Source organism: Spea bombifrons, chromosome 11 (genome assembly GCF_027358695.1).
Source record: "Spea bombifrons isolate aSpeBom1 chromosome 11, aSpeBom1.2.pri, whole genome shotgun sequence".
In the NCBI taxonomy this organism is placed as follows: Eukaryota; Metazoa; Chordata; class Amphibia; order Anura; family Pelobatidae; genus Spea; species Spea bombifrons.
In genome coordinates this window covers 13,936,260-13,990,821 of record NC_071097.1, presented here as the reverse complement: position 1 = coordinate 13,990,821, position 54,562 = coordinate 13,936,260, and the positions used below count along the sequence as shown (strand labels likewise).

The following is a 54,562-nucleotide window of genomic DNA, read 5'->3' as shown; positions in this document are numbered from 1 at the left end:
ACACATTGGGAAAATGCAGGAGAGGAAAAAAATAAAATGAATAAAATTATTTGTACACTGTACAGACTTCTAGAAGACAATTTGTTCATCCATTTCTGAGACATATTGTAAGAAGTGTTATGCATGGTACAGATAAGGATAATTACCTAAATTAGGATGGAAATAGTCTGAAGTTAGCACGTGATGTAGGTTGTTCATGCTTTGAGTAATTGTATTAGTAACATATCCCATTGAAATAGATAACATTAATTATCTTTGTACATACATTACATTAGTACTAGTCCCTTCTACTTTTTTCAAAAATAATTGTACAATAGATCAGCACTTATTTATGGCAACATGATAGTTAAAGGAAAGGGTGACATCAATATAAAAACTGCACAAAGTTTAGGTGCCAGTAGTACATTTTTAGAATCTCCAGGGATTTACTAGGGTCTAATTTACTAACAAGGGTTATAAAGAAAATAAACCAAAAAACCTTCCTTTGAACAGACCACAGCAAGAAAAATAAAGTAGTCTTACCCAGTGATGTATCCTTTTATAAGCCGACTAGGCCTAGGCAGGACTTCTTTGGCAATCAAGCCCTTCAGTGTCCACTGCACAATGGGCCTAGGCAGGTCTTCATGGGCAATCAAGCCCCTCTGTGTATCGCTGCACAATGCGCCAGCTAGGAGATCTTTGATCCCCCAACTGGCCTAGTTACACGTGGAGGCTTTGCCTTCATAGCGAAGATTTCATAGAAGGAAAATGACTGGCACCTTTTAATGCAGTGAGAATGCTGACCGTAGAGGGGGTGCCTTGGATTGCTGCGCTGGGCGGCACCAATGGTAAATACAACACTGCTCATGACAGGGGCGTAACTAGAAGCCTCCGGGCCCCGGTGCGAGAATCTGTTAAGGGCCCCCTCTCACTATCTACCCTCTCCCTACCCCCCCTTCTCACTATCTACCCTACCTTCTCACTATCTACCCTCCCCCTACCCCCCTTTGTAGTTTACTTACCGTGTTGAAGTCCTGTGGTGGGAGCACGAGGCCTCTGTCTCGCTTCTCTGCCGCGGTGTGCGCGGCTTCACTGCCGAGCGCCGGCATATGATGTCATATGCTGGCGCTCAGCGCGAAGCGCCGGCACCCAAGACAGACACCTCACGCTCCCACCACTGCAGTCGGGTGGTGGCAGGGAGCAGAGGAGACTGAAGGATGCCGAGCGGTTGCTGAAAACGACCGCTCGGCCCCTTGGGCCCCCATGACTGGCAGAACTCCAGGGCCCAGTCGCAGTCGCGACCCCGGTAGTTCCGCCACTGGCTCATGACATGCATATATAGTCATGTGAAAAAGAAAGTAGACCCTCTTTGAATTCTATGGTTTTACACATCAGGACATTGGCAACGGTCTTCAATGTTTTTTCACTTTTGAATAATCTTTCTCACTGTAGAATGATGGAGTTTGAAATGGCCTTATAACCCTTTCCAGGTTGATGGGCAGCAACAATTCCTTCTCTAAGATCTTTGCTGATGTATTTACTCCTAGGCAGTTAAATACATGCTGAATGCCCCCGACCTGCAAACTGCTAAAACTTTGGCTTTTATAGCGGTGGTCACAATTGCTGATGATCAATTAATCAAGGACATCTGATTAGCAGCACCTGTCTGCTACTTAGCATCTTAATTCCTATGGAAGCAGTAAGGGTGTACTTACTTTTTCACACATGGCTTCTACATTTTGTTGAATAAATCATGGCAAGGCGTAATATGTCATGTATTGTTGTTCATCTGAGGTGGCATTTATCTAATGTTTAGACCCGCTAAGGAACTGATGATTGTTATTATGCCCTGATTTGTAAAACATTTGTGTGTATAAATAAGGATTATATCTTTGAATCATTGTCTGATATGTAAAACTTCAGAATTCAAAGAGGATGTACAACAGGTGAAACAACATATATGCAAAAGTATAGTAATCGTACATGGTTGATTTTGTTTGCAATGATCTTACATCACAATTACACATACTGCTTCTTATTAAAAAATAAATAAAAGAAAATTTAAATTTTTCAAATAGTTAGAGCCCAGTGATGTTACCATGTCACCATAAGAGGAACCATCCAGTTCAAATATATGTCCAAGGAATGTAAAAAAAAAAAAAAGAAAGAAAAATAGCTAATATCTACAAATATGACCTTTAAGCCCCCAAACCCGACAAACTTATGAGTGGGTGGTATCACTGCACGCTGAAGGTATTTCGGAACACATATTGAGGTATTGTTTGGCAGTGATGTATACCAGGAGCTGTAAATTCATAACTGAATTACAATGTTTGTAAAAACACATAAAAAAACACTACCACAAACACTAAATGGCTGGTGGTAGAATTAGTGCATATTAGTGCATATAAATTCTAGCATTGTAAATATCCTGGGTTGTCTAGTTTAAAAAAAAATATGGCATGATGGGATAAATTGAATTGGATAGCTTCAAAAATGTCTCAAATAACACATGGGGCAGGATGACCAGATGTCAAAATTCCAAATTGAAAAATATGCACCTCCCAAACATGGCCCTTTAGTCCCCAAACAACATAACAAACCTGTGAGAGGTATCACTGTAGGATGACATATCCTGGCGCTCAGCACTGAAGTTGCACGCACCACGATGGAACACTGAAACAGAGGTCTATGGAAACAGACCTTGCACTCCCACCACAGGAGAAAGGGGAGAGATAGTGAGAAAGAGGAGAGACAGTAAAATAATGTTGAGATAAAAAGAAAGATATAGGGGAGAGATAACTAGGAGATACTGAGAAAGGGGAGAGATATGAATGAAAAAGAGAGATTGTAAGAAAGGGGAGAGATAATTAGATAGATGTGAGATAGAGAAAAGGGAGGGATAATGAATAAAGTAGAAATAGGGAGAAAGAGGACATATAATGAGAAGGCTTACATCCTTACACATTAACATTCTTCCCATATTCCTTAGCTCACCTTTCCTAGTACTGTCTCCTGCCTTCGGATAATACTTATACGAGCGTGGCTGTTCCATCCTTAACAGTGGTACTTTTACCTCTTGTATAATATACCCTAACTCCCTCTAGATTGTAAGCTCCCTGAGCAGGGCCCTCCTGTTGTTTTTGTAAGTCAAATTGCTATGTTATATTACTTGTTATGTCCTGTGTACCAATTATAAAGTGCTACGGAATATGATGGCACTATATAAAACAATAAATAATAATAAAGAGTAGACTTGGGCACCAGGGGGCTCTTCGTCTTTGTGCTCGTCTTCGGCAAAAAAAAAATCTTCGTATTCCGCTAATATTCGCCCGTTCCTGTCTTCTCTTCGGGCGAATATTCGTGGACATTCTTCGTGTTCGTTTTTTCTGGTTAAGGGGTTAATACGGGGTTAACGCGTACGGCAGCAGCTCTGGCGCCAGGAGTTTAAATGTCCGTATGAGCAACTCTACCATATATGGCTAATATATTCTCAGGCAGAATGCTGCCCTCTATTGGTAAGATACATTGCGTAGCAATCCAAAGTTATTATGCTACTCAATGTATCTTACCAATAGAGGGCAGCATTCTGCCCGAAGATATATTAGCCATATGTGGTAGTGTGGTCATTTTCATTTATTAATTATTTAAATAAAATATATTCCCATGATCCGCTGGTCTCCCCGCTGCAACAGTTAAATGTCCGCACTCGCAGACATTAATTCTGTCGAACTTGCAAACTTTTTTTTTCTATTTATATTGGGTTTTTTTTGTATTAAACTGCTAGACGAAAGGATCATGGGAATATATTTTATTTGAATAAATGCAAATGAGCACACTGCTCAAGATACATTGAGTAGCATAATAACTTTGGATTTCAAGCATATGGGACAATGCTACTCAATGTATTTAACCAATAGAGGGCAGCATTCTGCCCGAAGATATATTAGCCATATATGGTTTTGTGCTCATTTGCATTTATTAAAAAAAAATATTCCCATGATCCTTTCGTCTAACAGTTTAATACAAAAACCCCCCAAAATAAATAGAAAAAAAAAGTTTGCAAGTTCTACAGAATTAATGTCCGCGAGTGTGGACATTTAACTTTTGCAGGGGGGAGACCAGCGGATCATGGGAATATATTTTATTTAAATAATTAATAAATGAAAATGAGCACACTACCATATATGGCTAATATATCTTCGGGCAGAATGCTGCCCTCTATTGGTAAGATACATTGAGTAGCATAAGAACTTATTAATGTACTCAATGATACTCAATGTATCTTACCAATAGAGGGCAGCATTCTGCCCGAAGTTATAATAAGTTATTATGCTAAGTTAAATGTCCGTACCAGTGAATTTGTTGGTAGCTGGCACGGACTTTTAACTGTTGCAGCAAGGTCCCAGGTTTTTTTTTTCCTGCATAGCAACCAGTGGTAAGGGGCCGTGTGAGTGAGCCTATTGGTCGCTTGCATGGCCCTTTAACCTACGGATTTCTGCTCCCGCTATCCAACACAGCATTGCAGGGGTTAACGGGAGCGGAAATCAGGAGTTAAAAAGACCCTGCAGGTGACCAATAGGCTCACTCGCACTGCCCTGTAACCCCTGACGGCGAACCTGCGGATTTCCGCTTCCGTCAACTCCTGCGATGCCGTGAATATAAGGTAGGCTAGATGGGGAAGGGACCGGGGAGATTACTAGACGAAGACGAACACGATCACAAAGATTCTTCGTGTTGTGTGTCTTCGTCTTCGCCTACGTTTTACCGCCACGGTCTTCTCTTCTTCGTGTCTTCGGAACGAACACGAAAACGCACTCTTCGTGTTCGTTTTCATGTTCGCCCGAAGTCTAATATAGAGGATACATGGGGAGTGATAGTGTGAAAAAGGAGAGGTGGGACGAATAAAATACTGTTTGATTTAATTTATTTGCATGACATATTAACTTTTATTTACAAATACGCATTGGGGGAGTGTGACAGCTTCCTCATGATCAACACAAGATGAATAATGTTAAACCATAAATTAAGACAGAAGCCAGACGTGGCGATATGGTTTACAACACGTACCGCTAATCTCTACATGCCATTTATCCTTCGGTTACACTTTCCAGAGCACCTTTCTTTAGCAGTGATAAAATAATTTGCCCACATGGGCATTTATATCAACTTTATCTGTTAAAGCGTCACAGTAACATGAGATAACTGTTTTGCGAAATTTCGAAATCACGTTGCTTGACATCTTGTTTTGTTTACATATTTTGTTCGTTAATTATACACATAATGATACAATATATTGTATATTAGATAATATATTGTGTATAGAAAACTTTACTTTCACAATTGTGCTGGCAACATTTATAATTCATTGTAATATAGACACTGCAATTTCTACAGAGTTCATCGGTTGCTATGGTGATTGCACGCCTTTTACCATTGTGCACCAGAATTGCTTTGATGCCATAGATCGGTAGCTGTAAGTATCACAGTTGTGATCCGTTCATTATTACATTTAATAAACAGGAAATACCCGGCAGCAGCAATGTTTTCGTACTCGGGTAACATGGGCAGGACTGTGGGCCAAGCCTAGGGCTCGGGTCGTCCCAGGGGTGGTGGTTAGAGATTTTCCCCTCCTAGTGATCCCTCCTCTCCGGCTGCAAACCAGGAAGAAGGAGGCTGTGAATACCGGTGCATTGACAACAACAACAACAGCCCTGCTGCTCCCAAGATTTATGTATCTCATTAAAAAGTAAGTGACAGGGGGTTTAGCATTGTTCACGAAACGTGCCGTGTCTCGGCTGCACTGGCATAGAGCTGAGGTCCGGGGTTTCCATGGTAACTGCGCACGGCCGCTCTGTGTGGTGATTGAAAGACTAAATGCGTAGATACACTTTTCCTGCTGTATTTTCTGTTACGCAGATTTCGTTCCTGAAACCAGATCATCAGTGACCATCAAGCATACGCATTATCTGCCCCTGTTGCTGGTTCCTGATACAACTACCATCACGCTCAGCCAGTCAGGCAGTTTGAGCTTTTTTTTTTATCCCCTTTGTCACTGCAGTCGGTGTAGACTACAACTCCCATGACTCGTGGCGGTTACTGCCTCTGTGTGCTACACAATGCTAACAAAGATGTGTAAACCCTGGCATGCCTTGATGCAGCTCTTTTCTGTTGCAGGCCAAGTTCCAGCAATTGTAGATGGCTTTGAGTGATATATTTTTGAGGTTTATTCACTAAATAGAGAGTTGGGGTTTTAACTATTCGTATGAAGGGGTAAAACCAGCTAGAAGGGCTGCAATGGCCCTGTAAAATGTATAATATAACTATTTCGTACAGGACCAGCCAAGCAGCTTGCTGGGGTTGGACCGTCCTAATGAGCTACGTCAGAACTCTCAGTTTAGTGAATAAACCCCTTTGTGCCTTCATTTGTGAATGGAAATTTAATAGAATCTAGATTCAAGGCAAACACGCAGGAGATGGTTTTCATTATATTCATGACGAAATACTATTTATAGCGGGTCATGTCTTTAGTGACGGTAACATTGCCCGGTCACTCATGATAATGACTATGGTAAAAGCAGCAGTTGTTCCGGCCTCTGGAGAATGTAATATTGCCAGTCAGTGGCTTTTATTGCCACACGATGCAGAGCTGGCCAAGACATGCCACCTGTTAGTAATGCTGTTAAATTATTTACAAAGCCTTAGCTATATATATATAATCGTGACCGTCGAAACATAACATCTAGAACAATTTGGAGGTTGGTACAGCAAATAGCTGAAGGTAATCAGCACTGCTGCAATGTACCTTATTATTTTATATAGATACTGTATATCTTCATTTAGAAACATGTTATTTATTATTATATTACTTGCTGTGGTGTCACAAAATATTTTCAGTGTCTGGAGGATCATGACTTTGTTGGGGTTCCTCAGTGCTGCAGGGTCTATTGACACGGCTAGATCTGGATTAACTTTAGTTGAAGTTGAACCATTTTATTGGACCAACAAAAGAAAAGATGTTGAGTTACATTAGCTTCTGGGACCTAAGAGGTCTCTTCTTCAGATGGAATGACGTCTCAGAGGTCTCTTCTTTCATCTGGCCAACTGTACAACAAAACCATGCTGTAACAAATGATGAGCACAGATTGGTGTCCCTGATTTCTGGGACCTGGGACTCAACAAAAGTAAATAGTATTGTATTAAACATAAACTATAACATTGATAAACAAACAGTTTCCATTTATTTATTTAAGCTCATTGTGTTATTTACTCTTATTGGTGCCAACCGTCACTTTAAGTAGTCCTAAAAAATCTGTTGTTTAGTGAGGCGACTCCCATATAATCCAGATTCCAGACTGCTGTGTAGGCGGTGAGACATTTCTATACGCTTACGCATGTGACTCGTCTATACTGTCACCTTAAGCTACTCTACATATGTTTGTGTCACAATTTCAGCTGGTAGCCCATGGCCAGGGTTTGGCTCTCAAGGTTCTGTGACTCAGATGGACTACAAAAGTGTTTTCGACAACTCGTAAGGATGGTCCACATAAACAAATACACAAAACAATAAATGAACCCTCTTGAATTAACCTGAGATAGGAACCCTGGGCCTGCCTCGTAGGGTCTACTGCTTTAGAGAAGCTGAGAAGAACACCTGTGGATAGCTGTAAGTTGCTGAGTGAGTTCTTGTTAGTTAACCCCGGGACTAGCATGGGCTACACGGTGCTTATGTGCATAGTCTGTTGTTGTGACTTCAAAGGACATTAACGGAAAATTGACTTTTATTTACTTCATTCCTATGTGTTCTTGTCTGAGTTTCTTTTATAATAAATATTGATCATTTATTTTAAATAATTTGGCTCCCTTCTCTGTCTTTTTACAGTGTCAGAGGACTCCTTATATAATGCAGTCTCTGCGTTTGTACCCCCGGAAGCAATTAACGCAGATGATCAGGAGTCTCTGTTGGGGGAGAAAAGGATAAACCGGTATTATGTTCATAAGCCTGTGGACCATTATAACTGCACATATATTATATTCTTTATGTTGGGGGTGGGTTCTGCACTTCCTTGGAACTTTATTTGCACTGCAAAACACTATTGGATATACAAGTTTAGGAACTGTTCAGACACACCGATAATAGAACAAGATGGAGCCTCTGACTTAAGTGTGAGTATGAAAAAAGTATACCATCACAAATATATGCAGTATTGTGCAAACATGGTATAACTATAAAAACTGGACATATTAATGATTTTTTTTTATCATTTAACAAAATCCACAGTGATTGAACAGAAGAAAAATCTAAATCAATATTTGGTGTGATCAAACTTACACACAGTTTTTTAACCCCTTAACGACAATCGATGTACATGTACGGGGTTGCCGTGCAACGAGATAACGACAATGCCCGTACATGTACAGGCTGCCGTTAAATAGCTGCGTTTTCGCCGCGATCGGCGGCTTTGCAGCATCCATGGAAGCCTCACAAGTGAGGCTGACCGTGGATCCGGGAAGGAAAGCCCTCCCCGGAAGAAAAATGGCCGCCGCCGCACTAAGCTTAAACGGTGTTGCTGACATGCCTCGATATTGAGGCATGTCAGTAACACTACCCCCCTACCCCGATAGCCTTGTGATTGCTCCGAGGAGCAACCAAAAGTGCCATCCTGTAAATGACGTTGCCGTTCATAAATGTTTTTAAAAAATACAAATATGGTAACGTAAAAATCCAAAAAAAACCCCAAAAAAACATTTTATTAATAAGCAAGTCCTAAATTTCTTTATATTTACAAAAATTCCAGCATGGAAAGAGTTAAAATATTGGCATTACAAATGCCCATAGGGTGTCTCGTATTAAAAAATGCATGAGTGGATGGGATAAATTGAAGAGGCCGGGTTCAAAGATGTCCCAAATATGGCACATTGGGGCAGTAGGATCAGATGTCTAAATGGCATAAAAATACACACCTCACAAAGGCGGCCTTTTACCTCCCAAATAACCCTACAAACCCATGCATGCATGGTATCACTCCGCTCAGGAGATGTTACTGAGCACATATTGGGGTGTTGTTTGACACGGACATATAGCAGGAGCGATAAATTTATACCTGAAGTACAACGTGTGAAAAAAATACAAAAAAAATGTACTACCATAAAGTTTCACAAAGGCTGGTGGTAAATAAGTGCATGGAAAGGGTTAAAATACCAGCATTTCAAATACCTTGGGGTGTCTAGTTTTTAAAAATATATGACTTGATGGGGTAAATTGCATTGGCTGGCTTCAAAGATACCCAAAATGGCACATAGGGGGAAGAATTACCAGATTTGGAAAAAAAGGTTTTGAAATAACAAAACGCTACCTGTACTTATTGCCCTATAACGCGCAGAAAAAAGCAAAAAAACATAAAAACATTAGGTATTTCTAAACTCAGGACAAATAGTAGAATCTTTATATTTAGCAGGTTTTTTCATTCGTTTTTGCAGATGAGTAAAAGTTTTTTGTTTTAAAAAGTGAGAAAAAGTAATTTTTTAACAAAAACCCCATATTTTATCATTTTTTATATAGTAAATTAGATGACATGATAAAATTAATGGTATCTAAAGAAAGCCCTGTTTGTCCTGAAAAAAACAATATATAATATGTGTGGGAGCACGAAATGAGAAAGAAGAAAATCACAGCTAAACAGCAACACCAAAAAATGTTAAAATAGCCATTGTCCCACAATAAACTACGAGTAATAACCCCTATTAAGGGTTAAGGAACGTGACGTTTAGGTTATACAAGACATCTTGCAAAACTATCCACACTTCTGTGGATTGAGGCAGCCTCAGTTGCTTCTCTCTTCATGTTATCCTAGACAGACATCGATGATGTTGAGATCAGAGTTCTGTGGGGGCCATTCCATCACTGCCAGGCCTCCTTGTTCTTCTTTATGCTTAAAACAGTTCTTAATGACTTTGGCTGTATGTTTGGGGTCATTGTCATGTTGCAGAATCAATTTGGGGCCAATTGGATGCCTCCCTAATTGAGGAGACCCTTAGTTGTGACCAGATCCCCAATTCTATTTGCAGAAATGCAGCCCTAAACTTGCAAGAAACCTCCACCACGCTTCACTGTTACCTGCAAATACACATCCTTGTACAGCTCCCAAGCCCTTCGGTGAACACACTGCCCTCTGCTACAGCCAAATATTTCGCATTTTCCCTCATCAGTCCAGAACACCAGCTGCCATTTTCTTTCTGCACTCCAGTTCCTGTGTTTTCATAAATAGTTGACTTGGCTTTATTTCCACAATGCTATGGCTTCTTGGTGGTAGGTTTTCCATGAAGACCACTTCTGACCAGATGATAGACCGGTAGATGGATGTACCAGTGTCCCACTGTTTTTTGCCACTGTGATGGCGCTGCTGGACATCTTCCGATTTGAAGGGAATGCATTTTTCTTGGCCGACCCCTGCATTTACAGTCCTTAACATTGTTCTTTTCTTTGTGCTATTTCAAAAGAGCTTGGTGTTGCATGCTTTGTCTTTCATTGTGTGTTTTTGTATCTGTTCTTTTCGTATTCTGTATCTCTATTTGTAGTTTCTTTTTTTATCTAACAGTAGAAGTACTGTAGTAAATAGGGGACATGATGAAATTTACACATTATTACAAGGCCTTTTAAACCCTTCTTGGGCAGAGCAATTTTGGTCGATCCTTTACAATGTAGATTAAATAAGGTGAGATGAAATGGTTTTACTGAAGCACGTTGTTAAGTACGTAGTTAAGTACTCTGCTTGTGGATGAGCAACATACAAACTCTATACACTTTTCATAGCAAATAATTGTACTTTAAGAGGTACTTTGTACTGTGAATGGTTTTTTTTTCTTTTTCTATAGTTTTGTGTTTTTTATGAGCAGAAAGTAATTTGATATTTCATTTTTCTGGTAACGGTAGGCAATGATTCCTTTAACTCTGGGGTGGCTTTTTTTGTAGGGAAATTGTAAGCTGAACATGAAATGTTTGCACTAGCTATAGTAGTCTGTACAACTATTCTACGCATTTCTGATTTCAGTAGGGCTGCAACTAACGATTATTTTCATAATCGATTAGTTGGCCGATTATTTTTTCGATTAATCAGATAAAAAAAAATAATTTTTCATTTATTTTAAATTATTTAATAAAGTAACATAGGATGTTAAAAACAAACGGCAGAATACATTTTTTTTCTTGTTTTTATTTCCACAACCTGCCCCCCAGTTATGCATATTTGAGCCCAGGCTTGCCACACTGCCCTCCCCGACATGCCACACTGCCCTCCCAGACATGCCACACACCTTATATACCCTATATGCCTTATACCCCCAGATATGTCACTCCATCCTCCTCAGGTATGCCGTATACCCCCCTGATATGCCATAGTGCCCTCATAGGATTTGGAGACTCGTTCACAGACGCAATACTTTTATAAATAAATACAGGATTAATCTTCACTGCCCCCAGGATTTAGATTCCCCTCGGTTTGCCCCCCTTTACCTCTAACTGCACCTTAAATTAACCTTATTAAATTAATTAAATTAACCCTCAGTCCTCAGCATTAAATTAATCCTGAAGAGAAGACCCCATTAACCACAACTGCCCCTAAATTAACCCCCGAAGACCCCATCAACCACAACTGCCCCTAAATTAACCCTAAACACCCCATCAATCACCACTGCCCCTAAATTAACCCTAAACACCCCATTAACTATAACTGCCCCTAAGTTAACCCTTAACACCCCATTAACAATAACTGCCCCTAAGTTAACCCTAAACACCCCATTAACAATAACTGCCCCTAAGTTAACCCTAAACACCCCATTAACTATAACTGCCTCTAAGATAACCCTAAACACCCCATTAACTATACCTGCCCCTAAGTTAACCCTAAACACCCCATTAACTATAACTGCCCCTAAGTTAACCCTAAACACCCCATTAACTATAACTGCCCCTAAGTTAACCCTAAACACCCCATTAACTATAACTGCCCTTAAATTAACCCCCACCTCCCCTAACTTTCAGCAGCCCAAATATTAATTTTATACTCACAGTTAGATGAGTGTCACAGCCATGGTGACGCTAAGGAAATGGGCGGAGCCAATTGTCCGTTTGGCTCCGCCCCTTTCTTCCTCCCTGTCCCTCCCTGCAGACACTGCCGATTGGCCCCGCCCCTTTCTTTCTCCAGCAGCGATTGCAGGGAGGGACTGGAAAAATGAAGTGGGCGGGCCAATCGGCAGTGACTGCAGGGAGGAACTGTAAGTAGCAACTGCTGCTGTGACTTCTGTGAGTCACACTAAATGGATTATAACACGAGGGGTATTTTTCAGAGCATTTGCTCTGAAAAAAACCCTCATTTTATAATCGATAAAAATCGATTCAACTAATCGATAATGAAATTCGTTGCCAACGAATTTCATTATCGATTATCATCGATTTTATCGATTAGTTGTTGCAGCCCTAGATTTCAGTAACATTTTAATACTTTGTAATTTAGAAGCATAACTGAACGGAAGATAAGAACCATTCAGTCAATCTAGTCTGTCCATTTTTCCTGATGTAGCGACTCAGACCTTATCTTAAATTCAGGATAGCTTAATGTCTATCCCATGGATGTTTAAATCCCCTTGCTACATTATCCGCCACCACTTCTGTTAAGAGGTTGTTCCACTTATCTTCTAGTAAAACATATTTTAATAACATCTAAGCCCCTGAACTTATACTTTTAGATTATGACCAATTTTTCTAACATTTCTCCTTCATTGAAATGAAGTCCCATCCTGTAAGTTCTATGGCTAGGGCCACCATTTTGGTTCCTAAAAATATAATTTTAACTGTATTACAAAATTAAAGAAAATATGTTTTACAATATGAAATTCCTACATTTTAACGGCACAGCTCTCTAATTTGGGACATCCTGTAATTGCCATTTATATGGATTCTCTATATTAAAATCTTAGTTTTGCCTTATCTATCCACCCTCATTTTTTTACAATTTAATAATAAAAGAAAGTTGATCCCTCAAGCACAGGTGGCCTAATTTGAACTCATTCTGTGCATCTGTCCGATTCAGCAAATCCAGGGTTGTGATGTAAGAGTTGTATTTGCTGATGATGTAGTCTATAGCTCTCACATGACTTGGTTAAGAAAGCCTTATTTGCTGATCTCAGTAGATGTCTCAGTGGTAAGAGTTCACATTCACAGCATTTTCAGAATATGTACACATTTTTTTTAAACTATGTTTTACATGTTCCTTTAAAAGGACAAAAGCATGAAAACATACACACACTAATTTATAATTGGAGTTCGGGAAAATTAGTCCTTTGCCTCTACTGAAGTAGGACAGCCATAAGGGCAAGTTAAATTCTTATATTGGTGGTCAAAACACATACATACATTTTGGCATATGTACAGGCCACATATTTAAGTATGATATTAAGTCTTACAGATACAGGCATGGACGCAATTACATTCCAGTAGAAAAATGCATGTATTTATTAATTACTATGTAGTAAATGGACTGTAATACATGTAAAAGGTTCTGTTCAGAATACATTACATCTTACATCGCCAAGACATTACCACCTTGAGTGAGTTTAGCCCTTAAGACCTCTTTTATCCGAAGAGCAATGTTTACATTTTAAAGACCACCATCTAATACTGCCCGGTAGTATGTTGTATAGATATGCGCCTCTACTGATTGTAGTGGGAGTGCTTTCCTGCTAACTGTTGGCTTCTTACAACAGCCAAAACAGATGCAAATCTTGTTGGGGACCCTAATGTGTAGCTCTGAAGTATTTTAAAGTACATGCATTTTTTGTCGGCAGCGGTACATGAAACATTCTATCCAAAAATGTAAACACAAAGTTATTAAATATACCCAATATTTCCAAGACTGATTATATGTCTTCTGACTTAATGATTATCATTAGGGAAATAGGTTCAAATACCCAATTACAGTATGGAAAGTGATTTATAAGAGCTGTTGAATTAAGCAGCAAGTTCACATTAACTATTTCAGTGCCAACCATGTATAATTGATTTATGCTTAAGAGAATTCTCTTTTGGTCTGCAGCATAAGTAAGGTTAATGGAGGTTATTGTTGAAGGCTAGAGTGAGAAGACTTGGAAATTGAGTTTAATCGTAATTCTACCATTACAGTAGTTATACTACACTGTGTTATGTAGATCTAGAAGTTAAACAGTTCTACTACACCACTTAAGGCTATTTCTAAATGGAACTAAGATTATTCAACTTTTTTTGATAGATTTACTATAGACAAGTTTATGATCCATCACAGATACATAGATAGCATATGTGTTTGTTAGAAAACTGTCCAAAAATGTATAGTTTGAGAAATATTTCTGCTGTTTTTAAGGGTAGATTTATAAGTTCATGAAAGTTGCACTTTACAACCCCACGCTGCAGCTATATTTTCAAAATGGTAAATATGTAACATTCATATTTATAAACGGTATATCCAGAAGGCTCAGTTTTGCCATTAAAATGTTGCAGTTCTATGTAAGATGCATGTATAATTTAGACTTTTTGTTATTGGTAAGTTGACGTAAGCCTGTATTATATACACACACCTGTAATTTAGCATATTTCCCGATTGATGACTTTTCTGGCGTAGTTCTAAACTTTTTTTTAACTGTGAAAGGGTTTTAAGTGTTTCTATGACTTAACCCAGCATCAGACTCATTTTTGTTACAGATGCTATGAAGAATCAGGTTTCATTTTTATAGATTTGAATAACAGTCAACACTTGAGCTAAAATCTGTAATACTTGCATCATATATTCTATTATATAATATGCAAAGTAAGGTTTTACAATTCAGTATTTGTGATTTACTCCATGTTCATCCTGGCATACTACATAATCATATTACATGAGTTTCTTCATATAGGTTTCTTCTACACCAAAGGCCTGGCTTTGTAGTTAAATCTCGGGGGGGGGGGCATGTCTGAAATCAGAAAAAATCAACTAAGCTGTGGCAGACTGGTAAATTTCTAATTTAAAGTGTTGAATAAACACTCTGTTGTCCCAATCAACTCCTTTTGTTAGAAACACACCTTTGAACGCGGTGGCTGTAAAGTTCAATTTAACTCAGCAGTGTCCATACTGGTGAGATTATTACTGATTTACTTTGGAGAGTCCAACTGTTGCGTTGAATGAACACTGATGAGTGACCAAGTTATAGGGATATTTCAGTTCTTTAATGTACTTTTTAAATGAAGCAAATAATCAAATACCTCCTGGTATCACAGTGTTAATCCCAACTGACTTCAATACATCACCCCACAAAAAAACTTCTAGTCAATGAAGATTTGCACTATGCGCATAACTCGTGTGGAGCACATTGCTTGATGGGATGATAGAAAAACATGTAGTGTTTTATAAAATGCAATTTATTATTAAATTAATTTAAAAGCCATGTTTAAAAAAGGTTATGTAAGCGGCTTGTTGAAACAGCTACATTTTAATCAATGTCAGGTGTCGTCTCAGATCAACTAGTTTAGGGTTTAGTGTATAGACCAGGGGTGCCCAAGTTTTTTCTGCAGTGGGCCACTTCATCAGAATTGTATATGTGCGAGGGCCCGCACTCATTTTTCACTGTGAGAAAATATGGGCTTTAATGAGATATGCAGATTAAAATAAAGTAAATGACACTAAACCTTTACTTTTCCTCTCACTGATTTCTGGGCCTAGAAAGTTTTCTGACTACAAGTAAAAATGAAATAGTTCTATTTATCCTAGGGATACACCAAAATGAAAATTCTGTACCAAAACTGAAAATTCAGGGTTCACTTAGCCGAAACCAAAAACGACCCCCCACCTTTAAAAATAATAAAAAATCCCACACTTTTAATAAAAGTAAGTTACACACCAAAATTGTACAACAAATTTAATAACAATGTTGATATATATATATATATATATATAATTATGATTGTTAACAGCAATCTCAGGCATGTACTGGTTGGCTGGGCATGATAGGAGTGTGATTGCTGTCAACAATCATATATAAATTAATAGTTATTGTATTTTTTTGTCCAATTTTGGTGTGTTAACCACACTTTTGTTAAAAGTAATTAACACACCACAATTGGACAAAAAAATACAACAATATGATTGGCATGATAGGAGTGTCATTGCTAACAGCAATCACACTCCTTTTATACCCAGGCAACCAGTAAATGCTGGAACCTAGGCATGATGGGACTGTGATTGCTGTTAGCAATCACACTCCTATCATGCCAAGTCAGCCAGTACATGCTGGTACAGGGTGGCTGTAAGTGATGTGCAGACCCCATACTGCTGGCAGCATCAATACACAAGGGGGGCAGCTAGCCAGGTTTCAGCATGTACTGGCTGACTTGGCATGATAGGAGTGTGATTGCTAACAGCAATCACAGTCCTATCATGCCTGGGTTCCAGCACTTACACATCCATGCTATCACACACACACACTCATTCATTCATATACTCATTCATTCACAGATTCATTCCCTCAATCATGCATACTCATTCAAACACCCTTCCCACCCCCTTACCTGCACTGCAGCTCTCTCGATGCCGCTCACAGACTTCAGCAGGGGGCGTGGCCTCCCTCTACGTTCTGTTGTAATGCACAGAGGATAGACCCACTTAGAATTCAATGAGAAGACGTGAACTGTATTGAATAATGATTCTGGATAGAGCAAGCAATTTTTTTTTTCTCCAGAGAAGCAGCAAGCTAATGTTTCTAGGTAACAACTTCAACATTGGCCTGAACACTATTATTTTTAACAATTAAATCTGAGTTTAAATCTGATTTTGGTAATTAAATCAAATTTAAATCTGAGTTTGGTAATTAACCTTTTGTAATTTTGTGCTCTAAAACAGCACCCTTATCTAAAAAAAAATTACCAAATGTAGCATTTTATTTATGGTTAATATCTTTGTACTTGGAAATTTCCCTTAAGGTGCTCTGTCCCTCTTGCTCGTATGACTAGCTTAGCTGGTTAGATACACAGATAGAAATCTAATAATAATACATTTGTCCCGGACGTACGCATAGCAAACAGGATATACCAGGATGGACCTGTGCTGTGTGTTGAGTGTTGGCATCAGCCCATACCACTAATGGCTAAGTTTTAGAACTACAAGTCTTGACAACTACAGTTCCCAGGATGCTCAGTTCTTGGTGCTCATAATAATTCAGTAAACCAAGTCTCTGTTTGAAAGCAGAAAGGTATATTTATATATTGTCTGTATAAGCATTTATAAGTATAAGTGTTTTTTTTTTTTTTTTTAATGAGATTCAAAACATTTAGCCAGCATTAAGCTACACGACCTTAAATAGTGTTCCCTGTAAACAAAAAACAAAAACTGTCTGCGCTTCTTACCCTAATAAAGTTGGCAACAAATATATAAACATAATATAAATTAGAGGTTTTGGTTATATGAATTGGCCAAAGCATAATTAAGCTCACCCGCCACGTTAAGGCACACTCTCAATAGGGTGAGAACCTACTCTCACCTCCTACGTAGTGGACACACAAAGCAGTTTATACTGCTACCAAAACATTATTAATGTGTTGGGGGATGTGCAATTAAACCTCCTCCCTATTGACCCCTGGACAGCAAGCTGCAACCAGACTAATGAGGAGCCAACAACCTCAAATATGTGCAAACAGGGAAAAGAAAAAATGTCGGTGCGCTAAGCTAGTCACAGGCTCAAATAATACAAATGTATAATACGAGGCCTACCAAACAGGTGTAAGCATGCTGCAAAAACAGTGTATTGGCTGTACAATGTATACAAAAAACAAAAACTGTCTGCGCTTCTTACCCTAATAAAGTTGGCACCAAATATATAAACATAATATAAATGAGAGGTTTTGGTTATATGAATTGGCCAAAGCATAATTAAGCTCACCCGCCACGTCAAGGCACACTCTCAATAGGGTGAGAACCTACTCTCACCTCCTACATAGTGGACACTGTAACTTTTTAGAAATAGGTAAAAAGTGATTATAAGCCACCTTCCTACGATTGCTCTCCTTATGCTTTACTGGTGAAGCAAATTATTTATCATAGTTCGTTTGAAACCAGCCCAGCATGAGCAACCTACAGTCGGTTTCACACAGTGGTCAGATAAGCTTTACTATTTTAGTCAGTAGAAAAAAATAAAACAACATTCCTGCTATACTTTAGCTATATTTTTTGCTACATGGTCACTTCCTTTATCTTTAGAGTAGTGTCATAATAAAAGGCATCAGTTTAAATTATATAAAATATAGTTGTACCAATCGACAAGATACTTAGTGCCATCTGTAGGATTTTCACCTTCTATGGTTCCATTTCATCTTCTGTTGGACCTCTCGGTACTAAGTTTCTGCAAAATGTCTACTACACATTGGACACAGCAGGAGAGAGACAAGGTGGTGGGTATTAAATTTAGCATTTTTCTACTCTGTCCTCTCGTGATATCATGTATTATGTTTTATTCCAATTTTGATGACATATTTCCTGCTAAATCTTAGTATTTTATTATATCATCTTTTTTAGGACTACTTTGAAAGTTATTTTTCCATTGCCTCAGCAGTACCAGCGGTACCATGTCTTGTACTGAATTTCTTTCTCGTCAACAGGTAAAATGTACATTAGTTTTAAAAAGTTCTGTTATGTTTGGTTAAGAATGTAATAATGTATGGCAACAGGAAAGAAATATGCAGAGGGTATTTATAGAGTAATCCGTATGATTATGCTATCCACTCTATATGTTTAAGGTTAATCAAAGTTTTAGATTGATAGATTACTATGAATAAATGCATTACTACCCATTAGTCATATATTTACCTAAATGTAAATCATCTGCCTCATCTCAGTAGTGGTGATGTATATGTATTCATTTAAATATATGTATTTGCTGAAGAGACATTGGCAAGAGACTTGCAGTTTCAAATCACCATCTTCACTGTGATTACGATGTATTTATTTCTCAATCTCTGCCAACCTTAGTGTATAGAAGAAGAAGAATTCTCACCTAATGATGTATTTTCAGCCAAGTCCAAGGAGGAGGCTAAATAAGCCAGATGCTTATCACAAAATGATACACTGCATATGTTTTTATCTTTATTTATTTACAGGGTTAATGTTCCTAGCATACCATTTAGGCCGCCCTATGCCATCTTCCCTGGCAGTGTCTGATAAGAGACTGTGCAGGGTCGGTTTCTTTTCCTCCAGGACAGACAGCTAATTATCTCCCACTGATGGGAGGCATGGGAACGTAGTCACACTGGTATCTGCATCCCCTGAGTTGAGGTTATTAGCATTCTGTCATTGGTATACAACCTGTTAGGCTGAAAATAGATTATTTATTACGCAGGTTAGAGGGGAAGAGCTGTAAATTGTGAATAATGAAGTCTTTGGGAAGCAGCAGTTTGTGTTAGAGGCCAAGTATTTTTCTCACCCAGAAAATAAACCAATAAAAAACAACTTTTACTTGCTGTTTTAATTGTTTTATATTAAACCGACAGTATAAAAATGTGTTCCTTAACACACATTGACAAATAGACCACTCCGGTACAATTTTATGTTATTTAACCTTTTCACAGGCTAGATGATCATCTAATATGTATGGGGGTTGTCACTATATTAACCTATTCTTTATACAGCTATTTTAGATCCTAAACATAAGACCCTTTAACCAAAGTGGGACTGCTGAGTGCTCTGTAACATCACTCTCTACAGAGTTCCAAACTGCCTCTGGAAGCAACATCAGCACAAACACTGTGTGTTGTGAACTTCATGAAATGGGTTTCCGTAGTCAAGCAGCAGCACACAAGACAAAGATCATTATTATACGCAATCCCAAGCATCAGCTTGAGTAGTCTAAAGCACACCGCCACTGGAAGTCTGATGGGCGGATATGGGTTTGGTAAATGCCAGGATAATGCTACCTACCGAAATGCATGGTGCCTACTGTAGAGTTTGATGGAGGAGGGATAATGGTCACTGCTGACGTCACCTGGAAGGTCATCGGAGGACAGGATATCCCCTGCAGGGTCTGTCCAGACCCTGCTGGGATATCCGATTGCTCCGATGAGGCACAGATCACAGACACTGATCTCTATGCAAGTCTGTGGGGATCACAGTGTGATCGGTGCAGGGAGGAGAGTAAGAAACCATGTTTCTCAATCGTCTCCCATGCTGAGATGAAGAAAAAAGAAAAAAAAATAATACAATAATAATATTTTTTTAAAAAAAACAATAAAGTAAGCTAAGTGATGTCATTGTGACATCACTGGCATTAACAACATGCTCTTACCATACTGCACTGCATTTAAAAAAAAATAAAATAAATAAATGAATAAATAAAATACAAAAAATGATTTAAAAAAAAACCCCTTACATCCCATTGCCATAATACAACATCATAAGCATAAAAATTCTACGAATAATGTACACCTTATAGTATGTTCCCTATAAGTGCTGGGAAAGTATGGAAAATCTATATAAATTATGTATTTCTGAAATCAGGACACCTAAATTGATAAACTTGGAGGGTATTTTCCATCACTTTACCTTTGTGAGGATTCAGAGGAAAAATATATAAAAAAATAGGGTTTTTTTTCTTATTTTTGCTAGTTTTTACTAAATTTCTCATCCTAAATTTTCAGCTAATCATCTAACTATGGTATCAAAAAAAGCTTTTTTTAATGCATTTGGGAAAGGTTTTCGACAATGTTATATTTCTGGTGGGACGTGCACAAGATGATTTGAAACATTTCAATTTTGTTCACTGTTTTAGATTTATTTTTTTACTTTTACAACTTTTTGTTCACTATTGATCTCTGTTGTAATTAGAAGATACCCTGGTGATGTTGTAGTGACTGGGCTCAGTATAATAATGTCTCAAAAAAGAAGAGAACATCCTTCTTCTTACTTTAAAGACAGTGATTAAAAATAAGGGAATTATAGGCATACATTACTGTTCATAGTAAATATGATCAGCCATCAGGGTCTCTCTTGCACGAATCAATGTTTCTGGTAGTGTTTGAAGTGTAACTTGTGCTCACTGAGCATATTTACACTTAATCTGCAATTATGGAGCCAGCCATGTCATTAAAAGCCTAATCTGTCTATCCTATGTTTCATCTAAACAATCCCCCAGTTTATACAAAATCCTTGCAGATGTACTATTATATCCTAGTTTTCATATGAACCATGTATTTAAGTGCAATAGTATGGCTTAACGTCAAGGAGTAATATTAAATTACTATAAATAACAATAATAATATTGCTTTTAGTGTGGGCTGTTTACATCTGATCACTTTCTCAGCTTTTGGCATGAATACATTAATTTATTAAAAATACTGGTAGCTAAAACTTGTAGTTTTTATTTTTCAAATATTTGCTTTAGGGACGCTGAGCTTAGCATACCCTTACTAATGCGGCCAGAGCCATCACTTTTTACCAAAGGAAAAAAAAATTAACAAAAGAAGGACTACCGTATTTGCGACCCTGATTATAAGACAAGCCCCCAAAATGTAAATATTCATTTAGGAAAAGAAGAAAGCCTGAATATAAGACTACCCTATAAGAAGAATTGACATGTAAACTATTTTTTCATATTTAATAAAAACTATGATTGAGAAAAATGCATTTTTTTGTTTTTATTTCCTTTTGCCAACCTGCCCCCCAGATATGACTTATACCGCCTATATGCCACTTTGCCACCCCTGATATGCCTTATACCCCCTATATGCCACTCTGCCTCCCTGATATTCCTTTTACCCCCTATATGCCACTCTGCCTCCCTGATATTCCTTTTAATCCCCCACTCTGCCTCCAGGAAGCCCTTATACCCCCTCCCCATATGCCACTCTTACTCTTCCCTGACTTACCAGTGCATCCCTAGACTTCTCCCTGTGCTTCAGATTCCTTGGTGTCTAGTGGGGCAGCCAGTGGAGGTCTGCGCGATGTGCGCAGACAACCTCCGCTGCTGTTGACGGCATTTCGGTCGGGACTTCTATGAATGAGTACTGGAAGGTCATGTGATGCAGGCGCTCCGTCATAGAAGCCCCAGAGGAAGTGCTGGCAGCAGCGGAGGTTGTCTGCACGCATCGCACAGACCTACACCGGCTGCTGAAGAGGAGGATCCGGTCCCCTGCAGCGCTGTGGGGGGATCTGGATCTTAGTCTTGTAGTAAGACCTCTATTTGAGGTCTGATTAGAAGACGACCTTGAATATAATACAATGGTTATTTTTCAGAGCACTTAATTTGCTCTGAAAAAACCTTGTCTTATAATCGAGCAAATACGGTGTATGGGGAAGAATAATGATGGCTATCCTGACAACAGGAAGTTAAGTTGACTGCCTCCATGATATATATAACATCGGTTTGTAATGCATGTATATTGCATATATTAATATGAAACCTTTACATATTTTAATTTAGTGCCTAGAACTATAAATTGTAGGATGTGGAAAAGTGACAGATATGTTTTAAATATATTCTTGAACACCTGTGTTTATCTTTTTAATCTTTGCATCTTTGACCACTCAAAGTTTCAGTGAAGAAGTGGAGTCAAGGCAACTTTGCCCATGAGATTTATCCAGCCCTGGTGCTAATTACCACTTCACATTTTTCGTCCCTGTCTTTCAGGGTTTCCTCAAAAGTCCGGGTACTGTCCTCATTAGTAGTGATGCTGCTTATTTTCATACTGATCACGATGCTGGTGAAAGTCGACACATCCTCCTGGACACAGGAATTCTTCACTATAACTTTGGTGTCTATAGCTATTCTGTCTGGAGCGGCAAACATACTCACTGCCAGTGTGTTTGGCATCACAGGGTGCTTCCCAATGAAACACTCTCAGTCTTTAATATCAGGTAACTGCATTCAGTATTTTAAGTACAGTATTTTACATGCACTTTCGCTGTTGGTTTACTGTATTACAATATCTTGTATTATATATCTTGTATTGATATTACATAGAATTGCTACACAGGTTTCCTCTACTGATGGATTTTGGCAAAAGTGCACCCTACAGTTGCAATACAATTACATATTTGTGTATGTAAATGGATAAAACTACTCAATATTTCTTTGCAATTTCAGGAGCAATTGAACACTATTCACTTACTTTACTAGTGGCTGCTCTTTGACAGTTTTTCTAGGTATTACACACACGCGTTTACACAGTTAACTCAGAGATGCACACAAACTGAAAACAAGAGACAGCACTTTGATAAATGTAAAAACAATATGTTTAATACAAAAGACAAAAAAATATACAATACATTAAATAAAAGAAATACAGAGACAAAATACATCTATAAAAGACCTCAATTATTGGGTACAAATATATAAATAAAACAAGAGCAGTGGAGTGATGTTCAGCCTGCCTCACTAGGGGTTAAAACAATGAATATACAGTGAGAACCAAAAAATAAAATAAAAATAAATATTCTATATATATATCTAAAAGAAAAACAGTTACCACTGGTAATGACTGTGCCTGGCCAGGCTTGCGCCAAAAAAACATTTCGTTTGCACTTCCTCAGCTGCAATGGGTGCACAGGGATTGTCCCATCTTTTAGTAATGGCTACTCTTAAACGGTCTTAGCTAATAATGCAAGAAAAGGAGAATGGTTTAGCTGCAAACATAAGGCTTTTGAATAGAAGGAATATATATTTTTGTTTGGAAATGTGTGCATCTGTAAGGACCCGGTCCGTGGTCAGACAGCTACCATGATCCAGAGTGCCCAAAGATGGTGTTCAGGAGTTATTGCGCAGTAGTGGAGTTGGACAGGGCCTGGTGCAGTGTGACTGCACTCTCCAGGGTGTTGAGCACCTAAGGTTGTGCAGCCACGTACCAGCGCCCTGACATATCAGAGGATGTTGTCCAGTTCAAAACAAAGTTATATCCTGCAGGCACCCTGGAGCAGGTATGAGACATAGTTCTACAGAGGAATGTACAGGATGCTGCAGGCTGGGAGTAGGGAAGCTAAGCAGAGTACAGGAGAAACAGAGCGAGCAAGGGGGGCAGAGAAAGAAACATAGCCAGACAAGACATACATGTAAAGGACACAACAGAGGACAGGGAACAAGGCAAGGAACACAGGGGATGGAGTGAAGAGCCGAAATCCTCTGACATTTTTCCTTTAAGCAAGGATAGGATATCTTAACTGGCACATGGGGAGAGGAGAGAGGAACTGAGATACTCAGATGATACCAGGAAGAGAGGGCAAGGGCACATAAAAGACTGACACACATAAACACAAGACTAACCTAGGACTATGTGATAACAACTGGAGATTCCATCACATCATATGGCCATAGTATGCTTAACCCACCACTACGCCAAAGTACTCCAATAATCGGTGGGTCCTAACGCTAAACCATGCCTACAAAAGTACTAAACAAACTAAACATTGAATCTAAACACATATCAGAGAGACGTATCTTTAGACTGCTGACTGAGACAAACAGAACACACGGATGGGGCACACTTTATAAAGGAAACAGATCTGAAGCAAAGAGCAAGACTGGAATCAAGGAATCAGAGGTACAGGACAGAGAATAGGGAAATCCAAGAATGGATTACTGCAAAGTGAGAACTGTAGCAAGGACTAGGGAAGCTGTAGCAAGGACTAGGGAAACTGTAGCAAGGACTAGGGAAACTAAAGACGTGCAGCTCCGCAGCCTGGATGGGGTCTGACAGCATCAATATAGAGCCCTGTGCCAGACTGTTTTCTTAATCCCGCTCCTGCTGAATTTCTGACCCACTAGACAGCAGGGAGTCTGTAGCACAGGGGGGGGGCAAGTCTAGGGATGCACTGGTTCGTCGGGGAGGTTAAGAGTGGCATGGGGTATAACGGTTTTCTGGAGGCAGAGTGGCATATAGGGGTTAAAAGGGTTATCTGGGGGGGCAGAGTTGCAAATAGGGGCGTATAAAGGATATCTGTGGGGCAGAGTGGAAAATAGGGGGTTAAAAGGCATATCTGGGAGGCAGAGTGACATATCAGGGAGGTAGTGAGGTATAAGGAGTCTGGGGGCAGAGTAGCAAGCTGTGTGGCAGATGTGCATAACTGGGGGCAGAGTGACAAATAACATGAAATAAAAAACAAAAAATGTTTCTCAATCATAGTTTTTATTAAATATGAAAAAATAGTTTACATGTGAATTAATATTTACTAGTAAAACTTTTTTCCTATAGGGTAGTCTTATATTCCCCCCAAATGAATATTAACATTTTTTAGGGTCATCTTATAATGAGGGTCATCTTATAATTGAGCAAATACGGTACTTTATTAAATAAAATGTACATATTTTCACATGCATTTAAACAGCTTAATGGAGGTGATCGTGAGGCTCAGGAATTTGAGGCATGTTTAGTTTTTTGTAAGTAATAATATATACACTCACTTCTGTATTTGACTAAACCTTACACATAAAGACACTGATTTAAGTTCAAACCTAAATATGCAGATATATGAGGAGGGAGGAGCAAACACCCCAAAATTACCTGCAGACTTATAATAAACTTTGTTATAAGCTTGGCCAATTCAGGGATTTCCAGAGCTGTCCTCCTACCCATTTATTTCTTAACCAGCCCCTCCTTGTAAATCATCTGGATGCTCTAGCAACAGAAGATAAACCCTAAGGAAATCTGGGATGGCTGGTAGAACCTTTAGACTTTGAAGCATTCATTATGTTCCTCTTGATTGATTCCTCTGATACATTTGTCAGTAGCCTGCATCTAGTCTAGCAATCAGGCTTTGCTGAAATTGATAATGTCTCAAAACCACAGCAAAGTATGAAAGGCAAACTCCAACCATCATATTCACATAATAATTTGTATCATAATAATATGTATCATAATACATGTGATAGGGGAGGCCTGGCTGGGGCATCAATACACAAGGGGACACACACACACAAACAACAAACCAGTGTGGAAAGCATTTTTAATGCTTTGTATAGCTTAAGCCATACTGATGCAGGTGTGTCTGTTTTGCAGAGGCTGTCCTGGTGTGTGTGTTTAAGTGTTGGTGTGGCAGAGCCTGTCCTGGTGTGTGTGTGTTTGGGTGTCGGTGTGGCTGAGGCTTTCCTGGTGTGTGTGTGTTTGGGTGTCAGTGTGGCTGAGGTTGTCCTGGTGTGTGTTTGGCTGTTGGTGTGGCAGAGCCTGCCCTGTTGGGTGAGTTTGGGTGTCGGTGTGGCAGAGCCTGTGCTGGTGTGTGTGTTTGGGTGTAGGCGTGGGAGAGCCTGCCCTGTTGTGTGTGTTTGGGTGTTGGTGTGGCAGAGCCTGTCCTGGTGTGTGTGTTTGGGTGTTGGTGTGGCAGAGCCTGTCCTGGTGTGTGTGTGTTTGGGTGTCGGTGTGGCTGAGGCTTTCCTGGTGTGTGTGTGTTTGGGTGTCAGTGTGGCTGAGGTTGTCCTGGTGTGTGTTTGGCTGTTGGTGTGGCAGAGCCTGTCCTGGTGGGTGTGTTTGGGTGTCAGTGTGGCAGAGCCTGTGCTGGTGTGTGTGTTTGGGTGTAGGCGTGGGAGAGCCTGCCCTGTTGTGTGTGTTTGGGTGTTGGTGTGGCAGAGCCTGTCCTGGTGTGTGTGTTTGGGTGTTGGTGTGGCAGAGCCTGTCCTGGTGTGTATTTGGTCACCTGTTTCCTGGCACTTTACTTACTGTAAGAATAAATTGAACAATTTATCTAGAGAAAAAAACTCTCTCCAAAATGTGTAGTCACTTCAGAGGACAAAACTTTCTAGGCCCAGAAATCAGTGAGAGGAAAGGTAAAGGTTTTGTGTTATTTACTCTATTTCAATATGCATATTTTATTGAAAAGGATTAGTGGCACTTAATTGTGGTTTCAGGCATCCCGTGTATGATGACTTTTTTTTTTTTTGAGTACTGATGAACTCCCAATCCTATCACATTACATCAATATCCATTAGAAAATCAGGAAAAGATGGGCATAGATGGTGGGCTGATTCGGTGACACAAAGGGCCACTTGACTAGACTTGCCCCCCCCAGGCCTTAGGCTGCCAGCCCTCCACTGTGACACTGTAGTGTCCCTTTAACAGATTTGCTGTAGAACCATTGATCAGTAACCATCTGTCTCACGTGAAGAACTGTCACAATGGAGAGTATTAATTTACATTAGATTGGCAAAGTCTTCTATTGTGAGAACATCTCTAAACAGGTTTCGGTGAAAACTGGCTGTGCTGCAGCTGTGGCCTGTTTTTTTCGGCGATTCAGCAAAGGTTTGTTTTCTGAGGAAGTAAAACTAGCAACATAAAATTCCATAACAAAAAGCTTTTCTTTGCTGTGTCAAGCAATACCCCTGCTCTTAGCATACAATCACCCCACTCCGTTCTTTCAGTTTATTAACCCTTTAATCTGACAGAAGCTCTTTGCAGTGAGCTTTCTGACTAATGATATTCACATGATTTTCATTATTTCATTACACGGGCAGTTACACCAATCTTATAATAAAATAAGAACATTTAACAAGAACATAATATGTTTTTGGTACAATGCACCCTCCAAACTAGAGTTTCTGACCATGACGCCATAAACAACAAAACTGGAGCAACACAAAATAAATTAACCATATGTTATGTTTTGTATAATGGTATATATATATATATATAATTCCTTAGCCCTGAGCCCATATACTTGTCTGGAATAAAAAAAACAAACTCATAAAATAAAAGCTCAACTCTCATTGGAGTCCTCTCTGACCTGTACTCTGCTGGTCCTCGCTAAGAAGCCTGACTTCACCTTCCTGCTAGATGCAGTTAAGTTAGACGCTGGAACTAACCTGCCAAACTAAACACATGTTTTGGTATTGATGCTTTTAAAAAAAGAGTTGCTGCTTGGTTGCGTAAGTTGCCCTGGAAGCACAACACCCCCCACTTATTTTGCCTTTGGGGAGTGTGTATGTGCATGTCCTGCACCTGCTGTTAGGTGCTTCACGATCGTAGTGAGATAAAGTCCTGGGCTGCCACTTTGTCTGAAAAGCAAAAGTAAAACTATACCCCCAGGAGGAAGCCAGGGGGTTCCTCCTGGGGGTATAGTTTTACTTTTGCTGTAAATATTTTATTATATATTTTCATGTGACAACACTGAAGAAATGACACTCTGCTACAATGTAAAGTAGTGAGTGTACAGCCTGTCTAACAGTGTACATTTGCTGTCCCTTCAAATAACTCAACACACAACCATTAATGTCTAAACCTTGGCAACAAAGGTGAGTACACCCCTAAGTGGATATGTCCAAATTAGCCATTTTCCAATTAGCCATTTTCCCTTCCCAGTGTCATGTGACTCATTAGTGTTACAAGGTCTCAGGTGTGAATGGGGAGCAGGTGTGTTAAATTTGGTGTTATCGCACTCACACTCTCTCATACTGGTCACTGGAAGTTTAACGTGGCACCTCATGACTAAAAACTCTCTGAGGATCTGAAAAAAAGGAATTGTTGCTCTACATAAAGATGGCCTAGGCTATAAGAAGATTGCCAAGACCCTGAAACTGAGCTGCAGCACGGTGGGCAAGACCATACAGCAGTTTCACAGGACAGGTTCCACTCAGAACAGGCCTCGCCATGGCTGACCAAAAAAGTTGAGTGCACGTGCTCAGCATCATATCCAGAGGTTGTCTTCGGGAAAAAGACGTATGAGTAAACAATGTAAAGTAGTGAGTGTACAGCTTGTATAACTTTGCTGTAAATTTGATGCCCCCTCAAAAAACCTCAACACACAGCCATTAATGTCTAAACCTTGACTTGTAACTTGCAGTAAAACATAAACAGATTGGGTATTTCTAAACCCAGGACAAGTACCGTATTTGCTCGATTATAAGACGACCCCCCAAAATCAAAATATTACCGTATTTGCTCGATTATAAGACGAGGTTTTTTCCAGAGCAAATGCTCTGAAAAATACCCCTCATCTTATAATCGAGGTCGTCTTCTAATCAGACCTCTTTCTGCTGGGGCCATGCTGCTTACCGGGCTTTGATCGCGAGCAGCGTCTCTGCTATTAGCAGCAGGAGAACAGGAAGGTAGCACATAACTCCTCACATAATCTACCTCCCCCCTCCTTCCTCTGGGGCGGGGCCAGAGAAGTTGCTCGCACAGCCGGGCCCCTGCAGAAGTCTGCGAGTGGGAGATCTGCAGTTCAGGGAGTGGGGGGTTTGAGCGTGTGTGTGTATGTGTGATTAATGGAATGAATGAGTATTTAAATGTTTGTGAATGAGTGTGTGTGATAGCATGGATGTGTAAGGGGGGTGGGGGTGGTAGCATGGCATAGGGAGGCTGTAATCACACTTCTAACATCCCCAGGTTCCAGCATGTACTGGCTGCCTTGGCTTGATAGGAGTGTGATTGCTGTTAGCAGTATATATATATCTCCAGAAATGCATTTTAACCCCCTATATGCCACTCAGCCCCATGATATGCCTTTTAACCCCCTATATGCTAGAGTGGCATATAGGGGTATAAGGCATATCATGGGGCAGAGGGGCATATAGGGGGTTAAAAGGCATATCATGGGGCACAGTGGCATATAGGAGTGTATAAGACATTTCTGGAGGCAGAGTGGCATATAGAGGGTTAAAAGGCACATCATGGGACAGAGTGGCAAATAGGGGGGTATAAGGCATTTCTGGGGGCAGAGTGGCAAGCCTGGGGCAGATGTGCATAACTGGGGGGGGCAGGTTGGCAAATAAAAGGAAATAAAAAATATATTTTTCTCCATCATAGCTTTTATTAAATATGAAAATTAGTTTACATGAATTAATATTTACTAGTAAAACTTTTTTCCTATAGGTAGTCTTATATTCAGGCTTTTTGTTTTTTCCCTAAATTACCGTATTTGCTCGATTATAAGACGACCCTGATTATAAGACGACCCCCCAAAATCTGAATATTAATTTAGGAAAAAAAGAAAAAGCCTGAATATAAGACGACCCTATAGGAAAAAAGTTTTACCAGTAAATGTTAATTCATGTAAACTATTACATTTTTTAATAAAAGCTATGATTGAGAAAAATATTTTTTTGTTTTTATTTCCTTGTATTTTCCAACCTGCCCCCCCAGCTACGCACACATCTGCCCCCAGGCTTGCCACTCCAATATGGCACTGTGGCCCATGATATGCCTTTTAACCCTCTATATGCCACTGTGCCCCATGATATGCCTTTTAACGCCCTATGTGCCACTCTGCCTCCAGAAATGCCTTATACCCCTATATCCCATTCTGGCATTTAGGGGGTTAAAAGGCATATTATGGGGCAGAGTGGCATATAGGGAGGTATAAGGCATTTCAGGAGGCAGAGTGGCGTATAGAGGGTTAAAAGGCATTTCTGGAGGCAGAGTGGCATTTATTGGGTTAAAAGCATTGTATAGAGCACTCTGTCTCCAGAAATGTCTTATACCCCTATATGCCACTCTGGCATTTAGGGGCTTAAAAGGCATATTATGTGGCAGAGTGGCATATAGGGAGGTATAAGGCATTTCAGGAGGCAGAGTGGCGTTAAGGGGGTTAAAAAGGCATTTCACAGAACACTCTGCCTCCAGAAATGCCCTATGCCCCCATTTAACACTCCCCACACACACACACACACACTTACCGGTGCTTCCAATTTCCTGTTGTATTGCCGGGGCAGCGGGTTGACGTCTACGCGATTCGCTGCAGCTAGAAGGAGGTGTGGCTAGCAGCGGGGGTTGTCTGCGTCCATCGCGCAGACCTTCCCCGGCTGTCAGAGATCAGAGTTCCCCGCACCAGTGCGGCACCGGCACAGGTGCGGGGAACTCTGATCTCTGACAGCCGGGGAAGGTCTGCGCGATGGACGCAGACAACCCCCGCTGCTAGCCACACCTCCTTCCGGCTGCAGTGTAAATTGTCTACGCGAAAGCACCGGTAAGTGTGTGTGGGGTGTGGGGGGGTGATAAATGGAGGGGGAGACAGAAGGATCCAGGTCCCCTGCAGCGGTGCGAGGGATCTGGATCTTAGTCTCATAGTCAGACCTCTGAGGTCTGATTATAAGACGACCCCGATTAGAAGACGAGGGGTATTTTTCAGAGCACTTGCTCTGAAAAAAACCTCGTTTTATAATCGAGCAAATACGGTATGTTTATGGTATTTAACACATTCGCTTGTTTGCGCTTACCTCTTGATTGTGCAAGTCAAATTATGTTATATACTAATTGTTATATCCCGTTTACCCATCATACAGCGCTGTGGAATATGATGGTGCTATAGAAAACAATAAATAATAATAATGTTAAGTATGCAATCTACTTAATTGACTTGAAAAGCCTACCATGAGTACTAGTAGGAAGTTTTAACATACGTTCTGTTCTCTACCTGCATGTGCACATCAAATCCTAGAGATACAGTAATAGTTGTATAAATGTGTAAGAATTAGGAGCAGGCATAATCTGGAATATGACGGTTCCTCTTTAAATATCAAATGATGGTAGCATTTACCCACGAAAAAAGGCCCACAGACATGCATCTCCTTCCAGTCATCCGTGTGCCTTATTTAATTACACATTTTCCCTGGATCTGTACTATTTGCATATTTGATAAGGTTGTGATACATTCCATTGAATGATGAGTCCCCTGCAGGATTTTACATGGTAGTATTTTTTCTTCTTTTGTTTTTCTGTCTACATTTGTCATGTTAACAGATACTTTTGTTATTTATTGTTTGTAAATGTCTCCGTGGGGTAAATAAAAAAAATTATGCATTCGTTTAGGACCTTGCTATGCTTTATTTTAACCTCATGCCATTTATTTTTTTCTTTTTGTAATCATGAGAGAAGTTCTTAATTCCTTAACAATAGTGACTTAACGACATAGGTGTATTTACTTACAAGTAAATTGTAGGTGAATCGAGAAATATTCTCGTATATATGAGAATATGAAAATCCTCATATATATATGAGCTTCCTAGAAAACAAATGTAAATGGTAAGGGTTGCCACATTGTAACTTAGCCTTTTATTGTCATATTTTGGAGTTTGTCTGGTTTTCTATTATAGCTCCCTTCTTAAAGCACTTCTTTATGAGGGACAGAGAACGTTCTTCTATAACAGTTTGTCTGTACCATTTTAAACTGACTGTGTTTACTGTTAGCAAGCATTAGATGGCATTGCAGAATATGGATGGTAAAGATAGCATACAAATTATTTTATAACAAAGGTAGCCAACAGGCACATCTCCAGCTGATGCAGGACTGCGTCTTCCACCTAGCAAAATGCGCACTCATTTTCTTTCAAGATGCTACCTGAGCAGCGTGAGGCTGAGGAACCCCTACTTTATAGAATGATTACCAAATTTCATCAATCATATGTGGTTGCACTTCCATTACAGCAGTATACACAGGTCACTAAAAAAGTGTCTTCATCCTAATAATAAATTCTGTGTAATAGCAGAAATGTGTAAATGGTGATGTTACTGTGACTTGAGCCTTTTATTTCTCCCATCTAACATAATGATCAACAACACTCATATAAAAATAATTTAATACACACTGCAGGCTTCATCCTCTTGGTACACCAGTGTCACCATGTTTTGGCTGAGGGTCTTTTTGAAGCCCCAAGGTTCAATGCTTTGTTGTGAAGAAAAAAAAAAAAAGTTAAATGGTGCTCATGTCAGTAAAGGCAGCCATCAGATAGCCCAGTCTTCTGGTGTCGCACTCCGTGAAGAGATGTGTAGGCCTCTTCCTTCACTCCCCAGCCAAAAGGCATGCGGGAGGGCCAGATTGTCTTCTACCACACCTCTCTCACAAAAAAAATATTTGGGGGATCCAGTTCCACCATGGCCACTTTTAATCAAGGCTTCAGCATTCCTAGGCTAGGTATCATTACTAGCTGGTGCTAGTAATAGGTTCCTGGTTTAATTGTGCTCAAAAATAATACTGTGCTGAACTTTTTTCTCAAGGTTATAGTACATTTTAAGGGGTTACTATGTTGCTTTGGAATCCTTAACATTTTTTGTCTTTAAAGTTCTGTATTTTCTAATTAATTATACCATCACATACATACTTTCCTTTATTGTGAAAACTAGGTGGATTTAATTGTTCCACTTACAATGTACTTCAGTAAAACAGAAAGTGGTGCCAAAAATATCATTAGCATTATCTTTCCAATTTTAAAGACCAGCTTAAGGCTAGGTTTCCACTTGGGTTTTTTTAGCTAAAAACGCCTAAAAAAACGCCAATAGCGCCACCTGGCGTTTTTTTGTGAAAAACGCATGCAGCCAGATGTTAGCTGTAATTCAATAGGAAATCGCAAAATGCCATTTCCACCTGGCGTTTTTCTGTTTGGCGTTTTTTTAGTCCTCTTTGGCGTTTTTCTGCTTTTTTGGGCTCTGTGGCAGTTTTTCAAAACTGCAGCATGTTGACACTCTGGCGTTTTTTGCAAGAAATCTTGGCTTTTTTTCTCCAATAGAAGTCTATGGGAGAGAAAAAACGCCATGAAAAAGCCATGTGGGTTTATTGCCTTGGCGTTTTTTATGGCGTTTTTTCCACAGTTACAATGCAGAGGATGGACCCAGTATCTGTGTGTCCTACGAGAAATAGGCTGAAAACAAACAGTTTCACACAAAACAAAGTCCTGGACTGGTTCATATTGAATTTTACACCATTTGGAACAAACATGCCATTACAAACAAACATACGCGACCGGATCCTGCGTGCCAAAAGCAACAGCAAACAATTTGCACCATCATTTGGGGCCAATCTTCCCAGAGGAGCAGACATTCGGAATAAAGCATGCCTTACAAACCACAGAAAAGAGACAAAAGGGTCTACCAAGTAAATGACATCAGGAGAGGGCAGATACTTGCCATTTATCCTAATCCCTTTTAGCTGGGTGAAACTTCTAACTTGTAAAGGCTGGAAAAACTGCCTAAGGTCAAAAAAAGCAATTTCCACAGAAAGGCTAAAACGCCAGAAAAAACTGCAGAAAAAACGCCAAAACGCAGGTAAATGCAGTGGCAGTTTTCTTGGCAGTTTTCCTGGCGTTTTTCATCAAGAAAAAAACGCCGGACAAAAACCCAAGTGGAAACCTAGCCTAACCCTTCTTATAAATAAAATTACCTAGCTCATTAGCGTTGTTAGTATTGGAACAGTCTTAGGCTAGGTTTCCACTTGGGTTTTTGTCCGGCGTTTTTTTCTTGATGAAAAACGCCAGGAAAACTGCCAAGAAAACTGCCACTGCATTTAGCTGCGTTTTGGCGTTTTTTCTGCAGTTTTTTCTGGCGTTTTAGCCTTTCTGTGGAAATTGCTTTTTTTGACCTTAGGCAGTTTTTCCAGCCTTTACAAGTTAGAAGTTTCACCCAGCTAAAAGGGATTAGGATAAATGGCAAGTATCTTCCCTCTCCTGATGTCATTTACTTGGTAGACCCTTTTGTCTCTTTTCTGTGGTTTGTAAGGCATGCTTTATTTCGAATGTCTGCTCCTCTGGGAAGATTGGCCCCAAATGATGGTGCAAATTGTTTGCTGTTGCTTTTGGCACGCAGGATCCGGTCGCGTATGTTTGTTTGTAATGGCATGTTTGTTCCAAATGGTGTAAAATTCAATATGAACCAGTCCACGACTTTGTTTTGTGTGAAACTGTTTGTTTTCAGCCTATTTCTCGTAGGACACACAGATACTGGGTCCATCCTCTGCATTGTAACTGTGGAAAAAACGCCATAAAAAACGCCTTAGGCTTGGTTTCCATTGGGTTTTTTTTTGCTAAAAACGCCTATAAAAACGCCAATAGCGCCACCTGGCGTTTTTTTGTGAAAAACGCATGCAGCCAGATGTTAGCTGTAATTCAATAGGAAATCGCAAAATGCCATATCCACTTGGCGTTTTTCTGTTTGGCGTTTTTTCAGTCCTCTTTGGCGTTTTTCTGCTTTTTTGGGCTCTGTGGCAGTTTTTCAAAATCGCAGCATGTTCACACTCTGGCGTTTTTTGCAAGAAATCTTGGCTTTTTTTCTCCAATAGAAGTCTATGGGAGAGAAAAAACGCCATGAAAAAGCCATGTGGGTTTATTGCCTTGGCGTTTTTTATGGCGTTTTTTCCACAGTTACAATGCAGAGGATGGACCCAGTATCTGTGTGTCCTACGAGAAATAGGCTGAAAACAAACAGTTTCACACAAAACAAAGTCCTGGACTGGTTCATATTGAATTTTACACCATTTGGAACAAACATGCCATTACAAACAAACATACGCGACCGGATCCTGCGTGCCAAAAGCAACAGCAAACAATTTGCACCATCATTTGGGGCCAATCTTCCCAGAGGAGCAGACATTCGAAATAAAGCATGCCTTACAAACCACAGAAAAGAGACAAAAGGGTCTACCAAGTAAATGACATGAGGAGAGGGCAGATACTTGCCATTTATCCTAATCCCTTTTAGCTGGGTGAAACTTCTAACTTGTAAAGGCTGGAAAAACTGCCTAAGGTCAAAAAAAGCAATTTCCACAGAAAGGCTAAAACGCCAGAAAAAACTGCAGAAAAAACGCCAAAACGCAGGTAAATGCAGTGGCAGTTTTCTTGGCAGTTTTCCTGGCGTTTTTCATCAAGAAAAAAACGCCGGACAAAAACCCAAGTGGAAACCTAGCCTTATAGAAGCTCTGTTGAAAGCTTTTACTTGATGTTTATTTCAGGAGAAACTCCTAGCACTTTATGCGAGTAAAGCAAGTTGTGTAGGCTTTCGGATATCATTTTTTTTTGCTTAACAAACTTGGAAGTGTTATTTAGGATTAATTTAGAACAGCTTAACCTTAACCCCTAGGGTGCCAGCTACTTACATTGTACGTAGCTTGCAAAGTGAAGCTTTATGGCCATCAATGTACACCGTACATTGTGGGACTTTTATCCCTCCCCAGGCTGATCAGCAACCTTTAGGTGCTGGAAATGCTGCCCTATGTGGAGGGCCTTGCCCTTCATGTGAGCTTTCAGGAAATATATAGTTTTTTTATTATTATTATTTTGACCAGTAAAATGGAATTTATTGTACCATATTTTTTTTTTTTATAAAAGAAGATTTTGTGTTATTATCAATATTCAGTACATGTTTACAAAAAATCTATACTTAAGTCTACAAATATTCAATAAAAATACTTTTCCTAAAGAATCTTGGTTATGACATTACTGCACATTGTCTTCATCACCAATATCTAGTAGAAAATCTGTTTTAAAAAAAATTGTGCAAAATGGTACATTTATGAAACAAAACAAACAATCCACATAAAGACCAGTAGACAAGTGAGTTCAGTAACATCTGAAACAAATACATTGAAGTGATACATTGTAATAGTTTTTCATCATAAATCTGCTCATCTATATAAAATACCTTGTTTTTGACTGCTGTATCCGTTCTCAATAAATTTACCAAGTCTGTCAGAGCCTCTACAGCCATAATGGTCTTGTAAAACAATACTTATCCAGGACAGTTCATAAAAATAAATGAGCTGTGTATCTTGGCCATAAAGCACAACAGCATCGCTTTGCTTTCAACACAGTAGAAACGTAAACACCACTAAAACAAGTACTGTATTGACATGAATATAAGCCTAGTAATCTTCCATGATTTTATTAATCATAAAAGTAATCTTCAGCCTGGAATCAAAACTTTACTAGGTTTCACTGTAAATCAACGCACCCAGATCTAACTGTGGACAGCCGATAATGGGGCAAAATGGTCTGGTTCCCAATCCCTATGTCAGTGTCTACACACTGTAAAGTCCACTCCAGATTTTTCGGAGAATTGATTGTGGCCACTTATGGGCTGTATAATGCAGGCTCAACCTAGATCCTGGGCTTTAAGCTTTGAGTTAAGATAACATACCAACTTTTGGGGCCCAAGAAATGGCCTGTGTTGATTGGTAGGTGGTCGGCAAGTAGATAAGCTATACAGCTAGTGCTGGGGGACAAAATTTTTTTTTAATGTTTGGTACCTGCTGGTGTCCTTATTTTTAATTAAAAAATAAACAAGCCCAGAGCATTGAAACTGGTGGCTTACCAGTGCATATGCTCTTGATCTTAATAAAAAATTAACAATCCTAGTTCAACATTTGAGCCCGCTTGCCGTAAGCCCACAGTGTCAACCTATGTCTGCAGTCAATGAAAAGCATTATTGGATGTTTCTAAAAGGTGAATATGATCATTCCAGCACATTGTGATTATTAGTCTATTGGTATGATCTGTCAAGTGCCTCTAAATCTGTTAGTTCCAAACTTGCTTTTCTCTTGCCACCTATAGTGCATTCCTAATGTGTGCAGTAGAACTGTAAACACTGTTACCTCCCTAAATAAATTAAAAACCTAAACAAATCTCTGTTATAGCTTGCTGTTGTTTCTGCAATAAATATTACACTTATTAATTATTCCTCCTCTGAGTCTGCATCAGCTCCTTTCCTATGGTTCTAAGCACTTATTTTTTTTTTTGCTTACAACAGAATTAGGTCTAATTAGTTATAATTAACTCCAGTGACAGGCAAAGAGAAATCTAATTCTCGGGGCTGTCATTAACAATCACAGGCTGGGGAATACAAAAGTATGAGCAAATCCTGAAGCATGCCAAATGATGTTTGATTAAGTGGGAGAGAAGATGAGAAGATCAGTTTAACCATTTAATACCCATTGTAGACTGTTACACGTTACATTGTTGAAATTGTTAAACTTTGCAAATGTAATATTTAGAGCCATCTACATGTCTGATGTTGAAGCATTTTGTAAAACTGAAAAATTGCTTTTGTAAGCCTAGATTAGGTTAACAAGTTTTTGATAACTTTTTCAGATACACGTACATCCTAATTGTTAATTGTTCTTTTAATAGTGATTCATAGTGTGATTCCCAAACTATCACAATGATGAACTAATTTGCATATGATGATGTCACAGGGAAATGAAACGGGCTAGTCTGTTCATTATCAGGATTTATTCAGTAAAAGCTTGAATGACCAAAAACCTCAAGGTTCCATGTGCGTACCTAAATGTGTACATTTTGAGATCCGTTTAATTAGCTAGCTCAGCTGGAAGGTATAGAGTTTCTGTTTCCACGTTTCTCAGTGTTATTTTTTCAATAGGTTTCTTTGTGGATGTGACTGTGTATTTTTGTTGATTCACTATGATTATATCAAATGTACTCACCCCACATACATTCTGTGTTCATACTGTAGATTAAAATGCTACAAGGAATGAATTAATGTTACTCACGGTTGTGACACCTTTATTTTCGTCCTTCCACATTCTAACTGAAAATTACAGCTCTATGTGTTTTAACTAATTACCCTAACTATCATAACTGCTAGTGTCTATTATGCTTCATTTTGGTAATCACCCATTAGCGTTAACAGGCATTGCAGTTTAGTAATAACTCCCCTATAATCATGTATTTTCTTGCTCCTTTGCCGAGGACATTATTGAAATGGTTAGCATCTATAACTGTATTAATCGTCAGCCACGGCTTCTTCTTCTCAGAGTCCCATAATTAAGTGTTGCTTCACCGCACCAAACCTTAATTAAAAGTACTGCTATGTGCACTGGGTTCTTTCAAGGTCATTTTCGGGCTGTGATTATATTTTCAACTCTAATGCTTGCTTAGCCACATGTTCACATCACATAGCAAAGCATCTCATTCTGCCTTATGTAGCATGACCAGGTATGGTTTGGAATTCACGGATTGGAATTCACTATATTTCGGTTCTCTTGTAAATTCACTATATTTCGGTACCCTTGTATATATAAGAAAAAAACGCAGAATGTGGATACTGAAAGCAGCCATCTTAACGTCATGTTGTTAGGATTTGGATTATTCCTCCCATTGGGTTATTCCTCAATTTATATTATGTTACCTTATGTGTGTTAAATTTTGTCCCTTAAGAAGAAAAAGAAACACAAAATATAGAATGTTTTTAATAAGTTAGTTTACATGTTAAAAGCTGAGAAGGGGTGGCTCTCCTTTAACCACATTTTTTCTGTTTTGTTTTTACAGGTCAGGCAATGGGTGGCACAATTAGTGCATTGGCAGCCATAGCAGACCTTTCAGTAGCATCTAACGTCACAGTCAGCGCATTTGCTTATTTTCTCACCGCAGATGGTTTTATTCTCATATGTATTATTGTGTACCTGATTCTTCCCAAAATGGAATACTCTAGGTAATAACATTATTACTATTATTATCATTGTTATTATTATTTATATAGCACCAGCAGATTTAGTAGCACTATTACAATCAGGGTGAATCTGGCATATCAAGCAATTTGCTGGACATGTAGCGAGTGTATCTAGCTAGTGGCCACACGTATGTCTTTGGTTGCGCTGGGAAGCCTTTAGATTGCTGACGTCACCCGGACGGTCATCAGAGGACAGGATATCCCCTGCAGGGTCTGTCTAGGTATCTGGGATATCCAATTGCTCCCCCTACTCTATGGAGACTTTCATGGAGATCACAGAGAGGAGAGTGAGAAACCATGTTCTCACAAGCTGAAAAAAAATAAACAAAACAAAACAAAAAAAAAAGTGTTAGTGATTTTTATAACAATAAAAAATCACTAAAATAATACTATAAATAAAGAAGGCATCTAACCATACTGCAAAAAATAAAATATAAAATAAATTATTATAAACAAAAGAAAAAACTCTTAAGCCATACATATGAAACAAACTACCCTATAAGGTATTTTATGTAAGAGATGGATATGGCCCTCTAGAAGAAAAAAATAAGGATGTAGGGGTTTTCTGTAATCAGGAGATGCAGCTAAACAATTTTGGCTGGGTGTCTCTGCCGTAACGCATACCCTGTGCAAAGAATCTAAGCAACACAGAGGTGTTGCTGAAAAAAGCAGGAAATTATTGCTACAGGCAACTGGAAGTGATTGGTGTCCAGATGGTTGCATGAAAAATGTCCAAATGCCCCTGATGAGATACTCTGGGTTGTTGTCCAAATGCCCCTGATGAGATACTCTGGGTTGTCTGCTTTACAGTAATATATACTTTTATGGGGGTATTTAGAATTATGGGGGTGCTAAACAGGCCCAAATGAGACATCGGCCCACTAAAGCAAAATGTGTCATCTAAACCGCACATGGTCCAACTTGTGCCCTGTAATATCCAGAAAACCACAAATCAGGAGATGCAGCTGAACACTTTAGGCTGGATTTCTCTGCCATATATCATACCCTGTGCAAAAAATCATAAGAATCCTAAAAAATACTAAGAGGTGTTGGTAAAAAAAAGTGCAGGAAATAACTGCACTGCATGAAGAGTGCCCAAATACCCCTGATAGGATAGCCTGCTTTACAGAAATATATACTTTTGTGGGTATTTTTGGTTTATTTGTTTAAAATTAGAGTTGCAATCCCATCATACCTAATGTAAAAATTCTACGGCTGGGAAAGTATGGAAATTCTTTATAAATGAGTTATTTCTAAAATCAGGACACCTGAGTTGATAAATTTGGATGGGATTTTCTGTCACTTTACCTAATTTTGTGAGGATTTTTTCAGGGACATATAGAGCTCTCTTTTGATACCATTTTTAGATGTAGTCCAATATATTTTACTATGAAAATGGTCCTAAACCAGTTGAGTTGGCCAAAATATTTTTGGAGAGAAGACAACCCAGGGTATTTCACTATGAGCATTTCAACACGTATCATGCAACCAGTTTGTCACCAATCCCCGGCAAAAAGGGAGCTGTAACGTTAATTTTTGTTGCTTTTCTCAGGTTTCTCAGGATTGTTTGCAAAGATTACGCGTAACTGCAGAAAAACCGCCAAAATGTATTCAGATGCTTCTCTAGATTACAGAAATACCCCATGTGTGTTTTTTTATGAGTTTTGGAAGTTACAGGCAAATCTGGAACATCCCCATACCCTTTTCCAAACTTGAAATTTTATTTTCTGAAGCCTATGTCTTATTTGGGACTCTTTAGCAGGTTAAACACAATCTGGAGACTGCAAAGACAAAATATTTACAAAGAAAGTGTAGAAAGCTAAAAGAAGAATAAGAATTTAGACTCAATTATGTTTGCTCTTTCCTTAGCTCAGACTGCAACACAAACTCAGCAGGGCTTTAGTGTAAAATAATCAAACAATTTCTATTATAAAGAAACACATGGGTCTTCGGAAACTGGAAACTTATGAAAGTGGAACTGGTGATAATTTTAAGTGATCTTTATGCTATACCTCAACTGTTTTATAATAGATATATATATATATATATATATATATATCTAAAACAAGTAATCAGTGCATACCCAACAAATACTATTTAATCACACAATATGGCCTTATTGCCGTAGTGAAATCTCTAGCAAATGTATATTTTGTAGTTGTTTGTACTACACCGCAGCTTTGCATGAGCCCACTCTTTGCCTGTGCCAAGCAACAGCTTTGTTCATAATAAAAACATACACTTTTGTTCCAAAAATTGTGGTCACTTAGACATGCCATAGGTTTGGAAAGAAAAGCCTATTTTCTCCATTAAAATAACATCAAATGGATCAGATATCAAGTGTAGACATTATTAATGTTGTAAATGACTATTGTAACTCGAATAGGCTGACTTTTAATGGAATGTCTTCATAGGCGTATAGAGGTCCCTTATCAGCAACCATCACTCTTGTGTTCCAATGGCACGTCGTGTTAGCTAATCCAAGTTTAAGTTTAAAAGGAGAATCGATCATTAGAAAACCCTTTTGCAATTATGTACAGCTTGAAGTTTCCTTAAATACACCTAAGTGACGCCAAACCTTTGTATGTATATTAGATTACGTCAGTTTTTGTATTCAGTTTCTTAGTTCACAAACTCGTGTGCTTTACATATATATTTCTAAAATACTCTTTTCTTTTCCACCCCCCAGTTACTATATGAATATTGCTGAACGAATACCTAACGTTTTACCTGAGAGTACTACCCAAGCAGATGATGTTTCCATATCCACATCAAACAAGAACTCTCCTCCAATATTTCCAATCCTTCAGAAGGTTTCAGTGCTTGCTGCATGTTTGTTTTATACATTTTTTATAAGCATTATTATTTTTCCAGCTATATCTGCTGGCATTGAATCTGTGGACAAAAGTTCAGGTAGTGTCTGGACCAATAAATTGTTCACCCCACTAACATGCTTCCTTGTATATAACTTTGCTGATTGGAGTGGACGGCAGATCACAACATGGATTCAGATCCCTGGACCAAAAAGCAAGCTATTGCCTATGCTTGTTTTGCTCAGAAGCATATTTATCCCCCTGTTTATGTTCTGTAATTATCAGCCTCGAAAACACATTTACACTGTACTCTTTCAAAGTGATGTCTATCCTGTTGTGTTCATCGCACTTCTTGGTCTAAGCAATGGTTACCTCGGAACATTAGCGATGGTGTACGGTCCCAAAATAGTTCCAAAGGAGCTGTCCGAGGGCACGGCCATTATGATGTCCTTTTTTTTAAGTGTAGGTTTGGCTGTAGGATCAGCTTTTTCTACACTAGTTCATTTAATATAAACTATTGATAGTGGAATGCCTCACATTTCTTCTTTAGAAGGATCAACTATACCTTCAGATGACAAACATACATATTCTCTCTCCTAAGACTTGAAGCTTAACCAGCACTAGATTTAATTTAAGCAGGACATTAGAAATGATCAGTGCATTCCCATTTGGAAAAAAATGAAATACTGTTTTATTTTTTATTTAAAATGTTTTAATCTTTTTTTTTATTTTGTATGTATGTCATTGTTTAAAACCTGTACATTGCATCATGTTGCTTCATGAGTCTCTTATAGATTTGTGTAAAACCTGTAATGTCACCAATGATTTGTATGATTGCTCTGCTCACAGCACCAGATCATATGTTGAAGTTTTACAAAGAAGCCCATAATGCTGAAATGTAGTATATGTGTTTCAACGTTTTAGACCTTTTTCTGCATGGAAATAAAATGTCTTCTGACCTATTCATTAATATATTAGGGCATTGTTAAGTATGTCATTTTTAAGTCACATAACCAAAAAAAAATCTAAAATCAATATCCAAAACTTCCCACTGACGCATGAATGTCTAGAAATATGGGGATTTGAAGGACATTGAATATACACCGCTTTGTACTACAGGCTGCTGAGACGAACTACTGTCTGACCTTCTAACTGAGAGTAGTTTTAATAACTTCATTATAAGTGTTCAGTTCTAAAAGTTATGGAGTTATCTTCCTTGTGAGCTTTATGAAAATCTTTCATGAAGAATTCATGATTTTGACCCTAAGAAAGTGAGCTGATAAAATGCTTTTAGATTAATATTCTCCATCTAAAAGAGACACGGTCTTCTTTTTCTGTTAATGGCGCAGGTTACTTATTTTTTTCATAGAGCCAGTACAAGAGAATGAAGCCCTATTCTTAGGAGCTTACAATCTATTAGGAGATTGAGGAGGAAAGAAACCAAGAGCAGGAACTTCCATATACCCTTGTTTAGGAAGGCCCCTCTGTTTCTTTTTCTTCCCCCTCATGGCTTTCTTTCTAGGTGCTCAAAATGATGGATAAGTGTACCACGGTGTTTAAGTCACAATAATATGTATATAACAAGTGAAGTTTATAAATGAATCTGTGTAAATGATACACATTATACTTCCAAATACCTTAGTTCATGACACTAATAGCTATCATGATGTCATAGGTCATGTCATAGAAGAGTCTTGGTAAAACTCTTACCAAGCATTTAACCAGTGCTTCAAATGTATCCTTCTGTGGCCATTTACTCCTGTATAAATTTGGAATAAAAACATCCCTGGTTGATGGTTTTACATAATTGCATGACAATAATGAAAAATAACGCAGTTTAAGATTACATCATGTTTGTGATTGTTCTGTGGTTTAATCTGTGTGTATCTTTATGCAATACGCACCTTGTTTGGCATGTATACGTATTGCCTATGTACTTATGGTCAATTTATAGCACATTTATTCTTTCAATTAAAAAAAGAGTTGAAAAAATTAAAAAAAAAAAAGATCATGTTTGTTTTCCCTTGTTCACCAACATATAATAAGGAATACCCTGCTTGGTCAACGTATGCAATATATCTATGCCATATAGACAAAGGTATTCGGACACAATCAGGCCCATTGCAACAGGTGTATAAAATCAAGCACCTAGCCATGCAGTCTGCAATTACAAACATTTGTGAAAAAAATGGATCATTCTGAAGAGCTCAGTAAATTCAAGAGTGGTACTATGATAGGATGCCACCTTTGTAATGAGTCGGTTTGTGAAATTTCATCCCTGCTAGATATTCCAGGTAGTCCCACTGCACAAAGCAAGGTCCATAAAGACATGGATGGATGAGTTTGGTGCAGAAGAACTTGACTGGCCCCCACAGAGCCATGACCTCAACCACATTGAACAACTTTGGGATAAACTGGAACAGAGATTGAGTGCCATGCCTTCTCGTCCAACAGCATTGCTGGCTATGGGAACTGCATTGATCCAAATGCAAGGAAAAAATTTTACTATTAAATGCAATTTTTTTTCTAAAATATATTTTTGTGTATTTGGTTCTTCCTATATTACAAAAAAAACACATGTTTCATTCTCTGGATGTTTCTTAAAGTTCTTCATTGAAAACTATTCATAAAGTAACATATTGAGTATGATCAAAAATGTTTCTTTATATGATACTCTGCTAAAATGAAGGCATTTTTCAATATTTTACTTAATTTAAAAAAAAAATGGTCCTGTACATAAGGTTTTTTTTTTATTTTTTTTATGCAATCTAACTTACTCCCAATGCATTCAAAAAATGGTAATTGTACAAATGTATGAAAAACTTGTAAAATATGACATGACAGAGGCAGAGCCTAAATGTTAACGTGGCATTACCGAACAACCGTACATATAGGAACTGTCACTGAGTGTTAAACATTAATCAATTTAAGAGTGTAAAATGGTTTATATGTTTTTAAAATGGTTCAGTGGTTTTAAAGTATTTATTGATAATGATTTTGCACTCATATTCTATCCAATTTGCTTAGAACATGACCCATCTCAGCATGCGTTTTCAAAGCGAAGGAATCGAGAGTAGAGGACTAGATGTGTGCCTTTCTTGTGCGGTATTATAATGAGCTCTACCACAGCTAATGTTAAAATGATTTTGTTCAAATATCTTAGAAGTAAAAAAAAGTTAACTCCCAAGTGTTAGTCCAGGGGTAGTCATAACTGGTAGCTCTCTACTTGCTTTCAAACAATTTATCTTATTTCTCTTTGTCTTTATCTTGAAAGCAAATGTCTATATTAGACCTCAACTTGCGGTACACCATGGTTGAGTATTAATAGAGAGGCCCATCCCGGCCTACTCATTTCGCTCTTGGCTCCTAGTACTTATGAAGTAATCTTTATTGTTACCACCCAAATAATATTCCTTAGGCATTATATTTCGATTTAAAATGTTTTCCTATATCTGAAGTTCTCCTTTATCAGTCCTTTTACATTTTAGTTTAAAATGTTTTGCTCTGGGCCCTTTTCCGCTTCACATCACATATACAGGTGACATGGATAATAATTACAGAGAATTTAAGGATACAATGTTTTAGGTCAAATAAATAAAAATGAAGTAATTTAATATTCAGAAAGGTTTTTAAAAGTTTGGCAAATTAGGATTAAAAGAGTATTACAGTATTGAAATTGGTTCCTGGATTTTCAGTGGGGACAGTAGATCATCTTATAATATTGTCTCTAACACTTAGTATGCTCATTGATTGATTTCCTGTGCTGTCCCTTCTGCAAGTGCAAGGGTAACAAGGCTGCTTACCTCCTCAGCAGTGGCATCATGGCCTCCCATTCATACACTGACTAAGCCTACACCTGTCAAACAGCTGAGAGCTACCAAGCAATATATAGCAATCTGTCCTGAGGAGGCCCTGATAGCTGGAGCCACATCACTCATATGTGGCCAATCTCCTGGGAAGTCCCAGTGCTCAGTTATTATGCTAGTGCCACTCAGCACTCTTGTCTCCTACTCTCGCCTGTTTCTTTCTGGATCCTTGGCGCTTTGGCTTGTCTACTTATTCCTGAACCACAGATGCCTGTCGTGACCAATCGACAGTATCCACTAGAGATCGTACCCTTCTACATCGATTTCGCACTAACCCTTGTTTAAAATGATCTGCTTCTCCATCTTGCAGAACCACTACATCATTTTGCACCCACACTTTTCCTGGACTACCTGTGGGTTGCATATCATTTCCAGAGTGTTTTGTCAAGAAGATCATGTTCCAAGTAAGACTTATCTTTGCTCTATTACTCTGCAATTCGGCTGTACCATAGTCTGAAATAAGGAGTTTGTGCTTGTACAATAATATAGCGTAAGGCAAATATATATGTAGAAGTTTGATTTTTTTTTCTAGGAATCACCTTTATTTTACATTATGCTAATATCTCAATTTGTCATGGATTTTTTCCATGGTAAGAGAAAGTGAGGTTTTACCCCTGAGTTCCATTAGTTGGTGAACTAATTGTCAGCTCCCTACTTATGAGCATTCAGTGTGTTTGCTATGCAGGCAATATGAACCTTTATATTATATAGCACACTTTGTATTATCTGTTTCCAAAGGTTTCACATACTACGGTTTCATGCTTAGCCCAGCAGTTTGGAGTTTCCCAACTTGTACATAAGTTGTGGTATTTTAAAAAATATGCTTAATTTATAATATAATAAAGTAATAATAAATGTATTTATAATCATTTTATGGCATATATTTTAAAAAAAATTTAAATAAGGGTACCAGTAAATAAGAGTGCCAGAGCTCTTTTCTTCATTCCATCTAAGGTAGAGACCTCTGAAGTCCTGAAAGCTTGTGTTGCTCATACAACTCAATTCACTGACGTAGTGCTATATCTCCCTAAAAAGGGATGAGAATTGCAGAAGCCATATCAGTTTCATAATTTAGTCAAAGTCGGGCTTGAAATGTATTAAAACATGTTTAAAATAAATAAGTGGTTATGTTTTGTTTTTGAAAATATTTTTTGGGAGACAGGTAATCTTAAATTGTATTTGGTTAGATCAGCATGCAACCTGATATTTCACGGAACATTAACCTTTTTAAAAGTGCATTTGTATTATGGTACTATGTTGTCAAATGTTGAATAATCCTTACCTCTAATTTACCAGTAAACAGACTTGCTTGATCTTGTGTATAACACAGAGAAACCTTATTGATGTACTTTCTGGGAATGCGTGCGTGCATTACTGTCATGTGTTTAAGATGCCAGAGGTTCCATCAAGTGAAACCTTGTTGCTTACATGCCCTTGGTCATTTGTTCTTCCTGTCTAGCTGTGACTCTGCAGCCTTCATCAATCATATATCACCTGGCATCTCGATTCTCCTTGATAGGTTCCTTAGACTTATTTATGTGCACAAGGAGAAGGAAACTCGCAGCTGACTTTACTGTATAGAAACATGTCATTAATACATCAATAAAATCAGAAGTGGCATCAAATATCCTTATGGTAGAAAATGCTATTTCTTAGTAAAATTAGTTTTTCTTTTATATCAGTGCACATTTTGTATACCTCTTGTAAATGTTTTGTTTCATTTTTGAATTCTTTTGTGTATTATGGAAACATTTCTAAAAGTACTTGGGCAGTAAGGGGCCTGAGAATGTATTGGCTTCATTGGGGTGAACATTGATCATGGCACTGTGGGACTAGTGGCCAGCCACATGCTACACTCTAAACGTTTGCAGTGTGATTCCATGTGTATCCAGCACACTGAAGGAAGAATTTGCTGCAATAAAGGTACATGGCAAGCACTACTGGACACCCGCCCACTAGCAAACAGCTACTCCAGGCCAGTAATGTGGTGATGAGTTTTTATTTACCCCTGATTAGCAACCCATTTAATTTTAGGGAAACTAGGCATGGGTTTTAGATTCTTTCAGTGCATCTTGGCTTTGGGAACCAGGGTTTTTTAACTGAGATCTCGTACCATCACAATGCTTCAAAAGTATCAACAGTGATATTCTGGGACGTAGTGGATAAGGTACTATACAATTGCAAACACAACACAGGTCACTGTGTGGCCACTCAAATCATGCTCTTCACAGTGCATTGAGAAAATATAGACATGTGTCCTCTTCCAGGTTAATTGATAACATTTTCAGTTGACTGGAACATCTTAGTTTTATCCCTGATGGAGGAAATCTTCCACGTTTGCACAAAAGCTGCCCAAATTATTTTGCCCATATGCGCTTATGCAAAGAGATCCTGCCTAAGTGTTTATTTTCAGTAAATCTATTTATATAATTTTCTTATGGTCTAATCTTTGGGATAATACTTAACAGTGCGATATCAAAGAAGGATTAATAAAAAAAACTAGACCCAATGATTAGTCTTTTCATGAATCACAGTAATTGGATTTTCAGGTGAATACTGGTTGTGACATGGCATAAATATATACAGTCTGGCAAATTAAAGAACATATAGTATATATTAATTTTCTCTGGTTTTACAAGCTAGCTCAGAGAGTAACATTATTATCCTGCCATTTAAGACTAAGTGCTTTGTACTATGTGCTTTACTTTCCTATAGCCCTGCCAATCGATAAATGCTGTTAGCAAAAGTGTATCTTTTTTCAACAGATACCATGATCTTCATATGATGAACAATATTCCGCCAGGCTTGTTGAGATGTTTAAAATATCAATGTTATCTCCATAACTCACTATTCAAGAAACAAATATTCTTGTTCTGAAATCCCATGTATGATGCATCCAATGCGGTTAACTCAGAAGAATGAGACATACATTTATATAGTACAGCAATGTGTAAAAAAAAATATAATAATAAACTTCTATTCTGTATTTTTTTCAGCTTTCATTAGTTAGTTAAAACCCCTTTATCTTGTATACAAAACCAAATAAGTCCCTAATATCTGAATAAGCTCCAATGACCATTTCATTGCTTCCAATATCTTTATCACTGTAAATTTATAGAAAGGAGAATAACACTTTGTAATTTAAATTAAAACTCCTGATAGGACTTACTCTTATTATGTCTATCAGCAAATTAATTCCTGTACTTAAAGAAATAATACATTTTGTCTGCAAAATTTCATGTACATTTTCTTACAGTGTTTAAGCGTTCTATCAGCAAATGAGGCAACTGTTAAAATTACACACATTGGCTAACGCTATTAGTATACAATAGAATTATGTTATTTGGATTAGTACGAATTGCAAATTTTCTGAATATTTAGCAAATTCGGCGATTCATATGAATCCACAAAAACAAGGCCAGACCCCCCCCCCCACAAAGTGGATGAAGATGAAGCAACATGCTCAGAATTTCAGGACCCTTTTACTCACACTCATTCACTCTCTCTCTCATCCTTCTTCTAAAACATTTTTTTTTTCTAAAAAGGGCCAAAAATCTGTTCAAATTGTTTTTAGCCCATTTTTGCTTGCAAAATATATATCTTTGATATAAAAATGCACATGACTCTGTTGTGATAGGTACACTTTAATACCTAACCTTCATAGTGTGGTATATTAGGGTCTCTAATATTGTTCCCAATAGCCACCCACACTTGCAATAGACCCAGAACTAATAGAAGGCTAAAATCATCCTTGCATTGTTCCTAGCATACACCAGTGATAACCAGCATGGAGATTATTTCCAGCTGTGGCTGCTGGTATTTGATATTGATTGTAGAAATTCTTCAAGATATGAGGCTATTGATTTTCTTGAAGGCAAATTATGCTGCTGGAATGTTTCTGCTCATGAACTAGCAAACAATTTGGCGGTGAATGCATTCTTAGACACCAACAGAGATCTGGAATGAGTGTATCCTGTTATATTTACAGTAACAAAATAAATAGACAATGTATATTCAGGAGATAAAGAACATCATGTTCAGCCAAATCAGGTGAATCAGACACAAATTATTCCCACAAATTAATTTATCTTTTATAAACTAATGAATACCAGATAAATGTATGTATTCAGTGTGAATACTGAATTTTGACCCCAGTTGACTATAGCCATTTGGTTTTATGCTGCTAAATTCAGCTATGTCATGCATTTTGCGAGATTGCACCCCCCGGCTATATTTTCAAGTTAAATGCATTTTGGGGTATATTTTGCATATTTTGCTTTTTCCCACATGCAATATTCCTCTGTCTCATTTAGCTCCTCCCCAGGTGCCTGTACAAGAAGCAGGGAGAATACCACAGCATTCTTTGTGCACATGTTCAGTAGAACAACCATTTTAGCCAATGAGATGTGAGGTCCCAATGAAATCCCTCAAATAAGTAGTAATCAAACAAATCTATAAGTGAAGTTACAAAAAAACAACAACAAAAAAAAACAAATAAAAGCTATGGTGTATAAATCAATGTTCAGTTTTACATGAGCAGTGGCCGCAGAGGTAAGTAGTGGTGAGTGGCTGGCCTAGGACAGTGCCCCAACAACCACTGGGTCGGCCTTTCATTATTCATGGTTAATGTAAGGAGTTAGACAGCGTCAACTAACTAGCCAGCTTCTGGCTTCATGAATAAAACCATAATGCAAAGTTAAGGCAAGGAGGTCAAAAGGAGCAGCTACCTCGAGCCCATTCATTCCTGGATTAACTACAGGCCCCGCGACCCCTTGTTCTTCTCGTTCTCCTTGTACCGATTCAAAATAGTTTAGAAAGAACCCTTCCGACCTGGACCACAATGTTCCAGGTCAGAAGGGCCCTTCCTAAACTACCGTATTTGCTCGATTATAAGACGAGGTTTTTTTCAGAGCAAATGCTCTGAAAAATACCCCTCGTCTTATAATCGGGGTCGTCTTCTAATCAGACCTCAAATAGAGGTCTGATTAGGAGACTAAGATCCAGATCCCCCGCACCGCTGCAGGGGACCTGGATCCTCCTGTCGTCGACACCCCCCCCCCCCACACACACACACACTTACCGGTGCTTCCGGAGGTGAAGTTGGCAGCGGGGGTTTGTATGCGTCCGTCGCAAATACCTTCCCCGACTGTCAGAGATCAGAGTTCCAGAGTTCCTGATCTGTGACAGCCGGGGAAGGTATTTGCGACGGACGCATACAAACCCCCGCTGCCAACTCCACCTCCTTCCGGCTGCCGCGGAATGAGACGTCAACCCGCTGCCCCGGCAATACAGCAGGAAATTGGAAGCACCGGTAAGTAAGTAAGTAAGTGTGTGTGTGTGTGTGTGTGTGTGTGTGTGTGTGTGTGGCATTTCTGGAATGCCTTACACCCCTATATGCCACTCTGGCACTTAGGGGGTTAAAAGGCATATTATGGGGCAGAGTGGCATATAGGGAGGTATAAGGCATTTCAGGAGGCAGAGTGGCGTTAAGGGGGCATTTAATAGTGCACTCTGCCTCCTGAAATGCCTTATACCTCCCTATATGCCACTCTGCCCCATAATATGCCTTTTAACCCCCTAAATGCCAGAGTGGCATATAGGGGTATAAGGCATTTCTGGAGGCAGAGTGCTCTATATAATGCCTTTTAACTCCCTTAATGCCACTCTGCCTCCTGGAATGCCTTATACCTCCCTATATGCCACTCTGCCCCATAATATGCATTTTAACCCCCTAAATGCCAGAATGGGATATAGGGGTATAAGGCATTTCTGGAGGCAGAGTGGCACATAGGGGGTCAAAAGGCATACCATGGGGCACAGTGGCATATAGAGGGTTAAAAGGCATATCATGGGCCACAGTGCCATATTGGTGTGGCAAGCCTGGGGGCAGATGTGCGTAACTGGGGGACAGGTTGGAAAATACAAGAAATAAAAACAAAAAAAATATATTTTTCTCAATCATAGCTTTTATTAAAAAAAATAGTTTACATGAATTAACATTTACTGGTAAAACTTTTTTCCTTTAGGGTCGTCTTATATTCAGGCTTTTTCTTTTTTTCCTAAGTTAATATTCAGATTTTGGGGGGTCGTCTTATAATCAGGGTCGTCTTATAATCGAGCAAATACGGTATTTTGAACCTCCATGGGCAGACAGGACCGTATCAGGACCACGTGCTCAGTGTGTGAGCAGCCAGAGATAAAGGTGGTGCTTGAGCGGTGAGAGGTAAGTAGGGGTGGCCAGGATGTATGTATATGTGTAAATGTGTACACTGAGCAAGAAAAGAGTTCTACAAAAGCCCTTATATAAAATATATTATTTTATTATTGTACAAAAATTTATTAGTAAAAAACATATATAAAGTATTTCATTATATAGACAACAGAGGTTTAAAGAAGAAAATCAGAGCACATGGAGGAAATATGGCTATATGTTGTATAAAGTGTCTCAAGTGCATATAAATCAACATAAGAATCATGAAGTGCTAAGTCATTTGGTTGTGATTGAATATTACTCTATATAGAGTGCATCTATCAAATATATGACCATCAAAAAGTGCATAATTAATAATACTCACTATGGAGTGCACCTCTTCACTTGATAAATATATAAAGCACTAACGACATCAATGCAAAGTATACAGTTCAATACAATGATATAAATACTGTTCTAAGAGCAATATGCTCCTTACCCATATTGTCCACCACTTCCCCTACGCCGTTTCGGTTCTCCTTTTTCATATATATACACACACACACACACACTCAGTGGCCACCTTATTAGGGTCACCTTGCTAGTACTGGGTTGGACCCCCTTTTGCCTTCAGAACTGGGTGTAATTTTTGTAAGTGTGTTTACATGTGTGATAGGGGTGGTGTCAAAGAAGGCACAGACAAGTTGCATGGTTTCTAGGACTGAACCGTAAGCATCACCTTATGGGAGGGCATCCCATGATGCCCCTCCCCCACCCGAGGTTCCAGCAACATGCCCAGCCAGGAACCTCCCACCGACACTTCAACACCAGTGGCAATAACCACACACCCCGGCAACCTGGCAAGCTACCGTCCCCCGGATGTGACAAAATCCTAAAACAAAGCAAAGACAAATTAGTTAACAAGATCACCATAATAACAGGAAACATCACAAAATAAAGGGAGGGAGGTTGGGACAAACACACCGGGTAAGCTGCCCCAACAAAAAGCCCAGAACCCCCTTATGCCCCAACCTTATTTACCCCCCACTTCCTCCTCCCCGCTGAACTTTCTTTGACCCCCTGACCTAGCCCTGCTCTGCATCCCTGTTAAGGCCCCCTCCATTCTATTCAGACTCCATGGGCATCAGGACAATAATTAAGAAGTTTCAGTCAACTGGAAATGTTATGAGTCAACTTGGAAGGGGACTATCAGGAACTGGGTCCATGCAGATGACTGTAATGACCCAGAGCGCCCAAAGATGGTGTTCAGGAGTTATGGTGCAGTAGCGGAGTTGGAGAGGGACTGGTGCAGGATGACAGCACTCTCCCAGTGGGCATCTAGCGTTGTGCAGCCATATACCAGCGCCCTGACATAGCAATGGATGATGACAGAACACAGCAGAACTTGGAGATATCCTGCAGGTACCCTGGAGCAGGCATGAGACATAGCACTGAATCATGTGCAGGATGCTGCAGGCTGGAAGTAGGAAAGCTAAGCAGAGTATATAGCAGAAACATAACAAGCACGGGACAGGGAGACCAAACAAGAAACATAACCAGACAAGATATACATAATACAGGGCACAACTGGGAACACGACAAGGCATACTCAAGATCCCACATGAACAGGACAGGAAGCCCCTCTACTGGGGATTCAAGACAGGACACCCCTCTAGCGGGGATTCAAGACAGGACACCCCTCTACCGGGGATAGATTCCAGCATTTACTAGCTGACTTGGCATGATAGGAGTGTGATTGCTAACAGCAATCACACTCCTATCATGTCCAGGTTCTAGCATGTACTGGTTGCCTGGGCATGATAGGAGTGTGATTGCTGTTAGCAATCACATATATATATATATATATATATATATATATATATATATATTGATATTGTTATTATTACTGTTCACATGTGAACTCAGCACTAGAGGCATAGAATCAGACATACAAATCCCGTATTTGCAGGTATACAATAATAATGTATGGAAACATAGCAAGAGATAAAACTACAGGCATAGATGATAGGTTGCACAACCCAAAGCCAGTCCTGGTGTCCACACTGCCACATAGAACAGCCCAGCATGAGTCAACTTTGTCCCCAAACAGCCCGGCCTGTGCCATCTTTGTCCCATAAACACCCTCCTGTGTCACCTTGGTCCCCAAGGCTCAAACATCCTGCTTGTGCAATCTTTGCCTTTCCACAAATCAATTATACATCTATCATACACACAAACACCTTTACAGTCACTCACTAATTCACACTTTAATTCACATAATAAATTCTTACAATCATTTATTCTCTCACTCATTCACACAAATTTACACATTCATTAATGCATTCTCACAAACTCATTAATTATCTCCCTCATTCAGACAATTCATCCACACATTCATTCATGCTCTCACTCATTCACACAATGCATCCACACATAATTTATTCTCACACTCATTTTCACTGTTTATTTATTCCAATATACTTACTACCCTTTCTCACTATATACCTTTCCCCCTTTTCTACCC

At 38.9% G+C, this 54,562-nt stretch overlaps 1 protein-coding gene across 1 annotated transcript; it reads left to right on the top strand.

Moving 5' to 3' along the window:
• Positions 1 to 5,631: 5,631 nt before the first annotated feature.
• Positions 5,632 to 42,954, top strand: SLC29A3 (solute carrier family 29 member 3). Its single transcript, XM_053450657.1, has 6 exons — positions 5,632 to 5,728; positions 7,862 to 8,145; positions 18,552 to 18,634; positions 22,654 to 22,880; positions 38,989 to 39,151; positions 41,859 to 42,954. Coding segments are annotated over exons 1-6 (1,395 nt in total). The 5' UTR covers positions 5,632 to 5,727; the 3' UTR covers positions 42,496 to 42,954.
• Positions 42,955 to 54,562: the final 11,608 nt, after the last annotated feature.

Excerpts from the sequence above, each read along its gene's own strand:
- SLC29A3 (XM_053450657.1), top strand. Across the intron at positions 18,635-22,653 it reads AATTTCTTTCTCGTCAACAG|GGTTTCCTCAAAAGTCCGGG; the intron begins GTAAAATGTACA and ends CCTGTCTTTCAG. Across the intron at positions 22,881-38,988 it reads CTCTCAGTCTTTAATATCAG|GTCAGGCAATGGGTGGCACA; the intron begins GTAACTGCATTC and ends TTGTTTTTACAG.